The sequence below is a fragment of the Silene latifolia genome, chromosome 8, assembly GCF_048544455.1.
Source record: "Silene latifolia isolate original U9 population chromosome 8, ASM4854445v1, whole genome shotgun sequence".
Taxonomy (NCBI): Eukaryota; Viridiplantae; Streptophyta; class Magnoliopsida; order Caryophyllales; family Caryophyllaceae; genus Silene; species Silene latifolia.
In genome coordinates this window covers 81,471,426-81,543,514 of record NC_133533.1, presented here as the reverse complement: position 1 = coordinate 81,543,514, position 72,089 = coordinate 81,471,426, and the positions used below count along the sequence as shown (strand labels likewise).

The 72,089-nt window shown below is 39.3% G+C and overlaps 2 protein-coding genes across 11 annotated transcripts; one reads left to right on the top strand and one right to left on the bottom strand.

Annotated features, from left to right (window-relative positions):
- The first annotated feature begins 42,668 nt into the window (after window positions 1–42,668).
- LOC141597007 (filament-like plant protein 4) lies at window positions 42,669–50,119 on the top strand. 3 transcript variants are annotated; one of them, XM_074417306.1, is made up of 6 exons: window positions 42,669–43,124; window positions 45,031–45,159; window positions 45,574–45,835; window positions 46,174–48,478; window positions 48,621–48,681; window positions 49,306–50,119. In XM_074417306.1, exons 2-6 carry the CDS (start codon window positions 45,037–45,039, stop codon window positions 49,747–49,749), a joined length of 3,195 nt encoding a protein of 1,064 aa, XP_074273407.1. In that variant the 5' UTR covers window positions 42,669–43,124; window positions 45,031–45,036; the 3' UTR covers window positions 49,750–50,119. The 3 variants fall into 3 exon arrangements, with proteins under 3 accessions (XP_074273407.1, XP_074273404.1, XP_074273405.1); XM_074417303.1 differs by lacking the exon at window positions 42,669–43,124 and adding an exon at window positions 44,244–44,595; XM_074417304.1 differs by lacking the exon at window positions 42,669–43,124 and adding an exon at window positions 44,632–44,728.
- A 1,241-nt stretch (window positions 50,120–51,360) lies between these two features.
- LOC141597006 (retinoblastoma-related protein-like) lies at window positions 51,361–61,576 on the bottom strand. 8 transcript variants are annotated; one of them, XR_012522659.1, is made up of 19 exons: window positions 61,413–61,523; window positions 61,052–61,185; window positions 60,469–60,573; window positions 60,109–60,251; window positions 59,926–60,022; window positions 59,775–59,821; window positions 58,291–58,489; window positions 57,912–57,978; window positions 57,594–57,773; window positions 57,284–57,477; window positions 55,877–56,753; window positions 55,067–55,223; window positions 54,878–54,950; window positions 53,756–53,971; window positions 53,368–53,490; window positions 53,135–53,279; window positions 52,754–52,861; window positions 52,395–52,510; window positions 51,361–51,796 (listed from the first exon to the last, which is right to left on the bottom strand). XR_012522659.1 is itself a non-coding variant. In XM_074417298.1 (19 exons), the coding sequence occupies exons 2-19, from the start codon at window positions 61,130–61,132 to the stop codon at window positions 51,646–51,648; spliced, it is 3,084 nt and encodes a 1,027-aa protein (XP_074273399.1). In that variant the 5' UTR covers window positions 61,133–61,185; window positions 61,413–61,576; the 3' UTR covers window positions 51,361–51,645. The 8 variants fall into 8 exon arrangements, 5 of the variants coding, with proteins under 5 accessions (XP_074273399.1, XP_074273401.1, XP_074273402.1 ...); XR_012522660.1 differs by having other exon boundaries at window positions 61,052–61,176; window positions 61,413–61,502; XM_074417298.1 differs by having other exon boundaries at window positions 52,754–52,866; window positions 61,413–61,576.
- Window positions 61,577–72,089: the final 10,513 nt, after the last annotated feature.

Sequence of the window (72,089 nt, the reverse complement as noted above, 5' to 3'; positions counted from 1 at the left end):
TGCATATGATTCTACTAATAACATGTCAATTAGCAAGGCTTAGGCATAAACAGATGAAAATGCAATGTCATCATTGAAATACTACCGTTCCGACTCAACCTATATGCTAAAATAAACGTGAAAATTTTGAATTTTTTCAAAAAATTTCAATTTTTTGGATTTTTGTATATATATATATATATATATATATATATATATATATATATATATATATATATATAGGAAAATAAATACAATGCAAGCAGAAATGCAATAAACGTGAAACAGAAATGCAATAAAACATATGAATGCAACGCAAAACCCTTCCCCAAACCAAATCACACAATGTCCCCATTGTGCAAAATCATGTAAAAGAAACAAAAGGAAAATGGGATTTTTACGATAAATAACTAAATAAGACATGAAATTAAACTCGGAAACTCACAAGACTTTAAGCGCGCAAAAGGAAACATCCCCAAACCAGCGTGAGCTAAGAGGTTTCAGTAGCCAGCAGTGCTACCATAGATACCTGAAAAGAAACAAAAGTACCGCGCGTAATTCCGAGAAAGCAATTTACGAAACGCAAAATTTTGTGTAGAATAAGGAAACGAAAGAAAACAGAAATAAATCGGAGAATAAAGTGGAGAAAAGACTCCCTCAACTCCGCAAATCGACCAAACACAGCAGGGTGTGGACAGCGGGGGCCCACGGGGGCGCTTGGGAGGAAAGAGGAACAAGCGTTTGCATTTTTGTATGGAGTCGCCACCAATTTTTATGGGAAATTGGAACCGTTCGAATACCTCGTGCCATGTCTAGACACAAAGTAAAGACATGAACACTAAGCAATCGTTACCCTTAGTATTCTATGTCTAGAATGACTCTCGTGGATGCCAATGAACACGGGTGTTCACGGAGATCTGGAGTAAAAGGTGAGGGTACGTATTAGGAAGCTTTTTTGATCGAACACCTAATCCCGCCCGCCTCGATAGCGGCCTCTACTAATGATTAGGGAAAATCGTCTATACTCGATATATTGTCGATTATATGCATGCAATGCAACATCCAACGTTTTAATCCTAACATGTGAAGAATTTAGACTAAGTTGGTGAACAATTAATTTAGCAAACAATTAGGTCGAATTAGGGATTTAATGCTTAATTACATGTGAAAACATTCAAGCAATAAAAGAAACACAATAATTATAAATTACAAAAATGAAAATTACAATAATTACAATGGACTAGGCGATTTATGTCGAAAATACCTTTAAAACGGAAAATTTGAGAAAAAGAATAAAAGAAAGAATTACGAACCGATCAGCAGATGATAATACGAATAATAGTTAGTTAAATGTAAGTTAATTAAACTAAGTCAAGGCAGAAAACGGAGTTCAGGGACAGAATTCAACCGAATAAAGGTAAAGCAGAGTCGCGTCCTTTGGAATAGGCGCAGCAGACGCTGCGTCTGTTCCTGACCTGAATTCTAGCTGTGAAGCCGGAATTGCGTGTTGTTAATACTCATTGGTGAATTTAACGATGGACTAATTTATTTACTTGGATGGAAGTGATTAGTAGGTTATTTACATGTGATTGATGGTCATGAAAGCAATAAACATGGATGAAATTAATTAGGATTAATTATATACAAGATTAATAAGGTTAATAATTACAAATTAATAAACTAAACAAATTAATTAGGTTAAACAAGTTATTAATGACGAACTAATGATGGTGACGATAAATAACAGATGAAAAATATATCGATGACGAATTCCAGAGACTCAATATGGATGAATCGAACCTCTAAAACCCGAATTTGATTTTAATGACGAAAACCCGCAAATATGAATTATAAGGGATTTAAGTCGGGATTTAATAAGGAATTAAATACTAATGATGATTAATGATATACATATGAGATGATTATGTTAATACACCAAAGAATTAAAGAAAACAAACGAAAACGAATAAAGAGGACGAATTACAGAGGACGAAGGAAGAAGAAAGGAAGCAGGAACTGCGGCAGCCTCACGAAGAGGCGCAAGAGAATCGCGCTCCTTCAAGAGGCGCACGATTCTTTGCGTCCTTTCTCGGCGGTTTGTCTTCTGGAAATCCGTAAAAAGAGGTTTTAAAGCACGGTTTTAGAAATCGGTTTTAATAAGTATTTTCGGCATAAACCTTACATTAATGATGATACAAAAGTAAAGAACAATAATAAAAGAGAGATTATACACCCTCAGACTTACATGTTTGACGAAACGAGAAGGACTAAGTTATCGATTAGCGAATATCGACTCGAACTATGATCCAAATATGAAAGTGCCCTCGTAAGAGGAAAAATATTAAAATTAATTAAGTTGATTAATGTGGAGTTGGTCAAATTGGTCGGTCATGCAAACGAGGCTGGTACTCAGAAGGATCCGAGCTTACGTGGTCGAATGTTCAAGCACGTAGACGCCAAAAAGTAAGAACAAAAGTCTAGAATGCAAAGGGAGAAAAGAAGGGCGGACACTCGCGTGAGAAATATGAGGAGCGAAGGCTCCTATTTATACTAATCACGTGGAGGAATTAGGGTTTCGGAGACTCTTTGGAAGTGAATCTCGGAAAGATATGAAAAAGATACGAGAAATACGCGAAAAGGGCTCGGGAAGAGGCGCAGCGCCCATCGTCTCTTGGAAGAGGCGCAAAGACCTGCCGCGTCTCTTTCCCAAGTGGTTTCCTCCTGCGGAAGAAAGATTTCCGTGTTTAAGTTATGGCAGGACGGAATAATTCGGTTTTCCTTAATATCTTACGTGAATATTACGGGGAATTGTTTACCAAAAGATAAAGATTGTGAAATATGGAATAGAAATATCCGGAACATTCCAGAACATTCTGACTCGGGATTTAACGGTTATCAGAAAATGGAGACGGTTTTAGGCCCGGACTCCAAATGTACTCTAATTACTGTCAAAGCGACCGTATCGGGACGTAGATGACAACTAAGAGGTAGATATTAATATTTGAGCAATCACTTGACGATAATCTTACGAATTTTTACAAATCGTTCCGCGTAGCAAACATGCGGCCCAATCATCACCGGGTGGTTTGCGAGAGGTGCAGAAATGAGGTATCTACAGAGCCCCCACTTTGACTGAGGCTTGGACAAGGCGAAAGTCAAAGTATAGCCATCAGGTCAATCGAAGATTACAACCTGATGACTATGGCGATGCGAGGTGGCTCAAGGGGTCTGAGCCAAGGACCTGTCGTCGGGAACATTTTAGAGTCTGTCGACTATCGGGGAGGGTCGTTTAAAGTCCATTAGACTACGTAATGAGGCTCGTCAGCCATAAGAAGAGACCATACCTGAGACTTCTTCTCGAGATTCTTCCGAAGGTGCATAGGAGCTAAGGTTAAGCATAGGAGCTAAGGTTAAGACCTAAAGGATATATAAGGATTGTGCTAGGGTGTGGGGCCCTAAAGGAAAGCATCGACGGGAAGGAGGCCAAAAATAAGTTCAACTTAAGGGTAACTAAAGCTTGAGTATAGGAACTCTATTGGTTTGGGAACTTTTGGAGAACGACACCTTTGTCGAACTCCGCGGGGAAACACGAAATATTGTGAGTAGCAGGACACAAAGTGGAACTCTGGCGAGAGAAAACTGCTTGGGTAGTCTTCGAGAAATAATTGCGAGTAGCGAGGACACAAAGGGAACTGCTGAGGAGAAATCTGCTTAGGTAGATGTTAATCCTCATGTCTTGAGAGGGACAGTACGTCCGCTTACTCTCGCTGGAGACATGATTGGGAATTATTCTTCATGTCATGAGAGGGAAAGTGTATCCGCTTACTCTCGCTGGAGACATAACGAAGGTGTGTCGAATTCTGTGAAGGAATAAATGCTCGTTGTGACAAGCAAAAGGTCTTGGAAGAAATAAATAACATGCGACACCTGTCTGGCTTGGAAATGCGGGCCGGAACGAAAGGAAAATCGTCAAACGGACCAAAAGGATAAAATAGCATCGGGGAAGAGGCGCACCAAAGATGGGCCCACAAATAATGAATTCATAACGAATTTTTGAAAATCCGTATGGAGGAAACACAAGGAAGAGGCGCAGCAAGAGTTGCGTCTCTTGGAAGAGGCGCAGCGCCTGCTGCGTCTATTCCCCAAAGTGTTATTTCTGCGTAAAAACGCGATAATCAGAGGCTTATGTTCATTATTTCGAAACACAAATTACACAATTTCTCTCTCAAATCTTCACCATTTCTGCCAAGGTTTGATCCAAAAGCTTGCATTAATTATGACTAATCGAGGTATGTGTCTCATTCTTGCATTAATCGTCTATATTTGTCCAATTTTGAGCCGAAAAAATTAGGGTTTATGACCCATTTGATCGAAAATTTGGGGCTTTTCCTCCAAATGCATTTGCCTCGTCAAATTGACATTAGAAATGGATAATTGGTAATATTAGGAACATAACCATGTATTTGTCTCGAATTTTCGTTGAGTTTTGAGCCTTTGAATGAAATTTGAGACGGTTTTACAGCTAAACCGTAAATTGCTTCGAAAATAGCCTTAGGATTGCCCATTTGCGATGAAACTTGATATTTGGGATCCTTGAATGATGGTTAAACTTTATACCATCTCGGAATTTTGGTTTGTGACAGCATTTTCAGGGCACTTTTCTAGGGCATAATCGTTGTTATAACGAAATGCTGCCGAAATTTCGGCTTGAACCCGGAACTAGGCTTCACATTAGGCTTGACTTGACCCAAGTTACCACATGAGTGATCGTATTGGTGGGAATATGGCCAAGGATGGCAAGAAAAGAGCGATTTCAGGGATTCCGAAGGCTCGAAAATCCCTTAACCAAGGCTTGTCGTCACGTGACGCGGCCTAAATTTGCTTTAATGTTGCAGGTGATGAGGCTTCTACTTATGGGAGAGCTCCCATGGAGAAAGACGCTGCTACTGTCGAGGAGGCTTTAGAGCAGGCCTTCACCGCTGCGGTGATGGCTGCTGGGGACGAGGTTCACGAGGAGGAGGCTGTTGAGGAGGAAGAGGCCCCGAGACGGGCCAACGTTGAGCGAGGAGGTCGTCGTCTGAGAGGAGCTCTGCGTGGCCGAGACCAGGAGAGTAGGCACTCTGTGGGGCTGCGCAGAGGGTCACTTGTCCTACAGGACGGTGAAGAGCTTGGTAAATAGGAATTCACTACTCATTACTCATCCTCTCTCATTTATTTGTTCAAATTTCTTTCCAATTTTATTCAAAACTAAAGATAGCTTTTGTTTCAAATCACAATAGGAGGCCGGGAATATCAGGTCGTTCTCGGGCTACACGACAGCGATGGAGCACTACGAGCGGCTGTCGGCGGAGGAGCGGGCCATGATCGAGCGTGGAGCGTTCGGTCCTTTGGTGCAGGTCTGGAGAGATATCGCGAAGAGGAAGCTGCGGGTAACCTTAGCCTGGTCCGTGCTTTCTTGGACCGATTCTGGGATACGACTTCCACGTTTCACATGCCTTTCGATGAGGTGGGAGTCACTCTGGAGGACTACGGCATGATTTCAGTCCAGGTGTGGGACGAGGAGGAGGTGGAGTGGCCAGAGACTGCCATGAGGGTGGACTCGGCCGAGGCGAGGAGATTGATCAGCTGGAACTTGTCGCCGAAAGCTGTCACAGTGCCAGGTTTGATACCCAGTTCCTACGTTCGAGACTACTTTGCGGGAAAGATCCCAGCGCTGGTGACGATTGACGGGAGGGAGACGGCTCCTCCTCCCCGTCTGGTGAGCGAGGGCTCGTTTGTGGCTCTGGTGGTTTCTGTCTTCGATTTACCTCGGAGACAAGGGCGAGAGGCTGTCGACGAAGTTTCTTCCCTTCCTTTCTGACCTGAGTTCCCTAGGGCGTTGGGACTGGGTCACTGCTGGTTTTGCGGTCCTCATCCGCTTCATGAAGGCCATGGTTCATCCGGAGTTGATGGAGAAGGGGACTTCTCCTAGTGCTGTCGGGCCTGGACTACTGCTGGAGGTATGAACCCTCCTTTAGACCAAAGTAAATTCCTTTCTTTATCAAATCATGAAAGATCGTTATTGATTATCTTGCTTTACAGGCGTGGGTGTACTCCTACTTCCCGGGCCTCGCGCCCAAGAGGACGGAGCCGCTGGAGAAGGCCTATCCCGTGGTGAGGGATTGGGTGATGTGCAGGACGAAGAGCAAGCGTTCTTCTCACTGTGTCTATCGGCGGGGCGTGAACGCTCTTCAGCTGGACAGCGTAAGTATCTCACATTAGTTTGTTTCTTCATTGCTTTTAAATTGATCATAGGAATGATCCTTGTTTATCTTGTCACAGTGGGTGCCCAGACCTTGGGCGGAGTACGCTGGAGCGCCTCCTTTCGTGGCTGAGGTCCTTCGACCTAGGAGCTCGAATCGGCTGCTGTTGAGGACGTCGATGGGTCCTGTGTGGTACTTGGGCGAGCGCCTGGCTCGTCAGTGCTCTCGGGACGTGTTGACGGTTCCCGTCGATCCTCCCAGGACGATGTTCAGGGAGCCTTCTAAGGCTGAGAGGGAGGCGGACTTGGCTGGTGCCAGTGGTGACGCCCTCCTTCTTGCTGGCAAGAATTACTCGGCGTTCCTCTACGGGAGGTTGGCGTACTGGCCGGTAGTGGTGAGCATCTTTTACTCTTCCTCTTGACTTGATTTTGAGAATTATGATGAAAGATCATCGATTAATGAGAACCATTTGTCTTTGCAGGAGGTCGAGGCGGCGGGCATCGAGCCCCCAGAGTACCCTGAGACCCTCGAGTACACTGACGCGGCCGGGAGGACGACGATCTCCGAGCTGCGTGACTTTGACGCAGCTGTGACGGATGCTGGCCTGGACGACTGGCAGCATCTAATTCGGAGGGTAAACCCTCTAACTTTGCGTAACTTTTGTGTAAGAACACATTTGATTGAGTTTGTTCAATTGTTGAAAACTTCTTTTTGAAAATGTAGGTCGCGCCGTCTCGGTTTGTTGCGTTGTGGAGGGTGGCCAACCGGCTGCGAGCTACTGTCGTCAAGGCACTTGTCGGCGGTCGAGGTCGTCAGGTATGAACCTTATGCCTATTCCATTTTTGATTTTTGATTTTCCGATTTTGCTTGAAACGATTGACATGAGCCAATTTTGTTGTTTACAGGGTGACCGCGAGCTGGAGCGAGAGTTGACCCAGTCTCGAGAGGAGACAGCTCGCTTGTTGAGGGAGCTCGAGGTTCGGGACGCCGAGATCGCCGTTCTTGCGGCAAGAGTTGCAGAGTTGGAGGGCGACCAGCAGTAGTTTTGTGTAGCTTTTGTAGACTTGCACATTTGGACATCGATTTGGACATTTTTGGACTCTGTTTGGGGCGAGAGCCCCCAGTTTGTTGTACATTTCCTTTGTTTGGTGTATATACGACGGCCTGAGTGCCTTTGTTGCTGGGTTGTATTGCTTGTATCTGCAGGTTAGCTCTGAACAGGTTTGGTAGATGACGGTTTACGCCGTCATGCTGCCGAAATTTACATAGAAATCACGCAAAACATACATTTATATATACATATGGCCTTAATTAGCACAAAATGAGAGGCTCAAAAGAATGCAAAAAATGCAAAAATTTTGCCGGAAATGACCGGACGGTGGGGAGGGTTACCCCTAAAAAAAGAAAAAAAAAATAGAAATCTATAAGTTAGAAATGTAGAAATGAAATTAAGAAACTAAAATGAATATATACATGTTGAAATTCGGTAAATTGAAAATTATTTTTTTAAAAAAACGAATTAAATGAGAAATATAAAGCTAAAATGAATGAAAACGAAAATTATTCCCTAAAATGATGAAATAAAATGAAAATTACTTCCTAAAATAAAAATATACAAGTGTGAGAAAATGGCGAAAAATGTCGATGTCGCCTCGAAATGCGTGCCCGTGAAATTAGGAAACCTGAAACATGGTAATCGTCTCGTATTTACCAAAATAATAACCCGTAGGAATAGGAAATTATTCCTCATGGAATTAGGAAAGATCCAACGCGGAAAATCACAAAAGTGAAGCTGAGGAAGAGGCGCAGCATGAGCTGCGTCCCTTTGAAGCTGCGCCTGTTCCCAAGGTGTTCTGCTCTGACGGATTTTTGGAAACAGAAATTAGTATAAATAGAAACGTCGATGGAGCTTTTATTCACACAAATCTTCCGTCTCTTCTTCGTCTAATTACACAAAATTCCCAAAATAATCCTTTCACCATGAATACTTTGGAGATCCGCTTGAAGGAATGGACCAACGAATTTTCGAATATGGAGAAACATGATATGTGTTTTGACAGGGTTTTTATTGATCTAGAGCGTCCTGCCAGGGATTTATATGTAGGGTAATCTAACTCGAATAACTTGCCTGACTGATGTAATTAAACGCAAAATAAACTGACAAATAATGACACAAGGATTTATACGTGGAAAAACCCTGGGAATAAGGGAAAAAACCACGGGCACCAAGCCAGGAGTGATTGTTACTATGATTTTAGATAGCCTGACAGAGTATTGTTATATCAGGCGTGATAGGCGAGTATATTGTTTAAGAATACAAAGAATATAGGTAAAAAGTAATGATATCCCCGATGATCCTCTTGTTTTCTCCTCCTCTCTATTTATAGGTGGTTGTCTCTAAATGTTCTTGTGCCGTTTAGGTTTTCCTGGTAAATAGGGAATGTGCCCTATTTACTCGGAAGTAGTTGCCTTTTGACTAGCCGTTGCTTTGACTGCTTCTTATATCTTTTGGCTTCTTGAATTGGTCTTCCTTTTTTGTAGGGAATATTCATAGACCGCTTGTTTGTAGCCTGAAGTAGCCTGGTGCTTTTCCTTTTCAGGCTATTGGTTGTCTTTCGCCTGTCTTTTGTCAACTCCTGCTTGGTGCCTTATCCGTGTTGAAGTGATGCCTGATTTCAGATATCTTTCGCCTGGAAATTGTCCTTAGCTATTGCCTGGCCTGTACCTGATCAGGCAGGATAATTTAGGGCCCAACAATTGCCCCTTATCTGCTTATTCCTTTATTGGGTCTGGCAAGGAATGAGAAGATAAAAATTTGGGCCAGGCAAGTGATTTGTGCAGGGACTTTCTATCGGATTCAGAATTTGTATTTGATTCAACTTCTTGTAACGGTTACTTGCCATAAATAGGGTAGGTTCACAAAACCCTAGGAGAGTCATGATTAGTCTCTACCACTTGCTTTTCTAGCCGTTTTAGGATCTGCGGTTATAAATAGCCTTCCTTTGCCGTTGTTTTCTTCACATTCCAATCTCCAACTTTCTTCTTTCTCTTTCTAAAAAATTCTCTCTTTGCACAAATTCATCTTTCCAGAAAAATTAATATATGGCTGGCGGCAGGAGAAAGACAGCAGCTTCAAAAGCTCCTGCTGAGATTGAAAAAGTTCATGTCGAAGTTGAAATGGCTTCTGCTGTGGTTGAGGGGGTTCCTGATGTCATCCCTGAAGATGATGTGGTGGAGATTGTTGCTCCTCCAGAGATCTTGTCCATGTCTTATAAGGGGGTTGAATATTCTCCTAATAAGGCTTTGGCAGTTTCTTTCCATGAGGCCAATCAACTAAAACCTGCTTTTGAGCATTACATAAAGGGCAGGGGCCTCATTCCTCACGGGGCTGAGGTTTGGATTCCTGAGAATGGTCCTGTCAGGGCTAATTGGAGTAGCCCGGGTTGGTTCTGTATTTTTGAGTGGGCTTTTAGGGGTGGTGGTCAACTTCCCCTTTCTCCTTTTATGACTGAGGTGGTTAGGGCTATTAGGGTTCCTCCATTTCAACTCATGCCAATGGTTTGGAAGATTGTCCATTCTATTGAGCATTTATGTTCTAAGCATAAGTTGGTTATTACTCTGGATGATTTTAAGAATGTCTACCACCTGAAGAGTCATTCTACTGGGAGGTTTAATTTTCGAGTCAGGTCAAAGATGGCTCACCTGATCACTAATTTTGATTCAGGGGATGATAAAGGTTGGGCTCAAACTTATATGTTTATCAAGGCTGATTCAATTGCCCCTGACCTGGACTATCTCAATTACCCAGCTGTTGAAGGAGGTAATCTTTCTTTCCTGCATTTTTTGGTTTGGTAATAGTATTTTTGGAGAGTTCACTTACTTTGCCCGTGCTTTCTTTTAGTGAATGATTGGGTGAATGATCCACGATCTTTGAGGGGTCACCACCGGATAGCGGCGTTTATGGCATTGCTGAAGAGGAGAGGGCTTGGCACCTTGTCAGGGCAAGCGCTATGCCTCGTTTTAAGAAGGCTAAGTTGAGCACTTATAAGCCTGTAAAGAGCACTAAGGTTCCAGGGGCATCTTCGTCAGGGAGTAAGTTCTTTTGCTTGTTTTGTCATTCTGTTTTCCTGTATTGGATCCATGCTTTTATTGCTGATTTTTAGAAACTCGTCGTGCGGCTACCGGGCTTCGCCAGGATTGCTAGTTTTGGTCTGTCTTTGGTGAAGGCGGGGTTTCTCAAATTACGGGGAGAAGTCGAAGAGCAAAGTGAGGCAACCGGGAGTGATAGTCTTTGTTCAAATTCGGAATGTGCGGGGAGCTCGGTTGGTATCGCTTTGAAAAGGTTGTGGATGAAAGTGATCGTCCTGAGAAGAGGAAGAGAGTGGATGAGTCTTTGGGAGGAGTTCATGAGGTCGGGGAGTCGGGGCTCGTATGGATGAGGTCCAATTTGCTAAGGATCAAATTCGGGCTCGGGCTTTTGTGGTTGATGATCCTTATTTCAAGTACCCGCGAGAGGAGGCTTCGCTCGTGCCTTGTCGCTATGTATCGTTCCAGGGATTATGCTGCCAACCTGGTTACCATGCTTCAGGAGGTATATATTTTCTGTCTTTGTTCGTTGTGGGTTTATGTGTGTGTTTTCTTTTTGGTGGCTTAGATGGGTGTTTTTCTTTTTGTTCCAGAATGTTAATGATGTGTTGAGGAGTGCCTGTCAATTGGAATCAGTTCATGGTTTAAAGAATTCCTTGGATTGGGAGGTACAAATCTTGAAGAAAGATGCTGATAAGTTTAAAGCTGATTTGAAGGTGTCCAAGGCTGAGAATCATTCGTTGAAGGAGGGTAATGAGGCAGGGAAGGCTCGGTTGCTAGTGGAGTCTGCTAAACTGAAATCTGCTCAGGATGCTTTGAAAGCTCTTCAGGCCAAGTTTGATATTGCCCAGGAAGAATTGAAGGCTGAAAAACAGGCTATGCGGGAGCGATTAAAGGTAAATGAAGAATTGGTCATGGAGAGGGACGAGGTTCGAGCTAGGTATAAAGATGCTTTGCCTGTATTTCTTTGGCAAGGGTCGTGTGGATGCTATGAAAGAGCCTGCCGAAGTCGAGGCCTTTTTGGGATCCCGATCGGGGTTGGTGATCTCAATACCACGTATCCTGAGCTCTGTAAGTTGCATGCTGATGAGGAGGTGGACTCTCCTCCATCTAAAGGGAAGAATAGTGATGTTGAAGGGGATGGAGATGAAGAAGAAGAGGCTGCTGATGAGGGGATTGGCTCTGCTACTGTGTCCAAGGTGGGCTAGTTTGAATGTTTTTTGTTTGTGTTGTTTTGGCCTATTCAGGGGGGGATGTTCCCTGAACAAATGATTTAGGATTTGTTTTGGTTTTTGTTGGCTTGGCCTGAATGAACGGTGTGTTCTTTTTGCTTGGGAAGGATGTATTCCTGGGTAGGTTTGAATATATAAGTCCTTTCCCTTCTTGATTTTCTTTGCTGTTTTTGACTGGAATTTTGTACCTGTATATTCATGTGATATTTTTGTTAGAATAATGCCTGTCAGGAGGGCTTATGGCCCTCATTCCTGTGTTTATGGGGAATGGTGGCTTTTTCTGCCTGTCAGGAGGGCTTTTGGGAATGAGGGTGGTTGCCGGTCAGGAGGGCTTATGGCCCTCAGCCTGTCAGGAGGGCTTTTTTGACAAGTACAACGGTCTATTCCACCTTTGTACTTGTCTTTTTATGTATCTTGAGCTCGATTTTATTTTTGGGTCGAGGCGGCGTGCCAAATTAGAGCATTTTTAGAAATGCTTTTCGAGGTTGGGTGGAGTGGCCCTCAATCCTGAACATTTGTTTAAGCCTAAAGTATATAATAAGTGAAGAGAAGGCGTAAAACAGGTTTTCAGGATTTGAAATAAAGTAAGGTGAGATTAAGAATAATAGGCAAGTAATTTAGCACATAGCAGGTTATGAAATAATTTTAAGTGGGAACTTAGCACATAGCAGGTTATGAAATTTAGTACATGTATATAGGGTGGGTAGTTTTACCTGCTTCTCAGATGTGAAATAGTTTTAAGTGGGAAATGTTCCAAGATCTGGGAATCATTTCTCCTTCCAAAGTTTGTAACCTGTAAGCTCCTTGTCCCACTATTGAATCAATCAAGTACGGGCCTTCCCATGTAGGGGCTAGTTTGCCTGCATTCTTTTCTTTGGTGTTGGGGAAAACTTTCCTTAGTACCAGGTCTCCTTCTTTGAATACTACGATATTGACATTTTTGTTGTAGCTTAAGCTCTTTTGTTGGTAGGCGGCTATTCGACTTTGTTTGCATCTCTCGGTTCTTCCGTTAAGAGTAGGTTATCTTGTAACAGGGCTGTTCTCTTCTATTGTGTTCAGTATTCGGTAGTTGGCACATGAATTTCTCTTGGTATTATCGTTGACCATAGACCAGGGAATATGGTGTTTGGCCCGTGGGCTGTTTTGGGTGTGGTTCTGTCACCCCATAGGACTAGGGGAGCTCTTACGCCCATCTTCCTTTTCTTCTTTTCACTTTTTCTTCAGAACCGATTACTATTTTGTTGCTTGATTACTTAATGCCGTTGGCTTTGGGGTAGCCTGGTGTAGATGTGACTAGATTGATATTCCACTGGGCACGAAATTAGCTTTGTTCTCCTTCCCACAAATTGTGTTCCATTATCACGACTATCTCGAAGGTATTCCATATCTGCATATGATATTTCTTTTGATAAATGATATGACATCTTTTTCTTTGACTTGCCTGTAAGAGTCTGCCTCTATCCATTTGGAAAAGTAGTCAGTCATTGCTAGCATGAAGACTTTTTGTCCAGGTGCACGAGGTAGCTTCCCTACTATGTCCATTCCCCATTTCATGAATGGCCAGGGGCCGAGATGGAATGTAGTAGCTCGATGGTTGATGGATATAAGGGGAGTGGATTTGACAGCTTCACATTTTGAGTCAGTATGCTATGCGATCGGCTCTCGGGGTTGGCCAAGTAGCCTGTCACGAGAATTTTGCTTGCCAGGCTCCTTCCACCTTTATGATTTCCGCAAGATATCCATTATGTATGTCTTCTATGATCTGGCTGGCTTCATTTGGTTCCAGGCAACGTAAGTAAGGTCCAGCCTGAGACTTTTTAAACAAGGTGTTATTTATAATGGTGTAAGTGGATGCTTTGATTTTCAGGGCCCTTGCTTCATTCTTATTTGTAGGGAGTATCCACAGGAACCAATCATAGTAAGGTTTAGTCCAGAATCGTTATCTTCCCGGATAGGGCAAATTTGTTCGAGCCTTTCTATGGTTGGTTCTAGCAGTGGACGATGGGTATTTTGTCAAACACAAACAGGTGAAATTTGATCCCAGTGGCTAGGGCGTCTGCACAGGTATTTAAGTCTCTTGGTATTTGGTCAATGTCAAAGGTTCTGAATTTTTTGCGAAGATTTTTGACATATTCCAAATAGAGTATCATCTTTGAATCTTTTGCGGCATATACTCCTTTAATTTGATTAGAAATTAAGAGAGAGTCAGTTTTTACCTTGAGGTTTGCTACACCGAGTTCTATACATACCTTTAATCCAAAGAATCGGGCTTCATATTCAGCCTCATTATTCGTGGCTTTGAACTCACAATTAATAGCCTGTGCAATCAGGTCTCCCTGTGGTGATTTTAGGACTAATCCTAGGCCAGTGCCTTTCATATTTGTTGCCCCATCTACATGAAGAGTCCATTCCTGGTCTGTTTTTTGGGTGTCAAGATTGACCTCTTTTATGAGGTCCGGTTCTAGGTAGTAGGACCGAATTGACCACGAAGTCCGCTAGTGCCCGAGATTTAATTGCCGTCACCGGGTTCAAAGGTTATATCATAGGTGCTGATTTGTACTGACCATTTTGCCATTCTTCCCGACAACTCGGGCTTTCTCGGGACCATTTGACAGCAAGTTGGTTCTTCTGATGATTGGGTGACTTTCAAAATAAGGTCGAAGTTTAGTGCCGGACATTACTAAAGCAAGTACATATTTTTCAAGTAGGCCATACCTGGTTTCGCATCTAGGAGACTTTTACTTACATAGTAGACTGGATCTTGTTGGCCATCAATTTCTTTGGTTAGGACTCCACTTATCGCTGCATTTTTACGTGATGGATAGGTAGACTGTCAGGGGTTCTCCTTTATCTGGTTTGGCAAGTAGTGGAGGTGTGGTCAGGTATGTTTTGAGCTCCTGGAAGGCTGATTCGTGTTCAGGCAACCATTTGAATGCTTTGTTTTTCCTGAGTAGGTCATAGAATGCCTTGCACCTTACGATGATCCGGAAATGAATCTTCCTGGGTCGAACTCGTCTGTCGCTTTTGAATATCTTTGACCGACTTGGGGATTCCGTTCTAGTATGGCTCTGATTTGTTCTGGGCTAGCTTTTATTCCTCTTTTGGTCACCATGTACCCCGGAATTTTCCGAGGATACCCCAAAATGGCATTTGGATGGGTTGAGTTTCATCTTTGAAATTTTCTAGGATCTTAAAGGTCGTTTCCAAGTCCGACATGATCTTGACTTTCTTTAATTTGACTACCATGTCATCAATATAGACTTCCATGGTGTTCCCTATTTGGTCTTTAAACATTGTATTGACCAGGCGTTGGTATGTTGCCCCCGCATTTTTCAGGCCAAAGGGCATTCTTTGTGTAGATATATGCCCCTTTCCGTGATAAATGCAGTATGTTCCTGATCAGATGGGTGCATCTTGATTTGATTGAATCCACTTGAGGCATCCATGAATGTCAGGAGTTCATGTCCTGCTGTAGCATCCACCATTGCGTCTATGTGTGGGAGTGGAAATGGGTCTTTTGGACAGGCTTTATTGAGGTCTGTGTAATCTACACAAACTCTCCACTTGCCATTCTTCTTTTGAACCACCACTACGTTGGCTAGCCAGCTAGGGTACATGACTTCTCTTATCATCCCCATGTCCAATAGTTTGTCTACTTCTTCATTGATGATAGCATGTCTTTCAAATGGCAAATTTTCTCCTTTTCTCACGGGACGAGGCTTATAAGACTCATCAACATTTAGTTTATGTGTAATAACATTGGCATCTATTCCGGTCATATCAAAATGTGACCAGGCAAAACATGAAGATTTACTTTTAAGAAAACTTACTAATTCTCGGCCTGATGTTATCGGGGACATCGAGATCCTACCAGTACATGCCTGTCGAGGTACTCGGGGTCTAAAATTACTTGATCGATTTCCATTTTTGTTTCTGCCACATGAGTTGTCTGACAGGTCTGCTTGTAATTGCTAGGCGAGGGACTTACCTGTCTTGGAAGGCTTCAATGCCTCAGTATAACATTCCTGGGCAGATTTTTGTTCACCTTTAATAGTTGCTACTCCCCATTCTGTTGGTATTTTGATACATTGGTGATAGGTAGAGGGTATGGCTTTTATGTTGTGGATCCATGGCCTTCCCAATATAGCATTATAGGATGACAGGCAGTCCAGGACTCCAAATCTTTCATATGAAGATACTCCTTCCACATATGTGGGTAGGTGTATTTCTCCTAGTGTGTTTCTTGTTTCTCCACTGAATCCTACTAGGACATTAGACTTCTTTATGATTTGGTTCTCATCAATCTTCATTGCCTTAAGGACATCGAGCATGATCAGGTTCACTGAACTGCCTCCATCTATCAGGATTCTCATGACGCGTGCAGTCCCTATTTGCATGGTGATTACCAAGCTGTCATGGTGGAGGTCTGGAATGCCCTGCATATCAGTGTCGTCAAAAGTAATTTGAGGTAAATTGATAGATTTAAAAGGAGATTTCATTTTTGACTCCCTGGCAATTTTCTTAGCAAATTTGAACTGGTCAGGCCACAAATTTCCGATCCTCCATTGATGAATTTGACTTCATAAATGGGTGGTGCAGGGGGTAGGTCACGTTGTTGCCTTTCTGTGTTTCTTCTTGTTCCGTCGTCTTCCTTGTTCTTTGTTTGCATCAGGTCTTTCAGGTATCCTTTCTTTAGTAGGTAAGCCACTTGTCTCCGTAATCCCAGGCATTCTTCTGTTGTGTGGCCTATGTCCATGTGAAATTCACACCACCTGGTGGTATCCTTTCTTGAGTTGGGGTTGTCTGACTTCTTTGGCCACTTGACAATGTCTCCCGTATGGTCAAGTCTCTTGATTAATCCTGCAATGTCAACAGAGAAGTTATATTCCTGGACAGGAGGATAAGTATAGGAGTTACCTCGTTGTTCATGTGTATAGTTGACTTCGATCCACGGGTCTTGCGTAGGGAGATGGCCGGAATTGCTTCCTTTGTTGTTAAAGCTTTTCTGTTGGTTTTGTCATATCCTGAGTTGTTGTCAGCATTGTCTGCCTTGTAGCCTTTGTCTTCTTCCAGCCTGATATAGCCTATGGCTAATGCTTGGACATCTTCAAAGGTGTGACAAGGTTTCATGGTCATTTCATCATAGAAGTCGTTTGTCCGGGGGTAGCCCTTGCACAAAGCTTCAATGGTTGTTCCAACATCACATCTGGGGATTGACACTTTTTCTTTGTTGAATCTTGTCATGTATGATCTGATTGATTCTCCAGGCTTCGTTTAACCCCGTATAGGTCACTGGATCTCTTCTCTAGTTCCCTGCTGGCAAATTGATGATTGAAAGAATTGACCGGTCGGCGAAGGACTTGATGCTTCCATTTGGCGAGTTTATGTACCATTGCAAGCGAGTCCATTCGAGTTGTTCCAAATCCTTTGCACATGCGGACTTGACGTAGTTCATCGGGAATTGATCTTGCCAAAGATTCTTTGCTTGTAATAGGCAACATGGTTTTGTGGATCAGTGGTTCCATCATAGATTCTCATTGAGGGAATCACAAACTTCTTTCGGTGTCTGTTTTTGCTATTTCATCCACGAAGGAGAATCAAAGATAGCTTTTCGGATTTGCTTCTTCAATTGGGGTAGGAACTCCTGGGATCTTTTCAAATCTCTCATGAAGTTTTTGGATTTCCTGGAGCATAGCCATCATAATGGCTGTGTTAGTCTGATCTTGGAGTTCTTGATTTTGGAGTTCTCCTGAGTCCGTTTCTTCTCCCGCTTTGGATGGAGTTGGAGTAGCAACATTGGAGAAGTCAATGTTCCTTATGATGGAGGAGAATGGTGTGCCAGGTTGGACTTTCAATTTTGATCCTGAAGCTTTTTCTCCCAACCGTAACTTTAGGCTGGATTCTGATTCTTTCAATTTTGCCACTTCACTTGACTGGATCATTTTTGTTTGATTGTTCCATTTCCAACAACTGTTGTTTTGTTTGTGACTAATTGTTGCTCAATGCTATCTCCTGCCATTTTTTCTTAGTTTTTTGTGGTATTTTGATGGTGGGCTTTTGATTATTTTTGAGTTAGATGCCCCACGGTGGGCGCCAATTGTTTTGACAGGGTTTTTATTGATCTAGAGCGTCCTGCCAGGGATTTATATGTAGGGTAATCTAACTCGAATAACTTGCCTGACTGATGTAATTAAACGCAAAATAAACTGACAAATAATGACACAAGGATTTATACGTGGAAAAACCCTGGGAATAAGGGAAAAAACCACGGGCACCAAGCCAGGAGTGATTGTTACTATGATTTTAGATAGCCTGACAGAGTATTGTTATATCAGGCGTGATAGGCGAGTATATTGTTTAAGAATACAAAGAATATAGGTAAAAAGTAATGATATCCCCGATGATCCTCTTGTTTTCTCCTCCTCTCTATTTATAGGTGGTTGTCTCTAAATGTTCTTGTGCCGTTTAGGTTTTCCTGGTAAATAGGGAATGTGCCCTATTTACTCGGAAGTAGTTGCCTTTTGACTAGCCGTTGCTTTGACTGCTTCTTATATCTTTTGGCTTCTTGAATTGGTCTTCCTTTTTTGTAGGGAATATTCATAGACCGCTTGTTTGTAGCCTGAAGTAGCCTGGTGCTTTTCCTTTTCAGGCTATTGGTTGTCTTTCGCCTGTCTTTTGTCAACTCCTGCTTGGTGCCTTATCCGTGTTGAAGTGATGCCTGATTTCAGATATCTTTCGCCTGGAAATTGTCCTTAGCTATTGCCTGGCCTGTACCTGATCAGGCAGGATAATTTAGGGCCCAACAATATGGGTGCTTATAATTTTGGGTCTTTGTTGAGTTTAAAACTCATCAATATTTTTAAACCGTTCCTGGATGCTTGTCTTGACTATTGGGACCCGAATTACCATGTTTTTGCGTTCCCTGGAGGTGATATTTGCCCATTTCCTGAAGAAATTGCTGCTATTGGCGGGTGGGATCCTGAACACTTGTCTGCCATTCCTTCTACTTCGCAAGGGTACAATAGCAAATTTAGAGACTTGCTTGGGTTGACTAGACTTGAGGTGGACCGTCTAGTTACCTCGAAAGGCGTGAGGATACTGGACTTCATAGATCGATTCATCAATAGGGCCGACCCCACCGTTTCTCATGTTGCTAGGCGGAGGGCATTTAGCTTTTGCTTGTTGCATGTGTATGTCTTCCAAGGGCATGTTGATGAAGACTTGAGAGGTGATCCCCGTCTTCTGGGCCTTGTTGAGCAAATGGAGCTACGCAGGAGCCCAGCTTGCTTATGCTTAGGAGAGATGCTTTTGGGCTTGGATAATAGGAAATCCAACCGTGATCTACCGTATTTGGGAAGTCCCGTCATTCTGCAGGTAAAAGACATTTTTTTTTTTTCGTTTCGTTTTGTCTTTGTTTTTTTTGTAATACCTGCTTTTCGTAGGTTTGGCTTATGGAACGGCTCCGATTGATCGAGCCCCCAGTTCATGTGCTTTCCTATCATGCCCGCTCGATTGCGATGAGGACGAGGTTGTACATGGTGGACTTCACTCGGGTCTCTGATTACTGGAAGAACAAGCTGAAGAGCGACGATGGTCCCTTGATTAGGTGGGTTGTACCGTGGTGGCACCTCAAATCTGTCACCGGAGTGTCTTCTTTGGATCCTACTAGGTCCGTGCGCATTCCTGGATTGGAGTTTATGGTGTGCATCTTCCCGGAAAGGCTGATGAGGCAAGTTGGGCTGAAACAGACGATCCCGAAGCTTGATACCGTCCCATGATCGCTATGGCGCTTACTACGGAGAGCCGAAGAGAGTGGGCCATTAAATGGGCCCAAAGAAACATGTGGTTCTTGAATTTCTCTGCTAATGCCTTGTGGGTGTCGGATTCTTATCTGCGATGGAGAAAGGCTACTACTCCGGAAGAGCGCGAGAAATTGAGGAAGCGCGAGCCCGTTAACTACAAGGTACACGAGGTAGAGAAAGAGAAAGAGAAGCATTTGACAGAGGGAGAAGAAGAAGTCGGGTTTCAAGTTGTTCATCCTTCGAAGAAACCAAAGACTACTCCTGTCGCGGAAATGGTGATTGGCAAGAATGGAAAGTCTAGGCCTTGAGAAAGACCTTTGGTGATTAGGTCTTGAAGTGGCGCAAGAGCGTCCGGCTCAAGGTCGTGACAAGAAATATGACAAGAATGACAAGGGCAAGGGGAAGATGGAGGAATAGCCCAAGTCTTTATTTATTATTTGATTATTATTATTATTTATTGTTATAAAAAAAAGGTGGGGTTTTTAGAATCCTAGCCTATTCTATTTTTATTATGTAGCGTACTATTATTATTAGAAAATGGATGAAATAAAAAAATAAAAAGGTTAAGTGGTTATGAAACCGTTGTGGTTTTCTATTTATTATTCTTGTCGAATTCCAAATGCAATGCAAATGTCCTTCTATTTACATTTTAGATAAAACGGGTTGAATCCTGTGAAGGATTGCCTACGTATTCACTTAGAAAAATGAAATCAAACCCTTGCGCGTAGTTCGAGTAAATGTAAAAGAATAATTGTTCTAAGCAAGAGCTTGTAATGAACTTTAGAAAATAAGCATGAGCTTTTTGCTTACTCCGAAGGTGCAAATTTAGTTTATTTGATGATACGAGGATGACAAATTTGTCAAAATGTAAGAGCACAGTGACATTAGCTTATTTTAGCTTGGCCAGGGGCCATTTATTTAGTGCCACAAGAGCGACACGTGGGGTTACGCGAGGCGCGTTTTCGTTCCTATTCTAGGCATAGTATCGTTTTAGTTGGTCAAGGTTAGTTGGGTTCGAGAACTTATTCCCGTCTAGGTCTGTGATTCTAACCGCACCCCCAGGGAGTATGGATTTGACTAGAAATGGTCCGGCCCAATTAGGTTTGAATTTTCCCCGCGGGTCAATAGGTAGAAGAGCTCTAACCGATTTGAGCACTAAGTCTCCCTCTTTGATGTTTCTTGGCCTAACCCTTTTGTTGAAAGCTCGTTTGATACGTGCTTGATATGTTTGGACATTATGCAAGGCGCGTAGCCTACGTTCATCCAGGAGAATGAGTTCTTCATATCTATCCCTCTTCCAGTCGGCTTCCGGGATTTGACTTTCGAGTAAAATACGCAAGGATGGTATTTCTAGCTCGACTGGTTGTACAGCTTCCATGCTGTAGGTCAAATAGAAAGGAGTAGCCCCAGTGGGCGTCCTAACAGATGTACGATACCCCCACAAAGCAAAGGGTATCTTGCTTGCCAATCTCTATAGTTGTCAATCATTTTCTTGAGAATCGTGACAACATTCTTGTTTGCCGCCTCTACCGCACCGTTAGTCTGTGGTCTATAGGGCGAAGAGTGGTGATGCTTAATCTTGTATTTGGCTAGCAATTGCTCGGTCTCAGCTTGGAAATGTGATCCGTTATCGCTAATGATCTCATGTGGGCAACCATATCGACGATGATGTTGTTGTTTTGTATGAACTTTGCCACATTTTTAGTCAAAGACTAGTGTAGGAAGCCGCTTCTACCCATTTGGTGAAATAGTCAATTGCTACTAGGATGAAACAGTGACCTCCTGTTCCGGCCGGGGTTATCTTCCCGATTATGTCAATTCCCCATGCAAAAAATGGCCAAGGGGATGTCATTGTATAGAGCAATGAAGGAGGGACATGTTGTACATTCCCGAAGATTTGGCAATTGTGGCAATGTCTTACATATTTGATGCAATCGGATTCCATTGTGGTCCAATAATACCCCAGACGTGTGATTTTCTTCGCCATCATGGGCCCACTCATATGAGGACCGCATTCTCCATCGTGGACTTCTTCCATCACCTTTCGTGCCTGTGAATGATCAAGGCAACATAGGACTACACCAAGAGGTGTTCTTTTGTATAACTCTCCTTGCATGAGAACGTATTGGGAAGCTAGTAGGCGTATAGCACGTTGTCCCCTCTTGTCCATATCCGATGGATAGGTACCATTAAGCTTAAAATTCAGGATTGCTTGGAACTAGGGTTCCTGCGCGATTTCCTCTTCATCGGTGATTTGGTGGACATAAGCCGGCTCTGACCGTCGTTCGATACACAAAGGCATTTCCACCATATGATCTGGCATATTAATCAAAGATGCAAGTTTCGCAAGAGCGTCTGCAAATTGATTTTCTTCCCGAGGTAGGTGTAGGTAGGTTACGTGATCAAAGAATTCGGCAACTTGGTCTATTCTGGCCTGATAAGGTGCGAGGCTTTCGCTTCGAATTTTCCAAGATCCTGTAACTTGGTTGATGATCAGTGATGAATCCCCATGTACTCGGAGGTTTTTAATGCCTAAGCTCACTGCTGCTTGTAGTCCAATGAGACAAGCTTCGTATTCTGCAGCGTTGTTTGTCACCTCGAAGTCGAGTTTGACAGCAATTGGTGTATGCTCGCCTTCAGGAGAAATGAGCAACACTCCTATTCCAAATCTTCTTAAGTTTGATGCTCCATCAAAGTAAAGGTCCCGGGATTCTACATCAGTTTGGAGTATATCCTCGTCTGGAAATGACCAAGTGTCTATCGTTTGTGCGTCATTGATGGGATTTTCTGCGAAAAATTCGGCGACGGCGCGACCTTTAATAACTTTCAGTGGCACGTATTTGAGGTTGAATTCTGAGAGCATCAGGGTCCATCTTGCTAGGCGTCCGTTGAGGACGGGTTTCTCGAAGAGGTATTTGACTGGATCCATTTTGGAGTATATTTTGACGGAATAGCTAAGCATGTAATGGCGTAGCTTCTTCGTTGCCCACACAAGAGCGAGGCATGTCTTTTCGAGTTGTGAGTATTTGCACTCGTACTCCAAGAACTTCTTACTAAGGTAGTAGATAGCCCTTTCTTCACTTCCTACAGCTTGAGCCAGCATGGCACCCATGACTGTTTCGGTTACTGTGAGATATAAACCAAGAGGTTGATCTCGTTTTGGTGGCATGAGCACTGGTGGTTTAGCCAATATCTCCTTGATTCGATCAACGCCTTTTGACAATCATCATCCCACATGGTGTGGTCTGTTTTCTTGAGTTTCTTGAAGATAGGCTCACAAATCATTGTAAGTTTCGATATGAATCGACTTATATACTGCACTTTTCCCAGGAATCCTCTGACTTCTTTTTCTATTTGAGGTTGTGGCATTTCGATCAGAGCTTTGATTTTGGAAGGATCTATTTCTATACCTCTTTGACTAACGACGTATCCCAGGAGTTTGCCAGATGTTACCCCGAATGTGCATTTCTGAGGATTGAGCCTCATGTTGTACTTTCGTAGCCTTGCGAAGAACTTGCGAAGGTTCGCAATATGCCCCTCTCTTTCCTTGGACTTGACAATCATGTCGTCTACGTATACCTCAACTTCTTTGTGCATCATGTTATGTAGGAGTGTAGTTGCGGTGCGTTGATATGTAGCTCCGGCGTTTGATCAATCCAAACGGCATGACCGTATAACAATAGGTTCCCCATTGGGTGACAAAGGCGGTCTTATGCATATCTTCCATGGCCATTTTGATTTGATTATAACCCGCATACCCATCCATGAAGGATAGTAACGCGTGGTCAGCAGTATTGTCCACCAATATGTCGATGTGAGGTAGAGGGAAGTCATCTTTTGGACTTGCTTTGTTTAAGTCCCTAAAGTCGACACAAACACGGATTCTCCCATCCTTTTTGGGTACGAGCACTATGTTGGCTACCCAGTCAGAATACTCGGAAACTTTGATGAACCCGGCTTTGAATTGTTTGTCAACTTCTTCTTTAATCTTGAGAGCCCATTCTGTTCTCATTCGTCGAAGCTTCTGTTTCACAGGTTTGAAACCTGGCTTGATCGGAATTCTATGTTCAGCGATATCCCTGTCGATACCTGGCATGTCTTTGTAGGACCAAGTGAAAACGTCTTTGAATTCATTTAGGAGGTCTATGAAATCGGCCCTTTCGGTAGAGCTCAAGGTAGTCCTTATCCTAAGTTCTTGGGGTTCTAGTTCGGTTCCTACATTGATGGGTTCGGTGTCTTCTATTACTGGTCCCCCTTCCCCTTCCTGCAGTATTTCTTTGGCTACATAGGGAGGTATTTCGATCGAGTCTGGGTCTTGGTCATCCTCAGTATCATCGTAAATGAATGCACTCAAGATAACACAAAGAGTAAGCAGAACCTGATTTATTCATATTAAAATTTGAGTAAAGTTGAAACAAAGAAGCCAACTGATCCATGGTCAGTGGCGGCAAAGGGACAGTGGTTGGGGCATTTCCCGAACTACTGTGACTACTTGAGGCTAAGCTAGGAGAAACAAAGGGAGTGGGGATGACGACAGGAGGAGACTCTCTAATGACTTCTCTAGACTCCGACTCTGACTCCGACTCCGACTCGAACTCATCGTCTTCTGGTTCTCCTTTGAACATCTCTCCTTCTCCAGTGGTGAGCTTGAAGAGTCTTCCTTGATTGTTGGTCCACTTGATTGATTTTCTCATCCTTTCTGCTTTGTCTTTGCGTTGGTTTCTGTGATTAACGCTGTGGGGTTGAAGCGATGGTCTTGAAGTATCATGGTAATGATCTCATCCTGCGCGGCCCTAACAAATCGATCTTCTCCAAACAATAGGCTAACAGCTTGTTCGTCTAAACAAGGTGCTTGACGGGTTTTGACGGTAGGAACCGTTTCTGGAGGGATAAAGTAGCAATCGTGAAAGATCTCGATCCCGGCTAGCTTTCTCTCGAGATAATGCCAAGGCTCGGGAAATCCGTGAAAGAGTTCTAGACTTCCTTCTTGAACAAAGTACCCATGTAAAGTAGGGAGATAGGGTCTCATTTGGACTCCTACATGCTTGCGGTTTTGGACTTGGGCAAGCATTTCGAGAACTTCTTCTTTAGTGGGTTTGTACCCTAGTCCAAGTGGTATTCTCTTCGAGTTGCCTTCCTTGTATGGTGCGAAGGTATTTCTTCGGGTAGGGTTTAAAGGCATTCCAGGGAAGTATCCCTGGGTTTTGAGCATGTGGTTGACCACCAAGTTAGAGTAGGGATCATAGTATAAGGGTGCCAACTCACTTTCTATGACACTTACACTTTGGAAGCCCCCAAGTTCGTATACGGGATCTGCAAGGACTTGATTGTTCGACTGTTTCCGATTATTGCCTTGATGGGTGACGAAGTGATCGTCACTACTTTGCCATTTAGTGGGATTTTGATCTTTTGATGAAGGGTGGATGTTACCGCTTTGGAAGCGTGAAGCCACGGCCTTCCCAGAAGTATGTTGAATGAAGCTTCAATGTCCACTATTTGGAAGTTAACCTTTCGTTCAATTGGCCCTGTGGCTATGGTTAGGTTAACAAGTCCTACCACCTTTCGTTGTGTACCGTCATATGCACGCACACCTTGATTGGTAGGGGTCCAATCCGACTCTTTCATGCCTAACTTGTATGCCGTTTTGAGGGGTATGACGTTGACCGCGGAGCCATCATCTACCAAGGTCATTGGCACATTCTTCTTTAGACAAATGACAGTGATGTAAAGAGCTAAATTGTGACTGGCGCCAAAAGGTGGTAAATCTTCGTCTGAGAAAGTAATAGGATTACTTAGCTTTGGTGATTCTTGGAAGACCAAGTTGACTACATCTTCGGGTGTCAAGTTATGTGCTATATTTAATTTGGCCAAAGCTTGCAATAAAGCTTGGCGATGTGGGAATGAGCTTGCTACTAATTGCCAGACTGAAAGATCAGCCTTCGTCTTCTGTAATTGCTTGAGCAAATGGTCAGTGGAGTCCTCTTCGTTATCATTTGGTATAACAATGTTGGTGGGACCATTTTGAGCAATGCTTTGATATGGACGACCCGAGCGAGTTAGGTGGTATACATCTTGGTCTTCACCATTTTGGACTATTTCTTTGACTAGGGAGTTTTCAATGAGATACTCGTCCTCATCATCGTCGGCCCAAACTCCATTGATTGCAGTTAGCTCTCTCATTCTCATGATTTCATCTTCTAGTCGTATGATTTGGTCAACTAGTTTATCAACCACGGTGACTACTTCTTGCATAGTAGCATTTTGAGAGAAGATTAGTGGCACATGTTCTTTGGGTGTTGCGTTGGGATCGCATAAAGTTGTCACCATATTTTCTAGTTCCCAAACTTGCCCATCTACACTCCTTGCCCATATGATGAAGTCGGAAATGGTAGGGGAGATAGTAGAGTAGAACCTTTCACTCTCGATTGCGTAGACTTCGTTTTCGATTGGAGAAATAAGGTGTGAGCAATCTAAGGTAGATTCATCACTTGTGATCACTAGAACTCCAAGAGGATTCTGAGTGTTGTTGGGTTTACCTCCTGGTGGTATTGGCAATCGACCATCTTCAATCATGTCTTGAAGCACGTTTTTCAACTTGTAGCACTTTTATGTGTCATGCTCCTTGCCCCTATGGTATTCACAGTACGAGTTCTCGTCCCAGAATTTGGATTTCCTTTCGGGTTCGGGAGTAGGCCTAATGGGTTGGAGTTTACCTTGCTTCATTAACCTTTTTAGAGCGTTGGAGTAAGTGTCCCCAAGATTTGTGAATTTCCTTGGTGGGGTACTTTTCTTGGATGGCTCGAGAAGGTTAACTTCATCGGTCTTGCTAGTAGAGCCGTATGAACGACTTGTTGAACCTTGATATCCTCGACCTACCGTTTTGGACAAGAGTCCTTTACGGATGTCATCTTCGATCCTTGTCCCTAGTACGGTCAAGTCCTTAAAAGTTTTGATGTTTTGGTACCTCAAATGATTGGCATATATGGGTTTGAGATTGTCTACAAACTTCTCCACAAGGGTAGCCTCATCCGGGCGTTCAACCAGTTGGGTGCTAGTCTTCCTCCACCTACTTAGGAAGTCGGTGAATCCTTCTTTGTCATTTTGGGTAAGAACCTCTAGAGTACGCATGTTTACTTGGATCTCAGCATTATCTGCATATTGTTTAGAGAACTCGATTGCGGCATCTTCCCAAGTAGCGACCTTCTTGTGATCTAACGAGTACAACCATTGCTTCGGGATGGTGTCAAGAGATGAAGGAAATATCCTTAAGAACATCTCAGGTTTGATGCCTTTGATAGACATATAATCTTTGAAGGCACGGATGTGGTTCAAAGGGATCTCGTGTCCTTTGAATTTAGGGATATCCGTCATATTGAAGTTAGTTGGCAATTTGGAATTGACGGCCTCATACTTGCGATTGTTCTCCCTATAAATGTCATCCCCCTTAAGGTACATCAATTGCTCCTCTAAGTATTGGAGTCTTTTCTCAGCCACAGTCATCCCCATGAGAGGATTTTCATCCTTGGATTCATTATCAGAGTCACCTATTACTTCACTTTCATGAGGGGGCAACCTTCCCTCTACGGCATAGATACGGCCCTCGACGAGCTCAAGGCGGTCATAGACTTGATCTTGGGTAACTTGCATTTGGGCTAGCGCGGCTAGGATTCGATCATTACCATCTTGAAGTTGGTGGAGGTTTGTTTCGCTGGATCCGGGCATCTTGAAAACTGGATAAGAGATCGGCGACGAATCAAAACACGATCGACCATTCCAACACACTTGCTAAAAGAAGAAATGTTTTGACTTGTGAAGTGGGTGTGTGCCACTTGTGTTGAGTGAGTTTTGAAGAAAGACAAGGTTTTTTTTGAAAATGTGTGTCCTAGTTAACTATAGTGTAGTTGTAAGAGTGGACTCGAAGTGAGGTTTTGAAATGGGCTTGTGGCCCGAATTTTGACACGACAAACGGACAGAGTTTTGACCGGATTTTGCGCTAATTGAAGGCCTATTTCGAATATTTTGGTTAATAAAAAGGATTTTGATTTTTGAAAAATCATCATGGTTTTGTTTAGAAATGGTGATCACGTAAGGTACAAACATTTATACAAGCATTATAACGGGATGCTGAGTGCATTTGAAAGGGTTTTGGTTTAAAGGGTGGGTTGCCATACCAAACCATCAAACCCGAAGTTTGTGGAGAGGCTCGTACCAAACAAGAGTAAGGCCGATTCCTAGTCCATTTCCTCAAGTAGTGAAGGCCCTTGATTCAAACAAGAGTAAGCATCATGGTATGGATGACGTCAATCGCTATCCATCCTTAGGCCCAAATAAGAATTAGGACCGTTTAGACGGGACGATTGGTCGAATGGGTTGGGTTGGGCCTAGGAAGGCCGAATAAAACGGTCTAGGAAGACCGAGTTATAAAAACTGACAATTGTCTTGTACAAACTATTCCCTAACCTTGTTCAAGTTTCACCCTTGCTACACGTAAGTGTATTATCCCCAACGGAGTCGCCAAACTGTGGACAGCGGGGGCCCACGGGGGCGCTTGGGAGGAAAGAGGAACAAGCGTTTGCATTTTTGTATGGAGTCGCCACCAATTTTTATGGGAAATTGGAACCGTTCGAATACCTCGTGCCATGTCTAGACACAAAGTAAAGACATGAACACTAAGCAATCGTTACCCTTAGCATTCTATGTCTAGAATGACTCTCGTGGATGCCAATGAACACGGGTGTTCACGGAGATCTGGAGTAAGGGGTGAGGGTACGTATTAGGAAGCTCTTTTGATCGAACACCTAATCCCGCCCGCCTCGATAGCGGCCTCTACTAATGATTAGGGAAAATCGTCTATACTCGATATATTGTCGATTATATGCATGCAATGCAACATCCAACGTTTTAATCCTAACATGTGAAGAATTTAGACTAAGTTGGTGAACAATTAATTTAGCAAACAATTAGGTCGAATTAGGGATTTAATGCTTAATTACATGTGAAAACATTCAAGCAATAAAAGAAACACAATAATTATAAATTACAAAAATGAAAATTACAATAATTACAATGGACTAGGCGATTTATGTCGAAAATACCTTTAAAACGGAAAATTTGAGAAAAAGAATAAAAGAAAGAATTACGAACCGATCAGCAGGTGATAATACGAATAATAGTTAGTTAAATGTAAGTTAATTAAACTAAGTCAAGGCAGAAAACGGAGTCAGGGACATAATTCAACCCGGAACAGGCGCAGCAGAGATGCGTCTTTTGGAATAGGCGCAGCAGACACTGCGTCTGTTCCTGACCTGAATTCTGGTTGTGAAGCCGGAATTGCGTGTTGTTAATACTCATTGGTGAATTTAACGATGGACTAATTTATTTACTCGGATGGAAGTGATTAGTAGGTTATTTACATGTGATTGATGGTCATGAAAGCAATAAACATGGATGAAATTAATTAGGATTAATTATATACAAGATTATTAAGGTTAATAATTACAAATTAATAAACTAAACAAATTAATTAGGTTAAACAAGTTATTAATGGCGAACTAATGATGGTGACGATAAATAACAGATGAAAAATATATCAATGACGAATTCCAGAGACTCAATATGGATGAATCGAACCTCTAAAACCCGAATTTGATTTTAATGACGAAAACCCGCAAATATGAATTATAAGGGATTTAAGTCGGGATTTAATAATGAATTAAATACTAATGATGATTAATGATATACATGTGAGATGATTATGTTAATATACCAAAGAATTAAAGAAAACAAACGAAAACGAATAAAGAGGACGAATTACAGAGGACGAAGGAAGAAGAAAGGAAGCGAGGAATGCGGCCTCACGAAGAGGCGCAAAGAGAACTGCGCTCCTTCAAGAGGCGCAGCGATTGCTGCGTCCTTTCTCGCGGTTTGTCTTAAAATCCGTAAAAGAGGTTTTAAAGCACGGTTTTAGAAATCGGTTTTAATAAGTATTTTCGACATAAACCTTACATTAATGATGATACAAAAGTAAAGAACAATAATAAAAGAGAGATTATACACCCTCAGACTTACATGTTTGACGAAACGAGAAGGACTAAGTTATCGATTAGCGATGCTCGACTCGAACTATGATGCAAATATGAAAGTGCCCTCGTAAGAGGAAAAAGACTAAAATTAATTAAGTTGATTAATGTGGAGTTGGTCAAATTGGTCGGTCATGCAAACGAGGCTGGTACTCAGAAGGATCCGAGCTTACGTGGTCGAATGTTCAAGCACGTAGACGCCAAAAAGTAAGAACAAAAGTCTAGAATGCAAAGGGAGAAGAGAAGGGTGGACACTCGCGTGAGAAATATGAGGAGCGAAGACTCCTATTTATACTAATCACGTGGAGGAATTAGGGTTTCGGAGACTCTTTGGAAGTGAATCTCGGAAAGATATGAAAAAGATACGAGAAATACGCAGAAAAGGGCCTGAGAAGAAGCGCAGCAGCCACTGCGTCTCTTGGAAGAGGCTGTAGGGTAATATCCGTATAAGACCCTTTAAATTTAAGGATTATAACGTAAATTTAACATGTGAAATATGGTCATAAACGAAATATAATGAAAAATGATTAAGCACAAGAATTAACCTTTGGTCCTAGTGCAATTCGGCAATGAGAGATCAAAGTAGACCTCCTCCTAATTGTTGCACCCAAGATCGTCTAAGAATATGCCCTTGTGCTAGAAATGCGTTCTCTAATTGCCTTGCAATATTGAGAGAACTTGATGTGAGTTTTTCGAGATGTGAGATCTATGTTTTAGAGAGAAAAATGATCTCCAAAACCCTAATTTTGTTGTCAAAATGAATTGGGTTTCAAAAGGAGAGAAGGCTCTCCTTTTGTTGCCTCGGTCCGCGGATCACTAGAGGAGGGAGTGGGCTTTCCACTTTCTCCTCATTTAACTCGTGATCCGACTCGTCTCGCTAAAACGTATATGATGCGGTTTTTATTATAAATCGTCATCGGTTATCGGCTATTAAAATATCAACTAATAACACGGGTTAGTTGAAGTATTAATACATGTCCGACAAAGACGATATTGTATAATTAATTTATTCAATATACATTAATCGAATATAAATCGTTTACATTCAATTTACGAATTAACTCGCTTAATTCCTTAGCCCATTTTATTTAATCCGTATTAAATAAAATATCTCAACATCACGTTTGACTAATTACTAGTCAATAACTCGGACTAACTGGTTAGTCAAAATTGGCATCAACATGACTGTATTTTCATACTGTCACATCTCTCAAACGTATCCTATAGGTGTGACTTTTAGGGACCAGTTGATCACCGCCATCTGTATGACAATAACGTCAAACTTATCTAGCAAGCCAACCGTTATTGATAAACGTGGATCAACTGATTATAATACAAAAGTATACCCTTTGATCCTTTTAGAGATTTATAAGTCCTTGCACTAACTGTAAAGGACACCAGCCCCAACAGAGGCGCAGCACCTGCTGCGTCTGTTCCCAAGTGGTTTCCTCCTGCGGAAGAAAGATTTCCGTGTTTAAGTTATGGTAGGACGGAATAATTCGGTTTTCCTTAATATCTTACGTGAATATTTACGGGGAATTGTTTACCAAAAGATAAAGATTGTGAAATATGGAATAGAAATATCCGGAACATTCCAGAACATTCTGACTCGGGATTTAACGGTTATCAAAAAATGGAGACGGTTTTAGGCCCGGACTCCAAATGTACTCTAATTACTGTCAAAACGACCGTATCGGGACGTAGATGACAACTAAGAGGTAGATATTAATATTTGAGCAATCACTTGACGATAATCTTACGAATTGTCACAAATCGTTCCGCGTAGCAAACATGCGGCCCAATCATCACCGGGTGGTTTGCGAGAGGTGCAGAAATGAGGTATCTACACAGGGGAATGATCGAAAACAGGTACAGCAGCGGGCAATGGTCGATCGACCACCTTACCCAGTCGATCGACCAGAGTGAACAGGAACAGAAGCTCCTGGTGTCGCGGCTCAGTCGATCGACCATAGGAGGCGATCGATCGACCGAAAACTCTTTGTAAGTTTCTGATTTCTTCGAATTAGCTCAATAAATTGAGCTAATATGGTCTATGAACCTGCAAAAACACATAATAACGCGCCCAAAATTGCGCAAAACCCAAAGTAACAGTCTATAGCCTAATTAAATCCTAAGCAAACCAATTAAAATGCGAAGTCTCGCGCACACGAAAAACGATGAATAGTCTAAAAGCAATAAAATAGTCTTTAAAGGGTTTAAGAAACGCATAGATCAACGGAAACTGCGGAAAATCTCCGACCAAGGCTTCTCTCTACATGAAGTAGCTTCCGCAGTGCTCATCTCAGAAGCTGGACTCCACTCTACTCCGACTGGGATACTCAATGGATCATCTCTAGCATCTTCCCAAGCATGACCATCATCTTCTAGCTCCTCACACTCAAGATCCGACTCTGAAATTTTGACTGGCTCCTTCTTCTTGGGCTCCTCCTCTGGCTCCTCGTCAGTTGCATAGCTAAGACATCCCAAACCGCATCTCTGAACAATGGGCTCCTTCTCAGCTGGAGAGATCAGCGGTACTTTCTTCCCCAAACTGGTTCCTGCAACAGCCAAAACAGAAGATTTGTCCTCCAATTTGCTCCCATTCTGGGGCGGAGGTGTCATAACAGGAATAGGCACAGGCAATGAAGGAGGAGTGTCAGTAATTACAACATAAGACTTACGAGTAGAAATCGCATTACAAGTCACAGGACACATAGCATCTTTCTTCCTATAAGTCTGGGCAAAACTAATGGACTGCTTCCCCACCTTAAAGGTTAGTGTCCCTGAACCAACATCAATAATCGCACCAAAGAGTGTGCGAAAGGGTCTACCCAAAATGATAGGGATATGGGAATCCTCGGGTATGTCTAACACAATAAAGTCAACTGGGAAGAAGAATTTTCCTATTTGCACAGGAATATCCTCTAGGACTCCTACGGGCTGGCCCGCAGAACGATCAGCCATTTGCATTGTCATATTAGTGACCGCAAATCTAGTCAATCCTAATCTCCTAGCAAGACTCAAAGGCATGACACTAATACTAGCTCCTAAATCACATAATGCCTTCTCAATTGAGAAGGCACCAATATTACAAGGGACTGAAAAGCTACCCGGGTCAGCTAACTTGTGTGGAGCAGTGTGAGTCAAATAAGAGCTAGATTCTTCATTTAAATTAACAGACTCAACCCTATCAAGTTTCCGCTTCTTATTTAAAAGCTGCTTCATGAATTTCATATAAGCGGGAACTTGATTTACCAACTCAAGAAAAGGTACTTTCACATTAAGACTATGAATGACATTTTTAAATTTTTCAAAATATACCTCATCCTCCGTTGGTACCAGCCTCTCTAGATAAGGGGCTTGCAAAAGTAACTTAGCCCTCTCCTCTAGGTCTCTCATACCGGCATCGGTGGACTTAGGCTGAAAATCCACTACTTTATCCTTGTTATATCTCGAAACTTCTTCAGACCGTCTCAGAAATGAACCATAAATCATAATCGGGTCATACTTTGAAACCGGGACTGACCCATCAGCATTTGGGTCTTGCCTCAATAGTTTCGGAGTCGTCGTATCCCGAAACAAGAAATCCCTCAAGTTGTCTGGCATTGGAGGACGAAATGGCTCATCATCAGCTGCGTTTTCAGTCGATCGACCAGTGAGGTCGGTCGATCGACTGGCTTCCTCAGGACCAGAAACTGCACTGTTGCGCGGACTGGTCGATCGACTGGGTGATGTGGTCGATCAACCGTGATTACTGTTGATCGTCTTTTTCTCGCCCTTTTTCTTCTTCCCTTTTTCAGCAGCTTTCTCAAGTCCATCAAGAGTACACCCGCTCCTCAGCGTCATTGCATGTACGGTCTCAATACGCTGATTCAGAGAGTGAAATTGACTCGGTATCTCAGCTGCATTCTTATCTAATGTAGCAAATTGAGATTTCAGCTCCGTGATTGAGACCTCATTCGCCGCATTACTTTTCTGTACCTCTACCATAAGCAGCTGCACTAGACTCGTCAACTCTGCAACTTCATTATTCGACTCTTGCTGTGATGGAGTGGATGGTGGTGGGGCTACATAAGGAGGCACATATGGTTGATGCGGTCAAGTAGGAGCGTAATTATACGTATTGTCATACTTAAATCGATGAAAAGCGAACATCTTCTCCATAGGGCTTCTGCATGCATCAGCTATGTGTCCCGCTCCGCCGCATCTCCCACAAAACGGCACCTGCTGCTCCTGAGAATGGAGCATGGGTGGACCCTTCTGAAGTACTGTGGATAGGATCTGTAGGACCTAACAAAACAACACTAGAGAAGATGGTAAGAACTGCCTCAAGGTACTCAGTCTTCCCTTGAGGCGAAACACAGACTAAAATAAAAAACAACTAAAACTAGCGTTGCCTCCCCGGCAACGGCGCCAAAATTTGATGTCTGTCGTTGTGTGCACCAAAAATAATATTTATAAAACCAAACTACAACTAGCAATTGGTAGTAAGGGTCGATCCGCAGGGAGGTAGGGAGATAATAGTTGCTTTCAATTTCATCTAACGAGAATGATGAGGGGGTTTTGATATGAATTAAGTCTAAAATAACTAAATAAACAAATAAAAGTAATAAGGGATGTAACGATAATAAAAGAAATGCTAAGACGGTCGGTTTACTATAGCTGCGATGGCACATAATCCTAGGTAAGTCCGAAATACAGTCGTGTAGGATGGGTAAAACAAGTCCTCTCGGTCCAAGTTAACTAGTAGCTCTTTTCGACCTATGCTACTAGTCCCTAAGTCTCACTAATGCTAGCTCTCGCCCTGAAAAGTGATTCCTAAAGCCTAAATTACATTATCTCTCGATCTCAGCAATTTAGTCGTTCTAATTCATTGATTATTTCCCTCCCCTATCTCTCGATCTTAATGGGTTGGTCAATACTAAGCATCTAACAAGTCTCCTCTCGGACTCGTTGTCAAATATTGCACTTAATAAATTAAAAACGGTGCTAATCATACACGCGTCAGTCGATCGACCACTACAAGCAGTCGATCGACCAACTGGCACAGTCGGTCGACCAGAGTAGCCAATCGATCAACCAATGCCCTAATTCAGGTCGCCTAATTCTATGCCATCTACGCTATAGGTCCCCTACATCTTAGCACGAAGGGTTTAGCTACACGTATTAATGAAGATAACAACAACTAATTCGATAAATGCGATGAACGAATGCATAATTGAAATTGAACGATTAAAAGCAATAATAAACTAAAGGTTTCGGGATTATTCCAACAATTCTAACTACTGCAAGAATAACTAAAACAAACTGGAATTATGAAGAAGGAATACCGTAACAAGGCAGGAACAAGAGAATCCGAAAGCGAAATAACGAATTTTATTGAGAGTAAAAATTAAAGTAATTGAATGTAAACCGTATGCTAAATTCTAAACTAATGTCTCTGTTCGGAGATGCCTCCTAATCTGATAACAGTCGAGTTATATAGGAATAACACAACTTCTTATTTTCTAAAACCTAATTGCGTTGGGCTTCTAACTTCTCGTTTAGTTTGCGTCAGATTCGAAGCTTGGTCGATCGACCACTAATTCCAGTCGATCGACCAAGGTACCTGGCACGGTAGCTTCTGGAATTCGTGTTCTGGTCGATCGACCATGTAGGTAAGTCGATCGACCAAGGGTGATGTACAGTAATGCATTCTGACGAATTCTACAGCACGCAACGATCTTAAAAGAGCTGCCATTTCTTCGTTACTTGGTCAAATCAGGCGTTCTATACGGCGTTGGAAAGCTAAGAGGATAATATTTCACCTCCAATTGGAATCACTCGATTATCAACTCTACAACTCGAGATATTGCCATCTGAAGCAGGCTGCAATATCGTGAAGTGCTTCTTTGCTTGTTTAAGCTTTGCAACTTGTACGCAACCATGCTTTTGCTATCTTTTAGGCCTTGAAAAGCACACCAAGTTCATCTCTCGAGTCACTAATTCATGTCAAATCCTATGCCAAGCACTCGGGGACGGATTCGGCTTGATTTCCGCTGAATTCTTCACATTCCTGCAATATTATACAAAAACACGAAAGTAGACGGAAATAGGGAAAATAGTAGCATAAACTACATATTTGAGCTCTGAAATGCGTGTAAAATAGGGTGTAAAACATCATATTTAGGACACGCATCAGGGACACTGACTTAGGTGTCTCAGCAATTTTAACACCAATGTAGGGTCTATAGACAGGTTTATGTTTAGGTGTGGCAGGTTTAGACTTTCCCATTTTCTCCACTCTGAGTGCCAAGTTTACAACATCATCATATTACCAAAGTGGTTGCATTCATACCTTAGTAGCAATATTCTTATCAAGCCCTTCTAAGAACCTAGCAATCTTTTGCTCAGGCTTCTCATTTATCTCACACTGTAAGGTTAGTTATTTAAACTCCCTCAAATAGGTCTCAAGGGGTCTCTCATCCTGTCTAAGCTTAGACAACTTAATGAACAGGTCCTGGGTATAATCTTTGGTAACAAACTTATCCAACAATTTCTTTTTAAGTTTGGACTAAGATTTAATAGATTCCCTCCCTTCCCTTAATCTCTGATGTTTAAGGTTATCATACCAGTGATGCATATCCTTTTAATTTCAACACAGCAACTTTACAAGCCTTGGCATCATTGTAATTTTAGAACTCAAATATTTTTTCAACATCCCTAATCCATTCTAGTAAGTCATCAGGATTAAGACTACCATAAAAATCAGGAATTTCTATCTTTAGATGCTTGTCTGCTTGTTCAAAAGAGCCTTCTCTTGTGTTCGATGCTCTCCTCTCGATTTTGACTCATATCTATGAGGTGGTTGTCCTCTCCCCGCTTCCATAAAGAAACCTCTCCTCTACCTCTTCCTCCTGGAAGGTGGTCGTCTCCTTGGGTCATGGTTTGAAAACCTCTCCATCACTACATGAACAGCATTGAGCAGTGTGTCTACATTTCCTGCAAGAGTTTCTATTCTGGTCTCAGTACCAGCAAGTCTCTCTTCACTCATGGTTGTTTTTTGTGTTTTTGTTGTAGGTAGGGATAATGAACTCACAACTTCTCTCAACCCAAGACTAACACAAAGGTGGAATTGTGTTAAACCTGAGCTCTGATTACCAAAATGCAGTGTAAACCCTATGGATAGGCAACACTGCAGCCTGGCTTGCAGGACACTTTAAAAATACCAAATGACCTTGGAAAATTCTGAATTTTTGTGACAAATAAGTTTTAATACTGATCTAATATTGTGCCAAATTTCATGAATTTAGAAGGACTCTAATTATTTTTAAATTCAACTGAAATAGCCTGAAATCCTGAGATTGCAGACAACGCACTCAACTGAGTTTAGGACTTGTTTTGTGTAATGAAAAGATATAGTCAAGACCTTAAATTCCCACAGATGATTCACATGAAACTCAAGACATTAACTTAACAAATTTCAGACTCAAATCCACAGTGAACACAGGATTAAAGCTTGAACTTTGCTCAACACAATTAAACTGAACCACAGATAGACACAGGTTCAACTTAATGATGCCAAACTGACTTTGATCAATTAACCACGGAGATCACAGGTTAATTACCAGGCCAGGATTCCAAACTACAGTTTAAACACAAGTTTGAAAGAAATGAGAGAAGTCTCAAGGCTAATTTTCATTCAAAAAGATCTGTTTTCTTCAGTTGAGACACAAGTCCTTATATAGGCCTTGTCCTTGAGTTATATCTCGAAACCTAACAGTCCAAGGGCCAAGATTTAATTTGGGATGAGTACAAACTACCTTAATTATATTACAAGCTGGAAATAAAATTACTAGGTGAAAAATAAACAACAATGGGTAAAAACAGACTGAATAAAGCATGGGAAGCTGTCCTTGTCAGTTATCTCTAATGCACAGGTTACTGTTGCATTGGCTGCTAGAAAAGTCAAGGCCTTTTGTATCCTTCCCACGGCAGGCGTTTGAGGAGAAAAGGAGCAGTGGTCTTTCCAAGACAGTCCCACAATTGCCTCACCAAAAATGGAAAGTTTGCTTTATACTTTATCAACTTTTCTCAGCAACATGTGACTGATTCCTTGCTTGTTTTCTGTGCTGTCTTTCCCTTGCATTTCCTTGGCTGATCTTGGATGTTTGAGACTCTGGATGGACTTAGTTGAGGCCTACTCCAGCTGGCCATATAGGCAACTGAAAGCTGGACCTGGTGAACCTCTTGACTGGTTGAGTTGGGAGTGGTTCAGGGGGTGTTGTCGGGACTTGGTCTGTATTCTGGTCAGGGTTGTGAGCCCCTGATCCGGCTCCTGCTGCAACCGCGACCCAAACCAACATCACTGCCAAAAACCTGACTGCACCATACCAAGCACATCTTAAACAGAAAAAAAAAGGCCCAACCTTTACCTCACTCCTACAAAAGAAAATGACAGACCCAACGGACACTCCAAAACCAAGGGCAACGCAGTTGATCTAGCTGTCACCAAGAAAACCAACAAACGACACCCAAGATACCAAACGATACCCCCCAGGACCACCGGCTTACATGCAACAAGATCAACCAAGAGAAACGCACACGCAGACACTAAAAACCAGGAAATGGAACCAATAGGGTGGGGAAGGGGTGAGGGGAAGGGGAACACCAAATCGGCCTAAATCCACGACCACATACACCACATCGACGCATACCAGATGAGCTATACTCATCGACAAGGACGGACGAGATTAAACAAAGGTAGAGCGCCTTACCAGGGGTGGGGGGAAGGGGCGAGGGGAAGAGGAAACACCCCTGGGTTGCATGCAAGGCTTTCGATGACATGACGGAGAATCGGAGGAATGGAAAGACCGTAGATCAAACTAGGCGACAATTGTCACATCCATCCAGAGAGACGACCAAGAACCATGGACCGTCAAAAGGGAAAAATAGTGAGATCAAACCAAAGGAAAAGAAATAAGAGAAGAGATGTGACAAATCCCAAACTAACCAATTCATCTCAAAACTTTCATCGACATAAATATTAAGAAACCATCTCAACCAAGAGCTTAATAAGCTAATTGTTGGAGTCCGAAGATCGGTTTTATACTCTAACATGCACCTCACACGAATGTCCTTTGGGCTTGAAGTGTGAATACAGCTGCAAGTTCCCTATTCCACTTTAGAATTGAGGGGCGGTGAGATTCAACTCGGACCACTGGCTCTGATACTATATTAAGAAACCATCTCAGCCAAAAATTGAAGCTGATGATTGGAGTTTCAAGATCGATTTTATACTCTAACAATAAATACGTTGTAGTCAGTTAACCCGACTCGTATCCGAAACGAATCAAATGTGTAACAGCATAAAATGGAGGATATAGATAATGTGGATTATACTTAATAAAAGAAGAATAGAAAAAGGGTAGGTAATGGTGTAAACAAAATGAGCTGGAGTGACGGTGGTCCAAAGTCGCTCGAAACATTGGTTACAGGGAGTTACAGCTCACCTTGTTGTTGCTTCTCCTTGAAGCGCCTGGGATTCTCTTACTTATTTTTAAGGGTCATTTTTGTCATTTCATCTCTAATCCATTTGTTTATGCAATACTTTACTTTCATTTCCCAATATCCAACCACTACTTAAGAAGAGATTATTGTAAATTTACTCCAACTTTCTAAGACTTCTTACTCTTAATTGATTATGACTTGAGTTTCGTACAACGGTCTCTCACACTCTCATTGGTGATATCCTTGTAAATTTCAATGTGTGGTCCATTATTATTTTTTACTTAATTTTTGTGTTATCCCTATTTATAGTTATTGTGTTTAAATTTCCTCGTACAAAGACAATAAGCTTGTACAAAACTTGTAGCAGTATAAGGTCTTGTATTCTGGTTCTTTTCTACTTGAATCAATCGAATGAAATCAAGAAGTAAGTTAATTTGTGAAGAAAAGCAATTGAGTGATCAATCAATCGAATAAAACTGGATTAAATCGAATCGAACTCAATAGAATCGAGGTGGAGGAAATTAGGCAAAATTAGCCAAAAAAGAATACGTGGTCTAACTTAAAGTATAGGTAGTTCTATTTAACTGGAAAGGAAAAAAATACTTTTTTCAATTCTAAATGGCTCACACTTTAAGTAGGAATATTACATGGCTTAATGGGTTTTTGTAAATTTATGAAATGAAATAATTTTATTTACTTAAAATTATCAATTTTAAAGGGTTCATTAATTTGCATTTTAAGCAACAAATAACCAATTAAGTCATTATAGGCGAATTTCCATTTCCATTTTATTTTCCGATATAGTGTTGTCAAAAGAACAAATATTGGAGAAGTAAATACCGATGAAGTATAGTATACATCCCCCTGTTTTTTCAACAACATTTTCAAAATTTTGAAACTGCAATCTATCTAATTGTAAACTTGCCAAAATATGTTGCCACTACTAAAAAAAACTTACACAAGTATTTAACTATACGCATAAAAAACTTACACAAGTAGTTAGTTCAAGACATATATTTTTAGTCCAATGAATACTTACATAGGTATTAAGAGATCTATTGCATGTTGTTTTCCAATTTCGGCTGAATGAAACTAAACTAAACTAAATTGAATGAAGCTGAACTAGTAAATTAAATTAAACGGAATGAAACTGAGCTAAACTAAAGCTAAAATTAAGGGAGAAAGAACCGATCTTCCTAACCAAAAAAAAAAGTTTTTTTACAAATTTATTAGCGTGTATATGAGAGATTTTAAAGTGACACCCAAGCAGACTTTCTCTGGAATAAGAATCCTTCTCAGCGCTCCCCAAATTTGATTGGTTGGCATAAAGTTTGTTTACCGAAATCAGTTGGTGGACTGGGGATAAAATCTTCTGAAGCAGCTAATAAAGCTTTTCAAATGAAACTTTTATGGAAAATTCTTATGGATAAGGAAAACATATGGGTCAAAGTGATTACTAAAAAATATCTGAGAAACTGTTCACTCTTTGATCATAAGTCTAATTCAGCCTCTTCGTGGCAGTGGCGTAAACTTATGAGTCTTCGGGCTCTATTAGAAAATGGTTAAGATGGCGGGTGGGGAATGACAGCAATATTAAATTCTGGACTGATAATTGGGTTTTTTCACACCATTACCAGCAATTTTGGTGATGATAGTACCCGTGATCTTAATCTTTTGGTTAAAGATTTCATAACCTCTGATAAACAATGGAATGGTTGTAAATTATCCAATTTAGTAAACAACGATATTGTTAATCAGATTACTAACATTCCACTGCCACATAATGATATTCCGGATACCCTCCTTTGGGGGTTGTCCGTGGATGGAAATTTTTCTACCAAAACAGCAACATGGTTAGCGCAAGGTTTGTTCGATCAAAATCTTAAAAAATGTGAATTTTACTGGATTTGGAAATTAAATATTCCTCCAAAGTTAAAATTTTTCCTTTAGAAAGCATGTGTTGATGGCCTCCCAACGAAAGATAGGCTTCTTAAAATCATATTAATGTCCCACCTAATTGTGTTTTGTGTAACCATCATATTGAAAACAAAGATCATTTCTTCTACGAATGCCCCTTGATTGGTTCGGTTATCCAATATATGAATATTTTTACCTTTAACAATTTTTTGTCAAATTATGATAATATTACAAGTCAAAGTTTTCTTATGAAACTCAATTATCTCAAAGGCTTAATTCCAAATGATGATTTCATTAAAATAATTTTGATTTGGTGGAATGCATGGTTTTATAGAAATGACATTATCTTCAACAATGTTCATATTAATATCAGCAAAATTATTATTTTATGTAATAACGACATTAAGATCTGGAATGAGACTAAACATAAAGATCTCGACAATCCCGAAAAAGACAAGTCAACTAGAATCAATTCTGGTAAGGAAGAAATCTGGTGGAAAAAACCCAGAAACGGTTTCCTAAAGCTAAATTTTGACGGTTCAAGAATATAAGGCAATGAAGCTGCTTTAGGATATTGTATAAGAGACCATAATGGTAAAATCGTCTTGTTAGGAGCAAAAAAAATGCGTATCTAATAGTATTCTTGTTGCGGAAGCTCTCGCTTTAAAAGAAGGGATTTTAGCCGCTAAACACTTAGGAATCTCAAAGTTAATTGTGGAGGGTAATAATTTATGTGTTATTAACTCACTTCATAGTACTTGGCAAATTCTTTGGGAAATCTCTAGTATTATCAAGGATGTGAAATTAGACATTCATTTTTTCGATGAAGTGATAATTAAACATTGTTTTCGTGAAACCAACAAGGTTGCTGACTTCGTGGCTTCTATTGGACATTCATGTCCAACTCTTTTGAGGTGGTTTGAAAGCCGGTGACTTCAACTTACCTCACTCATTCGAATGACGAGACAGGTTTGTCCTACCCTAAAGGATCAACCTAATTTTCTTACCTAAAAAAAAAGAAAAAAAAAGGGTTATTCTACGCGGTAACCCTGTGTTTTTTTGAATTCTAGCTGGTAACTCTTCATTTTTCAACCATCCACCTGGTAACCCTAAACTTATCAAAAAACGTTCTCCGTGACCCCCAACTTTTATTCCGTTAAAAAATTCCGTTTAGTTTGCGTGTTTATTGAGACTTGGGCTTGTTTTTTAGACTTCAAATGCTTAAATGGCCAAGTAACTATGGTCTACTCAACTGAATTAAATAAATAAATCCCAATTTTCCTAACAAATAATTATATTATAGGTGTGGTAAGACTTAAGAGTATAATTCATAATCTTTCTATTATCGTTATTATTATTATTATTATTATCATCATTTTTATTGTTTAACAAAGAATAGTAAAGTAGTAAATATACCGATCCACGTCTTACCTTTATTTTTGTTATAAAAATTAAAATAATATAATATCAATATTAACAATTATAATCCAATCTAATTTATAACAAAAACAAAAGTAAGATGTGTTCAATATATTTACTACTTTAATATTTTTTGTTAAGCAATAAAAATGATGATAATAATAAGAATGATAATAAAAAGGTTATGAATTTTACTCTTACCGCACCTATAATATAATTATTTGTTAGGAAAATTCGTGGTTTATTTATTTTAATTGAGTTGACAAGATCATAGTTACTTGGCCATTTAAGCATTTGAAGTGTAAAAGACAAGCCCAAATCTCAATAAACATTCAAACTAACGGAGTTTTTTAACGAAATAAAAGTTGAGGGTCACGGACAAGCTTTTTGATAAGTTCAGGATTACCATGTGGGTAGTTGAAAAACGAAGGGTTATCAGCTACAATTCAAAAAAAAACACAGGGTTACTAAAATAAACCAAAAAAAAAAAAAGTGACACCCAAGCAGCTCCAAGTAAGAAAGTTCGTATAATTTGACACAACATTCTTAATTTTCTTCTTTTACATCATTATCATCTTCATCTTCATTTTACATTTTATCACTCTTTTACACTTTCTCTCTCTAAAACAACTCATCACCACTACCACCACCACCATCACCAACACAACCTTGCCCTCTTCATTCTATACTACAAAAGAATAATTCACCACATTACCCCAATTTCACATTCTTACTTTTTCTAGATCTCTTCTTTCTACATTTTCTTCTTCATCATCATTTATAATCCAAATTCACATTTTTTTATTTTCATCACTCTTTTTGTGTTCTTATATATATATATATTCTTCATTTCCCAATTCCTTTTTTTCTTTTTATCTGGTGAGTTTCATTCTTTCTTTTGAGTTTCAATCACTAATCAGAATTTAATGCTGCCATTTTTTTTGGGGGGGGATTACCCTTTTTGATCTGGGTGTTTTTAAAAAATATTTCTGGGCTTTTGGAATTGATTTGCATTCATGCTAAATATTTCGTGGTGTTTTGTTGAAATTGTTGTTTTTTTTTTCTTTGAATGATCCTCTCAAATGAACTTAATTCCCAATCAATTAATCACCCTTTATTAAAATAGAAGAATTACAACAATAAACAATTAATTGGTACGAAGGGAGTACAAATTTAGTTTATAGTGTGTGAAGTTGGAAGTGGCCTTATTTTCCTCTTTTTGAAAGGAATTTTTTGCACATTTTAAAAGCGTGTTCATAGTTTCTAAGCTAGCCTTTATAGTTTCAATTTTATATAATCACCAACTTTTTATTAGTTTTGAGTTTTAGACGGATATACAATTTTATGGTTAAAATCTATTTGAATTTTGATGAATTCGTGAATGAGTATTAATGGATGAGTTGTAGTTATCGAGGCAAAAACCTGCTCTAGTCATTTCACATTTAGATCTTCAAATTTCGTGAGATTTTCTGAAAATGTTGTCATATCAAAGGAGTAAATTCCAATGTACCCAAAATATGAAACTCTATTCTTCGGATTTGATATTTCACTGTTTTTTTGTGTTGGGAAAAATAAAAAAAAAAAAAAAAAAAAAATTGGGAGTGTAAAAAGTGAAACATGTGTTTGGTGTATCAAGGACAATGAATAAGCATTTACTCTGTCCTTGGATACTGAGAAAATCGAGAAAAAGAAGGATAATACTGGAATTTTTTTATACCCATTTTAGTGTAATTTTTAATTTAATGCCTTCAATGGGTTGTCCTTCATAACAAAAATAATTAACTTTGTTTGACCCAGTCTTGTGTTGTTTGCGTAAATTACCATGAGTCACGGTTTTATATATGAAATTCCGCTTATAGTTAGTTTTAGGGTGAACGGGTCGGTCTGAGACCGTCTCATACTAGTTGGGTTAAAAAAAGGTGTGTGAAAAAGAAGTAAATATTTTATTGGAAAAAGAGATAGGGAACATAAAATGTGGGGGAAAGTTTGTTTTTAGTTGGCAAATTAAAACACTTGGGAAATGAGGGATGTGTTGGTTTTTTTGGCATATTTTTCCTGAGCATCTGCATTAAATGTTGTTAAAGTGTTGTGTTTGCTTGTGGAATACTTGGTATAGTAAATGAATTTTGGTAGTTGGGTTTTTGTTTTGCTGTACTGAAATAGATGCAAGAAATCAGGGGGAATAGAGATCAGTTATAAATCTGCAGTCACAGTAAACTATTTGTGATTTTGGAATATCACAAATTCTTGTTTGTGACGGGTCAAATATCACGACTTACTGTTGGAATATTAGGCAGATTGTTATAACATGAGTAATTCTGTTGATGTAACATGTTCACTTGTTAAAAGGGTAAATGATACCTTCCTTCATTTCCACTTTCTATTTTGCATTCTTTTTCATGCTTTACTTGAACTCAGGTGTGAATTTTTAAAGCTAGTTGATGATCAGGTGCCTTTTGTGTATTGTAAGCAAGGGATTTAGGGTAATTTTACGACGCTTTACCCGTATATTTTATGCATTATGTTGAATGAAATAACTTTAAATTGGTTTTTTCAGTGCTTAAAAGTAGTAAGGAAGAGTATTCTTTATCACATGCTGTATTGAGTATGTCTGAAGTAACATTTGATGGGTATTTATAGTTGGTGTCTGAGGAAACCATCTTCTGGCAGTGTAGTAGTTTAAGTAAACATTAGTTGTTGTGAAGGATATGCTGCTATAAACTCAGTTTTAGTGATGCTTAAGTCGGTTTCATCCACGCTTATGTTCTGTGATGACAAAATGCAGTCGAAGATGGACCGTAAAAGTTGGCCTTGGAAGAAGAAGTCATCAGAGAAGTCCGGTGCAGAGAAGGCTATTGCTACACTTGATTCTGCTGGTGGCTCTTTGCCTTCTGCTGGATCTCAAGCTGACAAGGTTTGTTGTTTCTTGAATTTTTTTCCAGCAATGAGGCTGTTGTCGAGTTTATATTATATCCTATGTACCAATCACTCTCGTATGAGACAGTCTCACATGCAACACCAATCCAAGTGCTTATGTATTACTAGTTGAGTTATATGATTAATGGGTTTGTCTGGCCTGTACGACGATCTTATATAAGGTTTAGTACATATTTTTCCTTTGACTGAATATGTTTGATGTATTTTTTATGAATGTGTTAGTATGGTAGCATTGTTAATCTTTGGCAGGGTCCCTAAATACTCAAAAGAGTGTCGAATTTCTTTCAGCACTAGTTGATAGTACCAAATATCTCTATCTATGGGATCGATTAACACTCTTTCATCAAACTGGCTTCTACAGTATTATTTATGAAATTATCTTCCGTCTCAGGATAACCATAAAAAAGCAAACTATGTTCAAATTTCCGTGGAATCTTATACTCATTTGACTGGATTGGAAAATCAAGTGAAGACGTACGAGGAACAAGCAAAGGCATATGACGATCAAGCAAAAGCATATGAAGACCAGGTCCAAACACTGGAAGAAGAAATCAATGAACTAAATGAAAAGCTGTCATCTGCAAATTCAGAGATTATTACTAAGGAAGAACTTGTTAAACAACATGCAAAAGTTGCAGAGGAAGCAGTGTCAGGTAAGGCAATTAATTCTTGGGTGTAGTCCACATGGCAAAACTTACCTCGACTCGAATGGACCCGTCCTAAACCCCTCTCCTGGACCTCATAAGAATTATCTGAAGTAGGTCTGAACCCAAATTGTCCAAGTCTAGACTTATCTGGCTTGAAATGCGCCAACAAACAAAAACCTCAATAGGCATGAGCCAAAAATGACCTCACTCGAAACTACTTAGTTAAAATGATCCTGATCTTAAATTGTCCAATACCCGATAGAACATCACCCAAATCTGGCCGGAATGGCCAATTGCCGAGTTTAGTTTGAAGTATACCCTAAACAAAATTCTCTCTTCTGCAGGTTGGGAGAAGGCTGAAGAAGAGGCTTTAACTTTGAAAAATCATCTAGAGTCTGTGACTCTTGCTAAGCTAACAGTAGAGGATAAGGCAGCACACTTGGATGGCGCCCTAAAAGAATGCATGCGACAGATAAGAAATCTCAAGGAAGAGAATGAGCAGAAGCTCCAAGACGTTGCACTGAACAAGAACAAACAATATGACAGAATGAAACATGAGTTGGAAACCAAAATTGCTTGCTTGGATCAAGATCTCATGAGGGCTGAAGCTGAAAGTGTTGCTCTTTCCAGGTCACTTCAGGAGCGTTCTAACATGCTTATAAAAGTCAGCGAAGAAAAGTCACGAGCTGAAGCCGAGATTGAACTCTTAAAAAGCAATGTTGAATCCTGTGAAAGAGAGATAAATTCATTGAAATATGAACTTCATATTGTGTCAAAGGAGATGGAAATTCGTAATGAGGAAAAGAATATGAGCGTTAAGAGTGCTGAGGTGGCTAACAAGCAGCAAATGGAAAGTGTCAAGAAAATTGCCAAGTTAGAAGCCGAATGTCAAAGGTTGCGTAATCTAGTCCGAAAGAAGCTGCCGGGTCCTGCTGCTTTGGCTCAAATGAAGCTAGAAGTAGAGAGCTTGGGTAGAGATCACGGGGACACTCGCCTTAGAAGATCTCCTATGAGACCTCCAAGCCCGCAATATTCATCCAATCCTCACATGTTGGCAATCCCTGAACTTTCCCTTGATGGTTCTCACAAATTCCAAAAGGAGAATGAATATCTCACGGAACGACTTTTTGCCATGGAGGAAGAAACAAAGATGCTGAAAGAAGCATTGGCAAAACGTAATAGTGAATTGCAAACTTCAAGAAGTATTTGCGCCAAGACTGCAAGCAAGCTTCAAAGTCTGGAAGCACAAGTACAAGGATTAGGTCTTCAAAAGGGTTTCCCCAAAGTTGACATTCATGATCAACTTGAAAAATCTTTTAGTCAACATGCTAGCCATGCTCCAAGCATGACATCATTATCTGAAGATGGAAATGATGATGCAGTAAGTTGTGCTGAGTCGTGGGCTAAATCTATGCACTCGGAAAATGGAAGCCATTTGGAGCTCATGGATGACTTTGAGGAGATGGAGAAACTGGCTCGTAATGGTTCCTTTTCCGGTGCTGACACCTCACCATCCAGTCAAACCACAGCAGTAAGTCGAGTTGTGGTTAATGATGTTAATAACACAAGTATGCCACCCACAGATACTAAACCTGATTGTGAACCATTGCCATTGGTGAAATTGCAATCAAGAATATCTCGCATATTCGACTCTGTCTCTAATGAACCTGATGTGATGAAAATCCTGGAAGATATTAAGCATGTTGTCCAGGAGGTACAAGTTAACCTACACCCACAATCTATAAACTGCATCTTTGAGGAAAAACACTGCTCAGATGGCACAGCTCATCCGCAAGATGTACAAGGGGAGAAGAAGGAAATATGTTTGTCTAGAAATGATGGAAGAACTGGGAAGAATGGGAAAATTGGTCCAGAACTAGTAGATGCCTTATCTCAGATTCACAATTTCATATTGTCTCTAGGGAAGGAAGCTAGAGAAATACATGTTTTGTCCAATGATTGTGATGGACTAAGCCACAAGATTGAGCAGTTCTCTGCCATATTCAATAGAGCACTCGCCAAGGATATCACCCTGGACGACTTTGTTTTTGGGCTATCTGATGTCATGACTAAAGCCACTGAGCTTAGATTTGATTTCTTGGGATACAAGGTAAATGAAGCAGAAGTAAATAGTCCGGCTTGCATAGACAAAGTTGCTTTGCCTGAAAACAAGCCGCCTCAAGGGGAAAGTTACTGTAATGGTTGTGGTCACATTTCTGATTCTTCCTCAAATCCTGAGGTTCCTCCGGAAGCTAATATTTTATCCGGGTTTGAGCCGGGGTCATGTAAATGCACGGTGGAGGAATTTGAGCAGCTGAAAGCCGAGAAAGATAACCTGGAAAGGGAATTTTTTAAATGTTCTCAGGATTTGGAGTTAGCCAGATCTGAGTTGAAGGAAATGGAACAACAGCTATCAGAAGTCAAGTCAGATTTGACGTCCTCGAAAAATACAAACAGCTTGGCCGAGACTCAGCTGAAATGTATGGCAGAGTCTTACAAAACTCTTGAGAAGCGAGCCGACAAATTGGAGGATGAAGTTAAAGTCCTGCAGGAGAAAATGGAGTCATTGAACGACGAGCTTGAAACTGAAAGAATGAATGGTCAAGATGCCTTGGCCAGATGCAAAGACCTTGAAGAACAGTTGCAAAGGTTAGCTCAGGCTTAAATATATTGAGCATTGCTAGTTAAAATATCCATCAGAAAATCAACATTGTTTTCATGTGATATTATTGTGTGCTACGTAAAAGTTACTCTGCATAACTAACTTCTCCATTTGCCGTGTTTACTGAAGGAATGAAGAGTGTTCTGTGTGTTCATCTGCAGCTGCTGAGGTAGACACTAAAGCCAAACAGGTACAGTGATAATGTTATTTCCCTTCTTTCTTATGGACTTTTTTCCAAATGTTCGCGTGATTTAATTAGTACATTGAATTGGCCATTTATATGACATGCATTTACCTTTATATGACATGCACTTACCTTCCTCGAGCCTCTTTAAGAAAAAAACTATGTGGTGTAATGCCCTGCCTGAAGCAAATGTCATTTGTAGTCATCCGGTTTGCGGCATGCATATGCTAAACAAGTATTCTGTCGAGGTCCTGCCGTTCTGGCATTGGTGGTGTAATATCACCTACCATTTTCATTCTGGATCTCGGAATCGATCCTCGCGGCCGAATCTTAATTACTCCCCCCCATAAATTTGGCATATGTCACAGTAACCTTCCAAACCCTCGTAATATGGCCTTGGTATGGTATTGCCAGATTTTATACCTTAGTGTAGGAGGCTCAAGGATACTTTTGGTGTTTACCAGTTTCAAACCCTGGTCACTAGAATTCTAGAAACTAGTCGATTCATGTCCATAGAATGTGACTATAGAAACTAGTCGACATTTACAAATTTTATACCTCAGTCCTGGCATCACTTATTGTGCCTGATTTTTACATTGTTTTTTTTATGTTGTGTCAAATGAACTACAGGAAATGGAGCTAGAAGCTGCATCTGAGAAACTAGCCGCTTGCCAAGAGACTATATTTCTTCTTGGGAAGCAGTTGAAGTCCATGCGCCCTCAGCCAGAGTTCATGGATTCGCCTGACAGAGAGAAGAATCCCATAACAGAAAGTCTTAATGATGACGGACCTACCACGAGTGGTATGGACCTGCAAGATATGGATCGAGACGGAACTTCCCCTATTTCCCTAAGGTCGGGTTCTGATTCACCTTTGAATTTCTATAACGGGCCATTTAGCCCTTCAAATGCTGGGGGAAACGTCCCTAGATCACCCATTTCCCCTAAGAATCCAAGGCACCGACCTACAAAGTCAGGATCATCTACTACTACTGCTGCTTCTGCTACTACACCAGCAAAGAATTCTCGTGGTTTTACCAGGTTTTTCAAGTCAAAGGGAAGGAACACCGATTAGGATTAGCGGTTTAATCCGTGGTCGTCTTTCTCACTGCAGTTTGCCTAAGTTTCATATTGAAAACCGTCTAAATATATCTCCGAAGGGTAAAACATTAAAGGTTCAGGTTACTTCGACCTCCTGAATGTCAGATAGGTAGGTATTTGGGTCCTGGTTTACAGTTTGAAAGGCTACATTTTGCGAGTGTTGCTGTATATGATCTCCACATAATCCTTCTAATTAATCATTATGAGTTGTCTTTAACATGTCATAGTTGCTGAGGTTAATGAGCTGTTCATGGGTTTGTATGTTTTTTTATGTCTGTGTGACAGTGTTATTGTAGTCTACTTTGTGCATAAAAATACAAATGAATTAAATGGAGTATTAGAGGTTATGAACTTGCAGATGTTGAACTTCTTACATTGTCATGATACAATTAAAGAATTATACCTCAAGTCCAGCCTGACTTTCGATTTTTTTTTTTTTTTTTTTTTTTTTTTAAATTTAGACGCCTCTTAATAGACGGAAAATTATACCTCAAGAATTATACCTCAAGTCCTGCCACCGGTGTTTGAACCTGGTCATCAGTACCACCCCCCTGACTGTGTCGGCTAGGTGACATCTACTTTTGGCCCATATCTTTACACAAACTATGAAGTTTCAGCGGTAAAACCATTCTTCAATTTTACTCGAGTAGGCTTATCGCTCGCGAATACAATACTAACGGTAACTAGAAAAATTTGACCGGATCCAACAAAACCCGAAATAAGAATATATGCTACTCCGTAATAGTTTTCAACACATCCTCCATACCATTATTGTATCATTAATCGAACTAATTCGAGTCGTACAGATAAATTCTTCATCTGTGCAGAAAAGAGATGAAGGACCACAAGCACAAGTTACATGAGTCATACGGTACCTTGAATTGGACCTAATGTGCAGTCCAAATCAACTACTACTACGATAGAAGGTAACCATAACTAATCCTCGAAAAAAATAAAGCAAACCCATGAATGATTGAGCGTAGATTTTGTAACGCTATCAATTTTAGTACATTATATGATAAAAGTTTTTATGGCCCAATAATTCAATTAGTTCCTTTTAGTACAATGTACAAACTAAGTTTTGATGTTTCAAGTTTTATAATTGTTCCGTCTAGGTGAGAAGTTGTCTATTTCCTTACTGGAGGTATTATCCAATAGTATCTATTTCCACTTATTGTATATTTTTAGAGGCTCTTTGGTGAAATGTTTGTTATAATCAGGCATATTTAGTTAGGTTTATAGTTTATTCTGATTTCTGAATATATAATAGTTGCTACTTAGAGGTGGTATAAGGTAGAGAAAATTATAAGTGAGATGATACAGGTGGATAATTTGTTCAAGTCCACATATAGTTGTTCGCGAAAGATCACGATCTTGGTGCTAAAAACAATAGATAATGAATGGTGTACCGTATGATGTGATTGATAGGTATGTCTAATACTCTAATATACTCGCAGCTAAGAAATATGATAACATGAATGCAACCGTGCATACACATGAATGAAAAGGGGACGAAATCTAAGAAAAATCGATTTATGTTTCTAAAACAGTGTGGCAGTGACTACACTTGCAAATTTGTTGCAACTTTTATCAAATATATACGCTGATCTTAATTATCATAACTTAAAAAGTAAGCAAATTATTCAAGTTCTCCAGCAAAAAAAAAAAAAAAAAAAAAAAAAAAGAAAACTATAAACCAAGACTAAACCATACACAAAGCATCTGGGTGTGATGGCAGCTATATACTAAAACCATGCTGCACTCTCACATCCATTGTTAAGAGAGGCCTCTAAATAAATTACATCGAAAAAGGAAAAGATGTCGACAAGTTTCAAACCCTAGAAGCTATATCAATGATGTACAGGAAGAGCTAGAGGTCAAGTGGCTCGGTTTTCACAGTTTGTGAAGGCGAGGCATCACAGCTTCCATTACGAAGATATAGGCTATTGGCTACAAGAGTATCACTAACCAAGTCTACATCTGCGTCAAGATTCAGTGATCTCCTGGTCGTCCGGGGTGTGCTGAGGATAATACAATAGTGCTATCAGCATAAGATGATTTATGTAATGGTGCCATGGTGGACCCAGAATAGCTTCTTTCCAGATCCACTCCTAATAGTGTTGTTAACCAAACAAAAAATTTAAATAAATACTCACTCTGTCCCGGTCATTTGTTGTCCTTTTCCATTTTTGGGTGTCTCAGTCATTTGTTGTCCTTTCTATTTTAAGAATGAACTTGATAAATAATTTGATCATTCACACTCAATTTATTCCACTTGTCATTTAGCTATTGGTCTTCTCCTCTTTCCTTGGTCTTCGTGCCAAAACCAAAGGACAACAAATGACCGGGACGGAGGGAGTATATGTATACTTTTAGGTCAGAAATTGGGGCATATTGCACAATAATTTTAAGCTTTGTGGTCTCTAAGACTCTTGAGACAATCACGGTGCACATAGGTGCATCTGCCACCTATGTTACTCATACTTGATTGAATGGGTCGGACACTGTTGTCTAGTGTTAGAACTGGTACCGAAATATTATTACAAAAAGTCGGAGTAACACAGAATGCCAATGAGCATAGGTGTTGTGTTAATCAAGTTTGCGAGTTAAGATACATACCTATTCAAACGGTCATTAATGGCTGTTAGATCTTTCGAGGGGCTTTGATAAGCATGAGTGCTTTCCCCTACACAAGCATAGTAACTTTTTGAACTGTGTGAAATCAAGGCGTCCATCTACGAATATGCGTTAAAATGTCAGCTACCCAACTATGTATGACAATTATTGACGTTGATTATGAAATCTTCAAGACACGACAAATGACATGGAATATCATCTGGTTCTTATAAGCATGAAAGTTGCTCCTTAATTATTACTCGTATTATTCTTTCACCGCTCCATTTCATCATTGTTAGGCAAGAAACAATAACAGATAATAAAAACTAGCTCAAGACAACAAATGCGAGGTAATAAGGTACCTTGGATGATCGCAATGGAGAGACATAGATATTGTGGACTGTCGAAATTTTCTTGGGCGACATGTCAGGAAGACTTGGGAAAGCAGACATTTTAGGTGATGCAGGGCCCTGATCTAATTTGCCAGTGAAGCGCAGAATTAGGAACTCAAATGAAACTTCTTTCTACTTCAGAAAGAAAATGTAAAATTGCATAATGATTTCTAGTTGTTTATACACACATATTCAAATGAGACGGCCTCATATAGTTAGTTGTTCCATTTACCCACTAATGGACCATTAATATGCTCAACCCAACTCTAATTGTATTTATGCCTCCCCACAATATTTTTTAAAATTTGTAACAAACCCACATGAGACTGAGTATAATTTCAGACAAAGTACCTTCTCTGTTCTTGCTTATGTCAGGATCCCTCTCGGGTTTCATACCAGTTCCTAAAGCACTCAACTCCACGAGAAGAGGCTTTACAGAAGGAATAAATATCTCATTGTAAAATGTTATGATGTCAACATGATCCTGCCCTTGTTTCTGTTATAAGCAAGAGATGATTAGGCTTTTATAGCAAAGCAAAATGACTTGGGAGCTAGGAAAGAGACCAGATTCATAGGTTGCTTACTCCATTCGGACGTGCGGATGACCAGTCAACATATACACTACGAAAAACTGGAAGTTTACATTGTGGTTGCTTCCGGTAATAGAAAATAATATCTTTATTGAAGGACAATGGTACACGAGAAATCTGCATGATACACACAACACAAGTAACATCAATGCTGGGAGTAAAATAACAAGTAGTCTAGTAAGAATTCTGAAACTTCAACCTTTTTTGGTCCTCAAAAATTACAATAGGTTTCTTATTTAGGCAAGTTTCCTGTATTAAAAATGACTTTTTCGCTGTCATTTATTTTCTGACTTGTATGTGTTTAAATACAAAATCAATCTAAAAGCAGAAATAATAAAGAAATAAATGAGACCGAGAGACCAGTCTAATTACACGAACTAACCCTTGCAACTCCATAGAAAGAACAGAGGATGATTTGATCAATGTGCCGACAAAAGAAAAGTGAAGTTCGCTGATTCAAGATCTTTTGAAAAAGAGAATAAACACTCTCTCTAAACAGCTGAGCCAAATCAGGACCACCAGGCTTCTCAAGTGTTTTAAGCTTTTCACGCAACTTTTCAACCATGTTATTGATCCTCACAGCAGCCAACTTCACAATCTATATACAATAACTAATCAAATTGAGCAAAAAACATGGTAAAAAAATCTAACTTGCCAATGGCAAACAAACAAGTTAAAGCATGAAATTAGGGGAAAAGAGCGATGACTATTAACCTTCCAAGAATCATTCAACATCAACTACAACGCACAATTTGAACCCTCAGCAGACTAAAAATAATAAACGTCAACTGCCAGTATCTAGCTAGTGTTTTTTATTTAATTTACAAATTTAATTATTTGTTCTTCTCTCCTTTATTACACTTTTTTACCAACCACTTTCTTATATATTTTACCTGATTTACTTTTAAGGCATTCCGGATCCTTAATTCTATTTCGGTTTTCAAAAGCGTTCTAATTTTTTCTCTCGATTTAAATTTTAAGTTTTTATAAAAGAAATCCGGAATTCGATTTTAAAACCCGTAAGTTTACCTTGACTTTGCATTACATTTCCGCTCTTCCTTTTGTTTTTCATTTTCCCTTTTCTATTCGTATTTTGAGGTGTGCGGTCACCCATGGACAGTTCTAAAGGATGATTCACGTCAGCCGACCCCAAGTCATTTTGGGATTAAGGCTCTGTTGTTGTTGTTGCCAGTATCTAGCTAGTGTGCAAACAATAAAGCGTACCTTCTAAAGTCTACTCAACGATCTAAAATCATCCACTTCGTACTTTCAGAAAACTTATGATTTAAGCAAAAGTGATGCCCGACAGAGATCTTGAACCATTTGGTTAACTTTCTCAGAATCCCTCCACTCCAAATATTAAATTAGGTTGATTTTAGCAACAAAAAGATGTGCCGCCCACACTGAAATGATTAACACGAAGAAAGTGTGGTTGGGATGCTCAATAATTAAGCCCCAACTATTTTTATTTACAAAACAGTTACATGGATGCTAAAAAGCGTACCTTACAAAAGAATATATTGATCCCAGTCTCAGCACATGTTTCGCCTCCACCCCCTGGATTTGGCCTAGTTGGGCTAAAACGAGGATCCAAGAAAGTAGAAACTTTCAATACAAAATAATAACAGAAAGATACAAAAACAGATATAAAGAGGTGTTCGCGGTCAAATGAAACCACATTGTTCTAATTCACCTTGCAAATGCAGACTGCAATGCAGGAGGAGTTAATTTTTGCTTAAGGTTGCTTATTAAACGATCTTTTATGGGTGATGTAAAAGAGTTGCGCTCCACTAGCATGCTTCGATACTCCATGGAAGCTCTCTTTGGAGACCTGATATCTCCATTTTGTCCTACAGAAACGAGTAATATATATTAAGGGCCTGGTAATATCATTTTCAGAATATATCTACTATAATCAAGATACAAAACTCCTCTTCAACCCTGCAACAAGTGAGCGCTGTCAGCCGAAGTTGGTAAGATGGCTGACTGTAAACTATTTTAACAGTGATATATGACAATTAAGGAATTTTGAGCAGGGATAACACATTACAAAATCTCATAAAGTCGCCCATCTGAGCCAATTTTTGTAAGGTGATGTGAATAAATTTGAGTCCTGTCGTTACAGTGAAATTGGAGAGTGACCAAAGGCAAAAGTGCCATTCGGCAATTTGAATACATAAACGAAAAAATATATATGGATGATATACAAAGGAATCTTCAGCGACAGTTTTATCTAGTCTAAACTCCCCCCTATCAACAACTCAAGGCAAACATGTGAGAGCAGTGTACCACACTGACCCACACTCCCACCATGAATCATTGGTAAAAAATTTATAGAAGTGATGGGCTACATGGCTAATACCACCTACAAAAGAGCCGTTTACAGCTCGTGTCTTCCAATAAAAGCAGGTCCTATTAATTTTTTTTTTTTTTTGACAATGACCTCTAGAAAAGAACATAGATAAATATTTTTAAGTAGGTGGTGGAAGGATGTTTCCATTACCTGCTACGATATCATGCCTCTGAAAAGAAGGTAGAGGAGGTAAGCCACCACATGACATATTACTGTGCACAGCAATAGCATCCAGTGATGGCATAGGCTCAGCCATCAATCCAAGACGACTTATTTCGGCAGAAAGGGTAGGTCTTGCAATTGTTAACGAATTGTACATTGAAGAACCCTTTTCCCAGACCATGCTCTCCAAAAGTCTCTCTTCCAGAGAATTTAAATGCCTTCTAAGCTCTCTAGGTAGGGAATCCTCATGTCTAATGAAACTTTCAATCACCTTGCTAAGATCGAACGCTGTAATACCCGTTTTCTCTACTACAGCTGGGAACAACATTGTCACTGTCTTATGGGTGGCCAAAACCAATTCTGCAGAACAAGCAAGCATACATCTATGGAACCTTTCATTCGTCAGCAAAGAAGTCAAATTATTTGCATTCAATATTTGAGCCTCTGCAATGCACATTGCTTCCAAGACCCGGTAGTATAGTTTCAGGGATTCTTGTTGTCTTTGTTGTGCCCAAATAGAGTCCACCAAGGTAGAACTCGGCAAATCCCCAGTCGTACATCTCTCTCCAAGAACATTATTTGGGAAAATAGCCTCCAAAATAATATGAGCCCTACGAACAATCTCACTGCTTACATCCCTATCGCATGATGTAAAGTACTTCTCTAACAGAGCAGATGGGTGTGATGGAAGCGGAAAAATTACAGTACGCAGCCACTTAAGTGTGTTCATTGCAGTGCTAACTGGTGTGGAAGCTTTAAAGCAAGTATCGACACTGGCCCCATTTGCATATGGTGCAGGGGATCTAGATGGTGAAAGTGGACTAGTGATTGTTTTTGTTGGAGAAGCCATTGCATCAAATTTTCTCTACAGAACATGAACAGAAGAATGGTATAGATAAATCAAATTATTCGTGCTCATATATTGTCTTTTGCTTGACGTACATAGTGGATAAAATGACAAGTCACAAGTTTAATATGGATAGCAGGGACAGAAGAAACAGTCAACAACAACAACAACATCAGAGCCTTAATCCCAAAATGATTTGGGGTCGGCTGACATGAATCATTCTTTCGAACCGTCCATGGGTGAACGCACGCCTCAAAATGCGAATAAAAAAAGGGAAAATGAAAAACAAAAAGAAGAACGAAAATGTAATGGAAAGTCAAGGTAAACTTAGGGGTTTTAAAATCGAATTCCGGATTTCTTTTATAAAAACTTAAAATTTAAATCGAGAGAAAAGATTAAAACGATTTTTAAAAACCGAAATAGAATTAAGGAACAAGAAAACTGAAAAAACACCCTTGAAGGAAAAAAGGCCCAAGGGAAGCATGAAATAACAAGATGGTCACCGACAAAATAATAACTGCACAAGTATTAAGTATCTATGCCTATACCTTAGTGCCGCTTAAACACATTGCACCACCAGAGAGACTTCCTGAACCTAACAAGCTATCTTCCCCATTAAGAAAAAGTCTTTCATCTATATCACCTTGGTTCCAATCTGCAGCATCGTAATCCTTTTCTAGCAGGCCTATAATAGTTGGAAGTGAAGAGTCTAGCAGAAGATCATCAACATATTTCAGACCATCTGCACTCAGTAACAAAGTAATTAAATGCAAAAGTCGTCGTTGAAAAGTAAACAAATAATGGAATTGAATTTTCATAGGGAATAATCTTTATAAGATTCTCGTATTACACCATTACCTCGGTCTATGTTGACCAGGTTTTCGGTTTCGCATTCAGAAGCTTCTTTCGGCTTTTTCTTTAGGATATTTGAGATAAGATCATACGCTTTCTCCATCATTCTCTTCACCTCATCATCCGATGTTTCATATTTCAGGCAAAGTGATGCAATCAAGTTGACACCCTTACCGGTTTTTTTCTCTGGAAAGCAAAATTACTTCATCAGCATACTAAAGCATTTGAACAAGTCAAAACCGCATCTATCGCCTCATTGGGCGTGGTTAAAAAAAATAATGAAACATCGATAGATTAATACAAAAGAGGGCATATGCAAATTACCGAACAATGGGGAGTCCAGAATACTGAAGTTCCTTAGACGAGCTGGAATATGAAGGATCAAGATAGCCTGTAGCATTCATCGTTCCAGTAAAGTAGTACAATCAATGTGATCAGAAGTCTCATTTAGTAAGAATTTTTTCCTCTTTTAATCTCATGATAGATGAATAAAGGAGGATATAAACTTTCTTGCAAAAACAAAAATGTGACCAGAAATCTGAAAGCAGTAATGAGCGATAGAAGCCAGATCTGCTAAGCACATGTTAAAAAACTGTATCCTTATTCAGGTATATCTTTTCCATAAATGATAGTTGTTTTAAGCACTTCTAAAAACCAGAAGCATAGATGACATCGGAAAATAAGATGTACGACGACAACATACCAATATAGAAACTAGTCCATGGATGCAAGTTACTAAATCTCTGGAACTGCTGAGAGCATGTACACGTAAGGCCAGAAACAGAAGCCATCCAAATCTTGAGTAGTCAGACACCTGACTGGATACGGAAGTGCTTGTGACAGCTAGCTTTGTATCAGATTCATTTGTCTTGAAAAACTCTTGGAATGCACGGTTGTAGTGGCTACAAAGTGACGATCAACACCTCCCATCAAAATCTCGCAAAATATCTTAAGCATAAAAACAAATAGGTACCTCATAACTCAACACTCATAAGTCACAAGTTAACTTAACTAGCGCAGCATCACTGAACAGCAAAAAATCCATATGTGTCGCTCTTCATACACTTTTCCATTGTGACTTTCAACATATTCATAAGTAACAGAAGTATAATGAAATAATAAAAGTTGTTATAAAAGGCATACTGCGCTGGGCTGGGGTCTGGTAAATTTTCAATAAAACCTTTAGCTGTGCTAGGAACAATTAATGTTCTCAATTAGAATTTTATTGTCTAGTCACTGCCTTAAAAAATTACATTTATTAGGGAATTTATAACTAACACAGGCAACGTGTACAGCCTCATAAGAAAGCCATCCAGTATGATGCCTACTCCACCAATTGTATTTTGATCTCGTCTGCAGGTTTAATTTAATTATAGAAAAACATTATGTAAACTGACCTTCTATATTACTCAGACTCGGGTATTGATTTAAAACACAGGTACATATCAAATGTCTCACTTTTCAAGACCCAAATTTTGAGACACAACTCACACAAGGACCCTATCCTGAAACAAGGATAGGTATGGGGGCATAAGGGCATGTCTTCAAACAAAAAAAAATTAATTTAGAATATTAAATATTTTTAAGTTTTAAAATGAAATAAAGAGTAACTGCCAGGTAAGGGTTTCACACCCATATACTCGAGTATGATCTCGGACACGGGTATGGTACTAAAACTGAAGAGTTGAAGTAACATAGCTCACTTTGATAAGGTGTAGAAAGCATGTCAAAGTTTTTTAAAAAGAAAAACACTTGCTTTTTTTATCAACAATAAGCAATCAATGTTCAATCTTACCTGCCAAAATACCCATGTCATAAGAAAAAAAACACATCCCATGAGGCCATGACAGAAATTTAAATGAGATATTCGTCTAAAGAGAAGTATTGAATTGTTTAAAATGGGAGTTCTCTGAAAACATAACAACTTTCTTTAAACCATGAGGTCTGGCAATCTTAATTTTATGGAGAAGATAACATAAAATACCGTCCTACATAGCTCCCACTGAAGCTTATAACATAAACGCTGAATGACTATCGAATGGGTCTACAGAAATACATAATTATAAGTGTTATGTAGCCAGCAAAAAGAGAACTTCTTAATTGTGTTTCAATGAGCTTTAATGCAAGTCATTAAAAAATAAATGGACTCAAACAAACATGCTTTGCAAGGAGGAAAAAAAAACCTACTTGCTTAGACATCTCAAGTGCACGAAGTTGGTTTGCAACTCTTTTACCTGTTTAAAGGGAGGAAAAGAAAAAGTAAAAAAAAAAAACAAATCTGAGTTACTAAAATGTACATAGGCAGGCAGAAAGAAAATTAAAAAAAAATAACATGAACCTCTAGTCTCTTCTCCCATTCTGCACCATACATGGTAGTTATTGTCGGGCCAACCCTGACAACAAACTGAGGAAGCTCCTTGAAAAAGTCAACAAAGCTGCAACAGACAACATATTTTAATTCTGCAACACAATTACCAGCAGACAATGACATAATAACCAAAACATGGGTGGGCGAGTTTACTTCAACTTCACAGATCTAAGTATTTGGCATAAAGTAAGTCCACTCTGATTAGTTGCTTCAGTTGCACCACTTGGACTCATCTCGCCCAATCGCTTAACAGTGTAGAGAACAAAAGCAAACAAATATCTCTCTAACTCTTCAGGCTGCAGTCAGGAAAACACATGCCAAAATCAAAACAATGAATTGCATGTTCTATGAGGCACCGGAAAAACATTAAATTAGGGTAATCGCCCATCTTATATGTAGGAGTAGGACAAACCCAAATATTTATTTATTCCACTACTCATAAAATTATATGGTTAATTGATTCATCTCACATATAAGGCCATTCCATATAAGTTTTTAAGCATGATCAAATACCGTGTTGCTTCCTATAGGTGACGTATTAGTCAGCAAAACGTTTTTGCTCTCTCTAAAGAGTTTCAAGGCATCGGAATATCTCCTTTCATCGAATGCAAATTGGTCCTGCAGCGGAATTTAACATTAAAATAGACCTCCAATAATAGTAATTCGTAAAGCGAAACAGATAAAATAACAAAATCCCACCAAAAAAAACTAAACTATGGCGAAAATATAAAAAATAAGCATGAAGTTCCCCGCTTCGCTTAAATACAAATAAATAACCATTTCAGATGATGAACACATAATCCAAGGAAGCACTGAAATACATTAAAGATCCTCGTGAAAAAAAAATAGGTTCACAGATAAAATATACTCCAGCAATTATCTAGACTTCCACACAACATGACAATCAAGCACTTCTTCTAAGCCCAGAAATAAAAATCTTTATAACAAAATAGTCGTGTACAAGTACGACAATCAGCTACATGTCATATCCAACACTTGCCTTGCAGAGAAGAGAACAAAACAAAAAAACGCCAAGGAGAGAAGAAAAAAAAAAAAGAAGAAGAAGAAGAAAAACAAAGCAAAATTAAGATGAAACCTTGCAGAGAAGAGCGAAACGGGTTTCGATATCACTGCCACCATTGGCTGCTGTCAAAATTCCAGTCTTTGAATCCTCCATTTTTGCAGTAAATGGACTCCTGAAAAATTTCACCTACCACTGACCTAAAACCCCTACCCAAAAAAAATCAGAACAAAAAAAAATCAATGTAAAAATTGAACACATTATCTTCAAACTGCAATACTGATAATTAGCTCTTAAGAACTGCAGTAGATCTGCTGAAAAAAATTCTGCCGAAAATGTGACAAGATACCTGAATCAAACCCTAGGAATGATGAATAATAAACCCTAATTAGACATTAAGAGCAGAAAGATTGAAACTTGATGACGACAACCATACCTTTTTGAGAGATTGAAGTTGAAGGGAAACCCTAGAAATTGGGGATTTTAATTATTTTCTCTCTCTAGTTTGTTGTTTTGTACGTTTCTCTGTCTAAGAAAGAAGCGCCTTGTTTTGGAATCTTCAATAGGATTAGCGCGGGAAAATTATGATGGTATGATGTTAATCATGATATGATACATGCATACATACATGTATCAAGCAATTAGGAGATGCCACGTTATGGTATTTTAGGTTTTTTTACCGCCAAAATGTTGCCGTTGCTCTTGTCAAAACTTTGGCTAGGTCATATTCGAGACATTGTGGTTTTGGGTTTGGGTCATTGATAAGTTGATTGAGTTTAATATTTTTTTTAAGGAAAGGAAACTAAGTTAATCGAAATCGACATATAACATATGTGGATGTGAACGATAATCGAGAGTCAAAAACTTTCGAATTACCCAAATCATAAAAATAAAGGAAATAAAGAATACAAATAAAAACTTTCAAGGAAAGTTTCTTGAAACTTTGCAATCCCACAGGAAACACAACAAACAAGGAGAGAAAGAAAAACAAAAAATCATTGTTGTCAGAATCCCGATTCGATCCTATGATTCTACGATTTTACGATCCAAAAATGCTTGACCGATCCCAGATCCTACGATTCTATCATGTTTGTAGAATCTTACGATCTTATCTATTCGAAAATTTCTAGAGGTAGGATCATAATACGATTCTACGATCTTACGATCCTACGATCCGACTCTATAGTAAATATATTAAAATATATTTTTATATAATAACACCGTAAAATCCAAATTTCATGTAATTTGTAGAAACATATTCATGAAATGATACTAAACTTATTAATTATCAATATTTTGTGTATAAATAAGTGTTTTGATCTTCAATTATATATTTTTACCAAATAAAAATCTATATTTAGTGAATTTGTAGAATCTTACGATTCTACGATCCGATGCTACCGATTCGATCCTACCCTCCCCATCGATTCAAAGTAAAATCCCGATCCTAACAACATTGCAAAAAATACTAAAGATATGAAGTACAGAAAAGTTAGAGTGGAGATAAACAAAGAAAGCATATCTCCTTCTCAAAATGATGCAACTGAAAAAAAAATTCACAACAATTCTCTAAACATCATGAAAGTTGATTGGGTTTAATGTGCCTTTTGTGATCTATGATGAGGTAACTGGTAAGATTGTAAGGTTGAAAATTATAATATTGTGATGCGAAATAGGTATTTAATATAAACAGAAAATGTGTGCGGTATTTCTGAGATTTGACATTTTGACCGTAATATCCAATTTTTTTATCCGTAAAACTTTAAGAGTCATAACTCGGGTTTATGAGCCCAGAAAATGATAATTTTTTTCAAATCAATCATCTCTCCGAGAACTACAATTTGAAAAAAAAATGTCGTATTTGATCCATGGCTAGGAGTTTTTGTATGTCAAAGTTTTTTTTAATTTGATGGAACAAACTTTAATTGACCATATCTCTTGATCACGAATTCCAAACTCGACAATTATTTTTTTCAAGTCATAGTTCTCGGAAAGATGATCAATTTGAAAAAAAAATCGTCACTTTCTGAGCTTGTAAACACACCTGATCGCCTGAAGGGCAAAAGAAACATCCCACGATCAAAACAATTGACTGAATCCTGTAAAACCACTTCATAGAAGTTCGGTCGCTTCCCGCGGATTTTCATAGCCTTCTTTGAAAGTGATCTCGTTATTGCCTATTCTAGCAAAACGGCCATCAAAACCGCGAAAGCCAAGAAACTTAGAGAATCGGGGATTTCATAATCAAAGACCGGCGCCTGTAGAATTGTTCTGATGGTAGTATCCTTAAAAAAAGGAAACTTTTCTCTCCCCAACTATTTATTTCGACATCCATGGCTGAATGGTTAAAGCACTCAACTCATAATCAAGGTAGCACGGACACGGACACGGACACGGACACTGACACTGACACGACACGGACACGCGATACGGCATCTCATGAAATTTAGGACACGGGACACGTCATTTAAATTTAATAAAATATATCATTTATATTTATTTATGTGCGCTTTTATTTCTGAAAAAGTATTTGAATATTAAATTTAAATAAGTAAAGGTAAAACTTGACGTTAATTATAATTCATTCTCATTTTCAAAACCAAAAACTAACTTATAATCAACTATTTCGACATCTCATTACTAGTCTAATGAACATCATCTACCGCTAATTCAACTTATTTCTCCACCAAATTCAACCATATAACAATTCACGCTATTTACCTTAAATACAACTTGATTCCGTTTAAAGGTGTGTCCAAATACCATGGACACGGCTCAAAATACCATGTACAGGTGTCGGACACGTGCCCAAATAAAAGATGAAAGTTAGACACGACTTTACAAGTTTCCGACACGTTTTGACGTGTGTCCGGCGAGTGTCGTGTCCGACACGGGTGTCCGACACGGGAACGCTGATTAGGAGGAGTGTCCGTACAACCTAGCTCATAATTGGCGAATTCGGTTAAATTTTCATAGAATTGTATCTGATGATCGGTTGACAGTGAAAATAATAAAATAATATGCTTTTTCAACTCCAGAAGAAGCAGGCCTAGTTTTATTAGTTATGGTCTCTTAAAGTTTTCCGAATAAAAAAATTAGGTATTTTGGACAAAATGTCAACAGAGGCACCGCTTGCATTTTCCGTAATATAAATTACAAAGTGAATAAAAGTGAGTTTTGGTGTGATTTTGTGTTCGATATATATATATGGAATAAGTTCGAGTTTTCACCCAGCTATTTTAAACAGATTTATGTCAAAGCTGATGATGAATAATGAAAAAATATGCTTAAAGGTTCAAAACTCAAAAGTGATGATCAAGGAGGCTTAAGATATGAAATCAACAAAAGTTAAAGCGAACAAGTCGCCAAATGAAGGAATACGAGCCATAACCAAAGCAAGGCTAGGGGTGGGTATAATCCGGTCCAGACGGGAAAAATGGACCGGTCCGGATCAGAATCTAGTGGACCGGAACCGATATTAAAAATTTCGGTTCAGTCTCCGGTCAACCATTTTCTAACATTCTGGTTTCAGGTTCGGGACCGGTATTTTCCGGTTTGGACCGGAATTCCCGAAATTATTGTTATTTGCATTTTTTTTAAATTTATATTTTTAATCTAGTCGAACCGGTCCAATCCGGTCCAATGGACCGGAATTTGAAAAAGTGGGCATGTAATGACAAATTCCAGTCCAATCAGTCCCGAACCTGGATTTTTATAATCTGTCTGTTATTCTGTCAATGATTTTTGTCGATTAAATTGGTCAGCCCTAAGCAAAGCTAGTGCCGTCACAATTCTTTAAAAGCTTATACTGTTTTTAATTAAGACCTTCACTCTTTCGTATAATAAATAGGTTTCATTCAATAGGTTTCTAACGTTCTAAATTTTATTTTGTTGGACAGGGTTTTGCCTAAGGTCTATGTTAAACAAGCTTATGGAGAATTATTTTTCTCTTCTTGTGTAATCTCAAAACTCCATTATAAATTTATTGTAAGATATTCTAATTTTTTAATATTTTATTTATCATCAAACTCTTATTTTTATTGCGTTGATTTTGGGTTAGTCACGTAGTTATGTTTGATTAGTCACTATATTGCACATTAGAACCTTGTTTAACACAGACAACCCTTCCTCAAATTTAACTCTTATTTGTCACTTATTGCTCAAAGCGTGAACATTGTAACATTAGAAATGATATATAAATAGTGATAGGTTTAAACTCGTAACCTCACAAACGCGTAAGGGTCATTTGTAGCACATGTAAAGGTTGAACCACAAGGATGATGAGTTTGTCTACAAGTCGATTTCGATTATGTTTGTTATAACGAGATCACGAAAAAGATAGCCTAAAGAACGATAAAGAAAACAAACACACAATTTTACGTTGTTTACTAACGACATGTTAGCTACGTCCACAAGACAGAGGGGATGAGAGTTTTATTTAAATTGTCAAGAGTATTACAGATTATATGTAACACCCCCATTTACAAGGAGCCTTTCGCAAGACCTTTCATAACAAACACGGGTGCTACCATCTCGGTTGCCCGTGGTAGTTCATATCAAACAGACAATAAAATAACAAGTTAATAGCTTTATTAACTCAATAACAAAGCTACTAATTACGACTCAAATCCAGATTCAAAACTCTAGCAGCGTAAACTATAAATTAACCAAATATAACCATCATCTGAACTAAGTGAGACTCAGCAATGTCACGCGTCCTCCAGTAACCCCAGCAACAACTCATAACAACCACAATATCACATGTTCAGACTCACTGCTCACCATTTGACGGCAATATCAAATGAATCACCGCAGACAAGTAAGAGGAAACAAGAACAACACAAACACCACACAAGATCAGTAACAGTCAACAAATTCAACCACGATTACACAAGATATAATCACAGCCACAATCTACACACAAGATCGGCACAATCCACCATCACCCCGTACTCAATAGTAACCTGTATCCCCGCAGCACGGACACTACTGGCTCTCATAGCAATGAGTAGCCTGGTTCCCATCGCAATTGGTAACCAAACTCTGCCGATGTCAGACCGCTGCACTGAACATCAAAAGCCCCGCTCATTGGAATGAGCGAACCCAGATCATTAATGTGAACATATCCCCCTTGTGATGGGAGTCACAAGAGGCGATACATGGGGGTGAAGTCCATCTCCCGACATGGCTTCACAATCACAACCACAATCTCCATCACCATCAACACAATAAAACAATGATACAACAATAATCATAGAATCATATAAAATAATAACCATCTTATAATTAATCATACAACTGTACTGAGTAGGGAATTCCTACCTTTAACGAATCCATTGCAATCGCAGACAATCATGTAATGCATAAAGAGTACCAATATCGTCACCTACTGTAATACCCCGTATTTTGATAATAATTTATGAGAATAATTTATGTAATTTAATAATTAGTTAAAGGCATTTCTAATAATAATTACAAGTAAGACGTTAATTAAATAATAAATTAAAGATTCAATTCGGGAATTGGGCTTAGCTAATAGTACAATATTGGGCCGTATGATATAATTGGGGGACGGGTTTTATAGGCTTAATAATTAAGTAATCGGATTTTATATCGGGAATTAATAATAATATAATATGGAAATAATAATATGTAAATGTAATAATAACTATATTAATAATAATAATAAAGTTATGACAATAATAAATTAGTAAATATTGTATGAGGAAATCCCATTTATGGTAAGATTAACATATGTAATAATAATAATAATATAATGATAAATATTATAATAATAATTCCTATACTAATTAGAATAAGGTAAGTTATATAGTTTCCTAATTGACCTCGCATTCTTTATATTCCTACACTATAAATACCCTACTATATCTGAGAAATAAATCACAAATAAAAGAGGAGGAGCTTTAGGAGATGGAAAGAAGAAGAATTAACAAAACCAATTGTAATATTTCAGACCGTCTTATGTATATACTTTAGCATATTATAACTCGATAACTAGACCACCATAGGACTCGGGATTTGGACCTAGAGCAACCTTGGACTGCCGAGATTAATACCTGACCATTATTGACCGTCGTTGACTAGGGTTGGGGTGGTTTTGAGGCGGCTAAAGATGGTCTGGTCGGGGAGAGGGTCTTTGCGGGTTTGACCGTGGGTTTTGGATGGGTAGTTGAACCCTTATTTTGACCCGTCGTGACCTGAGAAAGGGTTGGTTGTGATGGTGGACGATGGGCGGTCTGGGTGGTGGTGTTAGGGTGGTCGAAAGTCGTGGTTTCGGGTGGTGGTGGTCGGATTTCGCGAAAACAGGGGAGGGATTGCACTTGTTGCTGTCGGTGTGGGTGGTGGTCGTGGTTGTTGCAGTGGGTCAAGGGGATGTAGGACCACCCCTGGAACCACCTTTGGTCAGTGGTGATGACGATGGTGGCCAGAGGTGGTATGGTGTTGGTGTCGGGTTGGTTAATAACACGGGTTGAAGGGAGTTGTTGTTGGGTTCGGTTGGTTGGGTTGCTAGGGCATATTTTAGAGCGCCATATGTGGTGGCTCACGCTGATGTTGGTGGTGGCATTCTACGGGCCTATTGCAGGGGTGGGCGACAGTGGTTGCGGGCGTTGTGTCGTGTGATTGTATGGGGGTGTTGATGGATGCGGGGTGAGTTTGTCTACACGTGAAGATATGGCATATACGCTATTATATTATAATATGGGTGAGGGACACGAGTTTAAAGTGCTAGTCGGGTTATTTGGGTGTTGACACGAGTTTTGAGAAGTCGGAATTTAAATATAATAACTCCGTCTTTATCGTATAATTGTTTTATAATTAGTTTAATTATTTAACACGGGTTGAACATGGGTTTAGTTTGTATAGCTTGATACGGGTTTTGACCAATAATTAAGACGAGTTTTACGTAATAATTTACACGAGAACATAATTAATATAATTAAATTATAATTGATTAAAATAATGAATATAATTTATAATTGAATTGAATTGAATTATAATATTTTGATTAGGTGACGGTTGTGAAGAATTATAGTCGGATCGGATTGCTTTATTTATTTGGATTACTTGAGCTTCTTTATTCGGAATTGCTTGCCAGGTAGGAATTTCCTATTCAACTCGGTTTTATTGTTAAGTGAATGAATGTTTAAATGTGACAGTTGATGAGACTAAGATTAACAATTATGATGTATTATTGGAATAGAGTATTTGAGTATGTTAAATTGTTGGTTGAGCAGTAAGACGGGATTGTCATTGAGTATTGGATTGTTGGAGAGTTGATTATTTAGTTGAGCATAACACAGAGGGTGTTCTTTGCCATTGTGCATAGCGAGCAATCGTTACTGCCAAATGAGCATATTAAGTAATAGTACTGCCAGTGATAGTTGTGCATAGTAAGTAATTACTACTGCCAGGTGAGCATGGTACGCAAGTACTACTGCCAGTTGAGCATAGCACGGTGTTAAGGGGATTGTGCTACTGCCAGTGACGTAAGTGATTTGTACGGATGAGGTGATGAGAATTTAAAGGATGTTTATTTTGGTTGAATTATTATTATTGTTGTTTAGTTTATTCCTACTCAACCATTGGTTGACGTGTTTGCTTCTGTGTCAAAATAAAATTGATGCCTGCTTTAATTGATGGCATCCTGTGGTGAACCATTTAATATTTCCGGTTAAATGGTGAGCATATTTAAATAGCGAGTTTTGAGTTAGGCTGGATATGGGGAGCTTGGGCGTGTGAGCTTTCGGACCTGCAGGAGTCTAGATCACAAATGTAGTTATATCACTTATTTAATTTTCGCTGCGAGTTGTAAATATTTTATATTAAGTTTTAGTTGATTAAATTTGTAATAAACATGTAATCGTTAAAGTTTTAATTTAAAGTACTTTGGTTTGTTGTACTTTGTTATTCACTACCTCGGGAAACCGAGATGGTAACAGTCCTATTTATTTGGGAATGTCTAGCTAAAGGCTCCCGAATAAATGGGGGTGTTACACCTACAACAATCAACTAGACTCTATCATAATCAACATTTATCATTACATATGATACCAATGATAATTGCAGCGACTTACCTTGTCATTACTAGGATACGGCGGAGGTCACGTCCCGACTCGTGAAACCCGTGCACACACGCTTGTCTTCTAGATATAGAATATAGGTATGGATTAGAGAAGAAGGGAAAAGAATACGAAGAGGTCTCTCTTTTAGGGTTAGAGAAGTGAAAGAAATGGGTAAGGAAATAATATAAGTCTCGACTCTCGAGCTTAAATGCAAACCACTGAACCACTACACTCGGTCGAGTATCCCACTTACTCGACCGAGTAACCCTTACTTGATCGAGTACTACAAGTAATTGACCGAGTGACACCACATAGGTCAAGTAAAACACCGTCAGAACATCTCAACTAGTCTAAAAACAAGACCATAAGCTATGCTCCCCATAATACAGTCGGACAAGACTAGAGTAACAAAACTCCACCCAATGGGAGAGGTGTGACACCCCGCGATAACGCGGAAAATATAACTTATAAATTCAAGCGGAAATTAGAAATTTTTTGAAACTTTTAAAGTTTAAAACACGGGTTCATTTAAATCTAAAACATAAATACTAATGCGGAAATAACGCTAAATTTATACAAACATAATAGTCAAATGGGGAAAATATATCCCTCGAATAACAAGTCCAAAAGGTGAATCTAAGCATAACGATAGCCAAAATCCACGGTCAAGGTACTCGCTAGCTCACACATGCCTTCACCCCATAAATGCACCAACTAATATCTGTCATTCATGTAAACATGAACGCCACGGAGTAACTTAAGATTCTCCCAGCCACAAAATGTCGAAACGAACATAACAAAGAACTAAAACATGTAAGTCATGTATGATACTTACAAAAGATATGAATATCAAGTTTATATTTAAACATGACAATTAAATGAGATGGAACAAGATAGATAAACATTAGCATAATAAAGAATCAACTATTCATGTGAGAAAATTAAATAATGTGAAAGACAAGAATACGGTCATTTATACAAAAGCACGCATTTCTAGGATTACAACATAGATAGAAGAGTAGAATCCGAATCATGTGAAGCAGTCAAGTAAGGGATCAATGCCAATTACTAGGATAGAAACTGTAGCCATTGCTTGGAAAACCACTTAGCAAACATTGCATGGGACGTGGCTACTAATGTCACATTCATACTTATGGCTTGCATCTCACCATAAGAACGGATGGGAACATCAATCCCGACGATCATATCATAACTAGAGGGCTTATAACTCACCTCTAGTATCCGATAGGACCAAGACTCTCACAACCAACAACACAAGGCACAACTCTTGCCTTGAATGACATATACCAATATCTATAAACAAGCAAGACCTTTACTACTCATATATATATATATATATATATATATATATATATATATATATATATATATAGAGAGAGAGAGAGAGAGAGAGAGAGAGAGAGAGAGAGAGAGAGAGAGAGAGAGAGAGAGAGAGAGAGAGAGAGAGAGACAGAGAAGTTCAAATGAGTCCACCTAAAGTGGTGAGTCCATTAAGTCCTAATCTTAGCCATTGATCTTCTAAAATTGATGGTTGAGATTTTAAAATTTTAATAGGAAAACTTTAATGTTTTATAAATGTAACTTTAATTTATAAGTGTAACTTCAATTATTTACAATTATAATTTTAATATTTAAGGTCATTTTATAAATAAAAATTTACATTTATGTTATAAAATTTTATTTTAAATATATAAAATTGATTTTTGAGTGTAATTTAAGCGGTTTACGAGTGAAACTTTAATGGTAAAAATTAAAACTTTAATTTTTTTAGACAATTTCTAATATAAAAATTTGAATTTATTTAATTTTACTGATTTATAAATATAACTTTAATGTTTTACGAGTGAACCTTTAATGCTAAAAATTGAAACTTTAATTTTTTTAGACAATTTCTAATATAAAAATTTGAATTTTATTTAATTTTACTAATTTATAAATGTAACTTTAATGTTCTAAATGATAAACTGAAACTTGAATTTTTTTAGACAATTTTTATATAAAAATTTGAATTTATTTAATTTTACAGATTTATAAATGTAACTTTAATGTTTTACGATTGAAACTTAATCCTAAAAATTGAAACTTTAATTTTTTAGACAAATTCTAATATAAAAATTTGAATTTATTTAATTTTACTGATTTATAAATTTTATGTAAATATTGTAATTTTATGAATGTAACTTTAATGTTTTACGATTGTAACTTTAGTCATAATTTTTGAAACTTTATTTTTTTAGGATGGTAACTTTATACTAATTTGAATTTACGTTAATTAAGTCCTTGGCGAGTGTAATTAGTCCATATCACAGCGTAAGTTTAGTCCATATAAGCGTAACTTTAGTCTATATAAGACTAACTTTAGTACCCACAACAATGAAACCATGGACACCACCACCATTACCACCGCCTTAAAAAACTAGATAAAAAAAAAGTAAAATCTGGAATAAAAAAGTAAAACCTCGCCTCTCCCATCCACCAACCACCGAAAAAAGTAAAAGCTGGAATAAAAAAACGTAGATCTGAAAAATAAGACCCAACCTCGCCTACCCCCACCAACAACCACCACCACAACCCTAAACATGCAACAACAATAACCACCACCACCACCACAATAATCACGCACCATCATGCACACCATCACGACCTACCATCACGCACCCACCCACCAGCCGCACACCATCACCCACACACAACGCCCCACGCGCAACGCCAGTGCCTCCCCCACACGACACCGACCACAAGCTCCTTTGTTTTTAGAATTTGTACTTTTTTTTTGTAGATCTAGGTTTTAATTTAAATTAGAGAACTGAAAAAAGGGGAAAGGATGAGAGGCAGCCATGGCAGAATGGGGAGGGAGGAGAGGCGGCCGGTGGTGGAGGCGTTGTTGTTGATGATGGATTAGAGGGGCGACAACAGCAAGTGAGGTGAGAGGCGTGGAGAAGGGGCTGTTGTGGTGGTTGTTGTCGACGAAGAAGGGGTGTGCGGTGGCTGTTGTTTGTGGTGGGAGC

Coding starts and splice junctions, on each gene's coding strand:
- LOC141597007 (XM_074417303.1), top strand. CDS start 44,554: ATGAGTAATTCTGTTGATGTAACATGTTCACTTGTTAAAAGG. Junction 44,596..45,030: donor CATGTTCACTTGTTAAAAGG/GTAAATGATACC, acceptor GACAAAATGCAG/TCGAAGATGGACCGTAAAAG. Junction 48,479..48,620: donor CTTGAAGAACAGTTGCAAAG/GTTAGCTCAGGC, acceptor TGTTTACTGAAG/GAATGAAGAGTGTTCTGTGT.
- LOC141597006 (XM_074417298.1), bottom strand. CDS start 61,132: ATGGAGGATTCAAAGACTGGAATTTTGACAGCAGCCAATGGTGGCAGT. Junction 52,867..53,134: donor CATAAGCAAGAACAGAGAAG/GTACTTTGTCTG, acceptor CTGGCAAATTAG/ATCAGGGCCCTGCATCACCT. Junction 52,511..52,753: donor CTCCATTGCGATCATCCAAG/GTACCTTATTAC, acceptor GCATATTCGTAG/ATGGACGCCTTGATTTCACA.